This window comes from Malus sylvestris, chromosome 11 (genome assembly GCF_916048215.2).
Source record: "Malus sylvestris chromosome 11, drMalSylv7.2, whole genome shotgun sequence".
Classification (NCBI taxonomy): domain Eukaryota; kingdom Viridiplantae; phylum Streptophyta; class Magnoliopsida; order Rosales; family Rosaceae; genus Malus; species Malus sylvestris.
Genome location: NC_062270.1, coordinates 12,398,385 through 12,470,473, shown reverse-complemented (window position 1 = coordinate 12,470,473; position 72,089 = coordinate 12,398,385). Strand labels below are relative to the sequence as shown.

General features: G+C 35.6%; 3 protein-coding genes, 1 long non-coding RNA gene and 2 pseudogenes across 26 annotated transcripts; 5 read left to right on the top strand and 1 right to left on the bottom strand.

The window, feature by feature from the left end:
* The first annotated feature begins 2,580 nt into the window (after positions 1–2,580).
* LOC126590851 (uncharacterized) lies at positions 2,581–3,766 on the top strand (annotated as a pseudogene).
* A 23,380-nt stretch (positions 3,767–27,146) lies between these two features.
* Positions 27,147–32,450, top strand: LOC126589584 (E3 ubiquitin-protein ligase WAV3-like). 2 transcript variants are annotated; one of them, XM_050254917.1, is made up of 2 exons: positions 27,147–27,601; positions 30,115–32,450. In XM_050254917.1, exons 1-2 carry the CDS (start codon positions 27,359–27,361, stop codon positions 32,053–32,055), a joined length of 2,184 nt encoding a protein of 727 aa, XP_050110874.1. In that variant the 5' UTR covers positions 27,147–27,358; the 3' UTR covers positions 32,056–32,450. The 2 variants fall into 2 exon arrangements, with proteins under 2 accessions (XP_050110874.1, XP_050110873.1); XM_050254916.1 differs by having other exon boundaries at positions 27,148–27,601; positions 30,112–32,450.
* Positions 32,451–34,446: 1,996 nt separating this feature from the next.
* On the top strand, positions 34,447–42,531 carry LOC126591623 (receptor-like serine/threonine-protein kinase NCRK). Of its 14 annotated transcripts, none has more exons than XM_050257387.1 (11): positions 36,360–36,844; positions 38,244–38,295; positions 38,561–38,640; positions 38,919–39,035; positions 39,452–39,562; positions 39,965–40,237; positions 40,373–40,638; positions 40,740–41,036; positions 41,224–41,460; positions 41,645–41,872; positions 41,992–42,531. In XM_050257387.1, the coding sequence occupies exons 3-11, from the start codon at positions 38,571–38,573 to the stop codon at positions 42,256–42,258; spliced, it is 1,866 nt and encodes a 621-aa protein (XP_050113344.1). In that variant the 5' UTR covers positions 36,360–36,844; positions 38,244–38,295; positions 38,561–38,570; the 3' UTR covers positions 42,259–42,531. The 14 variants fall into 14 exon arrangements, with proteins under 14 accessions (XP_050113346.1, XP_050113353.1, XP_050113344.1 ...); XM_050257386.1 differs by having other exon boundaries at positions 38,239–38,295; XM_050257388.1 differs by lacking the exons at positions 36,360–36,844; positions 38,244–38,295 and adding exons at positions 36,865–37,004; positions 37,090–37,815.
* Positions 42,532–44,474: 1,943 nt separating this feature from the next.
* LOC126588386 (uncharacterized) lies at positions 44,475–52,015 on the top strand. 9 transcript variants are annotated; one of them, XR_007611443.1, is made up of 7 exons: positions 44,475–44,687; positions 44,882–46,571; positions 46,673–46,796; positions 47,000–47,085; positions 48,044–48,102; positions 49,978–50,047; positions 51,291–52,015. It is a non-coding gene; the product is annotated as an uncharacterized LOC126588386 (long non-coding RNA). The 9 variants fall into 9 exon arrangements; XR_007611438.1 differs by lacking the exon at positions 48,044–48,102 and having other exon boundaries at positions 44,477–44,687; XR_007611436.1 differs by lacking the exon at positions 48,044–48,102 and having other exon boundaries at positions 44,477–44,687; positions 51,140–52,015.
* LOC126591671 (small nucleolar RNA R71) lies at positions 51,867–51,974 on the bottom strand (annotated as a pseudogene).
* A 10,124-nt stretch (positions 52,016–62,139) lies between the features above and the next one.
* On the top strand, positions 62,140–65,846 carry LOC126588192 (exosome complex component RRP41-like). The gene is made up of 7 exons (XM_050253258.1): positions 62,140–62,341; positions 62,853–62,931; positions 63,122–63,224; positions 63,318–63,438; positions 64,095–64,183; positions 65,005–65,154; positions 65,568–65,846. Exons 1-7 carry the CDS (start codon positions 62,200–62,202, stop codon positions 65,658–65,660), a joined length of 777 nt encoding a protein of 258 aa, XP_050109215.1. The 5' UTR covers positions 62,140–62,199; the 3' UTR covers positions 65,661–65,846.
* Positions 65,847–72,089: the final 6,243 nt, after the last annotated feature.

Below are 72,089 nucleotides of genomic sequence, written 5' to 3'. Positions count from 1 at the left end.
CCAGGTGAGGTTTTTTGTCAACGAATACTTTCATTGCTAATAATGTCATTCTTTAACGAAAATACTTTCATATGATAAGATTGTCATTCTTGATTTTTTTCAATTTTCAGGAGAAAAATCCACTAGCTTTTGGATGTACACTTTGGTCACCTACATTACTTTATGGTAATTTTAATTACTATTTCCATAATTTTGTTACCTTCCCTTGCTTTCTAGAATTGTTGTTTGACTTCAAGTTCAAGTGGTCTACTCGAAAGTAGTCCCATGGATTTTGATATTGTTGTGGTTGACTTGCTTTTTTAAGGTTCATTTGATGAGAGCTTACATATCAGAATTAGATGTTTTGGTTACTCTCTTTTCATTGGTTTTCTGATTGTATTCATTGACAAATACTGTGCTTTGATTTTTGAAAATAGAAGGTTATCATCTCTGCTTCTAGGGAGATGCAAAGAAGGTTATCAGTTATCCTCTGCTTCCCTCTGTTTTAATTGTGTTATAGCACATGTTGTGTGTATTGGCATGATATATTGAACTTTGTAACTCCTAAGATGTCTAATGCTTTCTTTTTCTAGCTATGATGCTTGTATCCCTGGTTATTGTTGAATATGTGCCATGCTTTTTTGTTTCTATCCATTAACTTGGGTGCATGTTCTTGGTTTCTGCTACCCTCGAGGAGCCAAATTGCTAGCTTGTGGCTTATTTGTCACTTGAATTCCCTGACACACAAAGAGCACGTACATACAGATTTTGCCTCCAACTACTCCTTTATGCTAGTTTCTTCTTATAAGTTATAATTGTTGGGTCTATATCCTATCTAAATTGATTAGTTTGTGTATAGTATATTAGTTTTAAGTTTTGTTTCTGCCTAACTTGAATTGGGTTTAGAATTTGGGTTTTTAAATTTCGTTTTAAATTTAAGGTGAAATTATTAGTATGTGTATGGTAAGTTAAATCTTTGTGTACAAAACAAATTGATTTCCAATTTTGTAGATGTCACACCTCATTAGAACCCGAAGGGCGATGACTTCTACACCTAGTCCGATTACTACACCTACTACTGCCGTCACTGCTCCGGCATAGATGGACCATAGGCCGGTCAATTCGGTTGACCCAATTGGTCCTTCAGTCCCATAGGCGCAGGCATCGTCGACTTCTTCAGTGGCGTTGCCTGTTAGCGCCTGACGTACTCACCGGCGCCCCCGCACTACAGACCAGATGTTGTCATCGGGATCCATAACCGATGCCTCGGGTACACGACCAGGTATACAATCCTAATTCACTCCCTCATTCCCATGTTAACTGAATTTTGTTATTTTAGGTTCAATTTGTTATGTCAAGTCATGTAAGGATTTAAAAGTTTCCATTGTTTTCTCTTTTCTTGTTTGCAATTTCTTCGCTTTCAAAAATGGGTTTTGTCATGAAATCGAAATTGTGTGTATTCCATAATTATATCTGTTAATTTTTATGTTTTTGCAATTTTTTTGTTAATTTATGTGTCATTTCTTAGTTACTGAAATGGGTTTCTCACGGAATTGAAACGATAAAGTTGTGGAAGAAATTTGATGATGAGGAAATGGCGAAAATGTTTAACTGGGAAATGAAAACCTTGGTAATTATCATGAAGCAAAGTATTTAGAGTCGTAGAAGTTTCGGTTGTGACTGTCAGAGTCTTACAAAAGTCAATGTGGATGAGGTTATATGGAATTGTTTGCTATGGCAACTTAGAATTCTTTGCCAAGCTTGTTGCCAGCAATGTCGAGAGCCTGTGTATACAAGCTCGAAAATTGGCCGTCTTGGATGGCACTTGTCGCCATTTTTAGAAGTTTGTTGTGGTCTCTGAAAACGCTCGAATTGGAAATATATTCTAATTAGGAGAAAGGAAATAGTGGCCTCAAACACAGAAGTAGCTGTGATGCTCAATAAGTAACTTTTAGTAGAAATAGAGGAAGAAAATGTATGTGAATGTTAACTGATCAGTTTTGTTATTTTAGGTTCAATTTGTTAAGTTATGTCATGTAAGGATTAAAAAGTTGTCATCGTTCTAAACCTTTTATTAAACTGTTGTGATCATTGTGTTGGATGCGTATATTGTTTATGTTATTTTCAGGGTTTTGAGAAATGTTTTAATTATAGGGGAGGTTATGCCGAAATTTTAGTAGGATTTGTTATTAGTTTTGGGTTAATGATTTTTTTATCTCTTTGCAGCGAAGAAAAACACCCTAGGACCTTGTCGGCAATTGAAGACGGCGAAGGTCACCCGAGTGACCAACGGTCGTATCCCAATCGGATACGATGAGCGACATCGGGCAGCACCAACAGCGGAGTAGCATAATGCATTGGCCCACGACATTGGGCATGTCGTGCAGACCTTTTGCCCTATGTTGTGGAAGTCTTGGAAGGCGAGTCGGAGGAGACGAAGAACACGGTGCGCAACCAATTGTCCGTAAGTAGAGTTGCATTTTTAAGGCTTTTCATGTAAAATTTATATATTTATATTTATTACTGTCTTTTATTACTAATACTTTCCAAATATTTGTTACATTGCAGACAAACTACAATTTGGAAGACATGGACGAGGACATGTTCGCGTACCTCAATCGGCTCTTCTCCAAACGCTACAAGTAGTGGAAAAGTGACCTGCACAAATGTTTCCAACAATTTGATGATCCGCAAGTCACTCTCGATGAGGGTTGTCAGAAGGAGTTGAAGGACTGACAAGATAGTTGGGTTTAGCTTTGTGGTCATTTTCAAGAGCGGGGCTATGTGGTACGTTTTTAATTACGACTTCTTTGATTTTACTTTTTTTAATTTTTACTAATGTTTATTATTATTTTTTTAATTTTCTTTAAGTATTACAACTAATACGTTTATTTTTTTAATAACAGAAGAAGGCAAAGGCGAACAAGATCAATCGGGAGAAGAAGATTCTTCTCCACCATTCGGGTTCGAGGCCTTTCTCCTATAGGATGGGGGCGTGATGGAAGGTATATATTAATCTTTCATTTCCAATTTTAAAATGTCACTAATAATTTTTTTTTCTTACTAACATTTTCCTTATCTTTTTCGATTTCAGGAGGGTTCAAAATTTCCGGAAATCGACGTCTTTGCTAATGTTTATGTTCGGCCTGGGAATGAGTTGACCGAGTCCCTTCATGTAAGTAATTTCTTATGCATTCAACATTTACACTAATTATTTCAAATTGTTTTCTATTAATAATCCATGCTTTTTTTTTTCACATGCGACTATATTGGAGAAGAGTCAATCGGTGCTTCAAGAGTCCGCCTCCCAGCTTCCCTCGGACATGCCGATTGAGTCTGTGGATCCCTCTGAGGATGCAGGGTTTCACATCATTATAGAGACGTTGGACCATACTTTCGGTCGGAGGCCAGGGATTTATTGTCGGGGGATGGGAAATGCCAGGCAGCAGGATAGTAGAGCCTCATCATCATCGCAGTCAAAGGGCCAGGTTACGGCTTTGACGTAAGAAGTCGCTGGGCTGAGGAGTGAGCTGGCATCGTACAAGTCTCAAATGTCGATGCTTGTACAAGCCCTTAGTTCCTTCGGAATACATCTCCCCGATTTTTCTGCACCATCACCCTCACTGAGCAAGCACAGCAATCAGGCCCGTTGACCTCCGACCCCGTCCCCAACTAGCAGCAAGATCCTTCGAACGACATTCCTATAGATTTTTTTGCTTTTTTTTCATAGTTTTGTTCCTGCTTTCTTTTAAAACTTTATATTTGTACGTACATTTTTATTCATTAATTTGCTTTTTTTTTTGTCATTAGTATGAAATCTTTTTTTTTTTAATTTTCCCTTTATTCTATTTATTTATTTTTTTAAATTACACTTGCGCGACGGCGAACAGTCGTTGCGTAAAATTAAGCGCGCCATATAACTTCGTCGCGCATTACCATGCGCCTCTTACATTTTTCGTCGCGCAAACTTTTTGAGACGAACTAGTCACAAAGCGTACTTGTACCCTTTTATATCGTACGACGAAAACCTTCGTCTGTATAACTTTAGCGCAACAAGTAGTAAAGCGTCGCACTTTTTTTTTTTTTGCACGACGAATTTGAAATATTTCGTCACGCAATGTCTTTTTTCACAACCTTTACGCGACAAAATACGCTCGACGATTTTCTGGTCGCCATAGTTTTTATGCGACCTAACAATGATTTGCGCAACAAAATCTCACTCGTCGCGCAAACTGTTTAATTTAGTAGTGTGATCTCCCGCCCTTAAATTTGCTGGACTTTCTAGAGCACGTCAACAGGAAAGGTAGAAAAGAAGGCTTTCCCGGGGAACATCCGCTCCTATGTACAGTCCTTGGATTTAACATTTGGACATTTTTATGTGCAATCGGAGAAACATTTTTTTATATCTACATCTCTCATCACGTTATAAGAATATACACAATGAATACATATAGATGAATAAGATACATTGTCAATTACATAACAGAATCTCACGTATTTTCCCCAAAAGTTTCTTGGTACGTCACATATATGCCAAATATGAACTTATGGAGGCTGGCTCCACCCCTTGTTAAAACTTAAGAGGCATTGTGCCAGCTTTCACGGAAATGATGTGGGATCTTTAAATGTTTATAGGTTCAACACCCACAATGTGAGAGGCAGTTGCAACAATGCGACATCCGCCATTTATAAAGACACTTTCCTTCATTCTTAAGGCCATGCATGCATGTTACGTTGCCAATAGAGTGCTCACACAGGTACATACAACAATATACTAATCTTTCTCACGTGAAACTCAACCATTATCTCATCCCAAACGTCTAGGTATAGCTGAAATTTATATATATATCTAAACCTGATTTAAGCGGTGAAACTGAAGAATGCATCTCATATCAAAAATTTGAGAAAATATTAAATTATAGTTTATATTAAATTGTTTCACTATTTTTTTTTTTTTTTTTTGTCAATCAATTAAATTTCATTAAAAGAGAAAAATAATACAAATGTAAACACCATCCAAAAAGAGAGTCCAAAACAGTCAAACAAAGCCCAAGTTTACATAAAGAAATTAGAATGAAATAGGCCCAAAAGAGGCAGTCCATAGCAATACAAAAGCCAAAAAACCGGAGAACTGAAAAAAGAAAACGGTTGCCTCCACCATATTAGCCGCACCACCACCCCAAAGCTGCCACCACCTAGAAGAAGGACCAATGAACCAAATGGATCAATAGAGGATGTGGATAGACACGCCATCCGTGCTATGAGGGCTACCATAATCGTACCAAATAGTGCAAAAAGTACTTTAAAAGCAACTAACCACCAAGGAGTGTCGCCAGATAACATCCTTGAAGGAAACATCCAAAGAGTTGAATAGCAAAGGTAGATGGTAGAGGATATGTGATGAGGAATGATACTTAGAGAGAAAAAATGATAGATATGAGATAAGTTCAGGGTAAACTAAAAACAAAGCTCAGAGAACACTAAGACAGAGGCTCAGACCAACTACAACCGCGAAAAATAGACATAACAAGGTAAGATAAGGTGAGAAAAAGGAGAAAAAGGTTGGGGAATGAGAGAAGAGGACTGAGAATTGAAAGGTTTTGGCTACCACCGACCCCAACCAAAGGATGAGTCGGCCATATTGTGGAGAAGTTTTTAAAGGTGAGCGAGAGAAGGAGAGAAGTAAAATATCTGATAGTCCTAAATGGTTTTACTCTTAACTATACCAATGCCTTTTGTAATAAAACCAAATCGATATGTCAAACGGTAGGTGATTAAGTAGGGATACCAATGGAAGTGTATATGAAAGTGTAGAACAATATTTACTCTCAATGTTCAAGTCCACATATGACATGTGCAGAGTAACCAGCTATGAGCAAAAGAATACTGGAAAAATGCATGCAGCGTAGAAAAGTGATCACCGTTAGGGCACCATCAATGTCGATCCCTCATTACTTAACAAACAAGAAGAGTCAGAGTCAACTAGCTAAAGCCCCATTACTTAACAAACAAGGAGCCCTAGTCTCTAGCTAAGCTAGAATTCCATTGATCGTATGACTTATGTGTACGTGAGAGAGAGAGAACTGTACGTTTGTGGGTTGTAATTGTGCGTGTGTAATGGTTTCAATTGTACCATTAATGGGCACATAATTTTCTATCAATATTCTTACGTTTTCTTTACTTGGATAAGTTTGAATAATATAAACATCGCTTTAATGGTCACACATATGTAAGCACGAATTGTACGTCATTTATTGGAGCACATCAAACTGAAGAAGATAGTCAAATTGTGTCTTTATTCTTTTTGTTCTTTTATCGTCGAGAAAAAATTGATAAAACCAAGCAGAGAATTCGAATTCAAGAGGAATTCCTTTTTTTCACAGACCAAACTATGAGCTAGTTGATTCAAATATTTTGTGTTTCGTTATTCTTCTTACCAAAGTTACGGGGCCGGTTCAATAACTGAGGTCTAAGAATAAAAGGTAAATTACATAGTAGCCCATCAGGTTTGAGGTCTATTTGCAATCTTATACAACATCTTTAAAATATTTCACTTTCATACCTCAAGTACTATTTTATTTCAATTTCATACAACCGTTACATTTTTCATCCATGGATCTGTTAAATAATGACGTGGCTGCCACATATATGCCATGTGGCTGCCAAATGTCTGCCACGTGGCAAATAAAATAATTTTTTAATTTAAAAAAAAAAAACCTGAAATTGGAAGAAAAAAAAAAGGGGACCAAACCCCTGCAACCCAGAAGAAGAAGGAGGAAGAAGAAGAAGAGAAGAAGAAAGAGGAGGAGGAGGAGGAAGAAGAAGAAGAAGATAAAAAAAAAAAAAAGGGACCGAACCCAGAAGAAGAAGGAGGAAGAAGAAGAAGAGAAGAAGAAAGAGGAGGAGGAGGAAGAAGAAGAAGAAGGAAAAAAAAAAGGGACTGAAAGAAGAAGGAGGAAGAAGAAGAAGAGAAGAAGAAAGAGGAGGAGGAGGAGGAAGAAGAAAAAGAAGATAAAAAAAAAAAAAAAAAAGGGACCGAACCCAGAAGAAGAAGGAGGAAGAAGAAGAAGAGAAGAAGAAAGAGGAGGAGGAGGAGGAAGAAGAAGAATAAGAAAAAGGAAAAAAGAAAAAAGAAAGGGACCGAACCCAGAAGAGAAGAAGAAAGAGGAGGAAGAGAAGAAGAAAGAGGAGGAGGAGGAGGAAGAAGAAGAAGAAGAAGAAAAAAAAAAAGAAAGGGACCGAACCCAGAAGAGAAGAAGAAAGAGGAGGAAGAGAAGAAGAAAGAGGAGGAGGAGGAAGAAGAAAAAAAAAAAAAAAAAGAAAGGGACCGAACCCAGAAGAGAAGAAGAAAGAGGAGGAGGAGGAGGAGGAAGAAGAAGAAGAAGGAAAAAAAAAATGATCGAACCCTCTGCAACCCAAAAGAAGGAGGAAGAAGAAGAAGAGAAGGAGGAGAAGGAGGAGGAAGAAGAAGAAGAAGGAAAAAAAAAATGGTCGAACCCCTGCAACCCAAAAGAAGAAGGAGGAAGAAGAAGAAGAAGAGAAGGAGGAGGAGGAGGAGGAGGAAGAAGAAGAAGAAGAAAAAAATAAAAATAAAAAAAAATAAAAAAAAAGGGACCGAACCCAGAAGAAGAAGAAAGAGAAAAAAAAAGTGGTAGACAGGTTTTTTTTTTTTAAATTAAAAAATTATTTTATTTGCCACATGGCAGACATTTGGCAGCCACGTGGCATATATATGGCAGCCATGTCAGCATTTAACAGATCCATAGATGAAAAATGTAACGGTTGTATGAAATTGAAATAAAATAGTACTTGAGGTATAAAAGTGAAATGTTTTAAAAATGTTGTATAAGATTGCAATAGACCTCAAACCTGAGGGGCTACTATGTAATTTACCCAAGAATAAATTACAATCCAGCCTTTGTAACTTAATGTGTTTATATAAAGTAATTAAATTCTTTAATGAGGAATAATTAAAAAATATCCAACATTTTTCTGAATTTTCAAGTTTTTGGAGCTTACTCTAGAGGCAAATATGTCATTTGCTGACATGACTCATTCAATGATTGAGCAACGCACCCTTTAGTTTCCATCAGGTTGTGTTAAAGATGAGCATATATCTTTGGTTTTGGTTGCACAAGTTATGAGCAATCTCATCTGTGACCCCACTATATACACACATTACACAGTTTTAATAGCGACGAGGAGGGTTTTACACAATTTTATACTGCGTTCTTACTGTAATTTTGACCAAAAAAAAATTGAATTAATTTCATGCTGTTTTCTTTGAAGGAAAAAACTTATGTGAATCACAACTGCAGAAACAATTGAGTGACAAGAAGTTATTGACCAAAAACAAAAAGAGATAGGAAGAACAGTTATATTGATCAATGTTTTGGTTTTCAACCCTTGTTGAGAAATTTTTAATATGATTGTAACACTACTTTATGTTTACTAATTTATTTATGTAATGAGAAGTGTATGGACATTTATATAGACTACATAAACTCTAAACAAAACAAATCCTTCCCCTTGAATCAAGTTGTTCTCGTACTCGCATTATCATGTGTCATGTATCAGGAACACTCCCAATAAGTTTTTACCTTTGTTTATGGACATGCCAACCCCACTTAGCTAAACCGAAGTGAAAGAATATCATTGGTGTTGGATATTGTGTTCTATCTAACAGTGAAGGCATGGCCCAGGAGGAGAAATTTTTTATTATGATTGGAACACGGGTGTTACACTACGTATTTTTATATAAATAATGATAAATTTTATTTTTTAAGTTATTAACTTTTTAACACACATATCCCACCATTTGTATAGTAACATGTACCACTCCGTGTACCGATCACACTAAAAAATATCTTCTCCGGTAGAGTGGGTTGTGACTTATGAATGGCTAATGTCTGGGGCATAACAACAAACAATTAATGTCCTTCAATTCATGGCTCCATATAAGGACCATAATGACAATGACTTATCTTTAATGGGGCCAACTGAAAACGATTTGCATTGCTTAAAGTCTTCAAAGGCTGACAAGATCCTACTGGACATGTCCAAAATCTAAATTAAGCCAATGAAAGGAAGACGATCTAGCCAACATCATTGTGTTCTGCAGAGCACCACATGAAGAAAGCCGATACAAGTTTTATGCCACAGTGACTTTAAGTATTAACAAACGGGGATGTTACCGAACTCTTTAGTCAAATTTTCTAGTTCTATTTTATCCGTTCACTCTCTAAATATCAACACTACAAAAACAAAGTGAATCAAATTAGCATTCATTTAACTATTAGATGAACATCATCAAATTTTTAGTGTTTGGATGAATAACATGTTTCGTTTATTTGTTGGATTACCATTAATTTTAAATTTGGTTAGTTTTGAACAGAGTTGATCTTTAAAAGGTGACATCGAAATAAACTGTTTGGTTTGCTTTCCAACATTACAAGATGAAAATGAAAGCCAAAAAGATAAAAAAAAGAATGTTCAAACGAAAAATTTGCTAGTACCCCTTCGAATGATTGAAAAATAAAAAATCAGTCAATTCTTCTGAAGCATTCATGTAAATTAAAAGAAGTCTTTCCGTTTATGTGGAAGCCGGCAACAATATTAGGCAAAGCTGCAAAGACCCAAATAAAAGGGATCCATAGGAAAGAGAATTTGTTATAAAATGTGACCAGTATGCAGACACTACACTATATTGTAAATTTACAATATGGAATAGTTTCAAAATCAAGGCTAGCTAGCTGCGACTAAAAGTCCTAGTTTTGATATTCAATTTTGAATATGTTATAAATAGACAAAATGTTCGAACCTTTGTTAAAGAATGAAGTGGAACGGGATCAATGTAATACTCTGTTTAGTTTATTTACTTGTGTTAGACAAGGGGAAATGAACATAAAGAAGAGAGGTGAGGAAATATCGAAATGATCCACAAGATAGTTGAATAGGCCCACAATTATCTCCTTGAATTCTTTGAAAAAATGATGGGATTCAACATCAATCTGATTGAGATGGTTTAATTACAATCCTTGCAAGGGTTATCATCTGATACAACAATATGTCTGTTCAATAACGGTTGCTCATTAGAGTTGGTAATAATCATGCATCATGGTGGATCCTGGATAAGCCAAGGGTCGTACCAAAGCATGTAAATTTTTTGACTAATGAACTTTTGGTTCACAACATTATGTGCTTTAGTTATCTTTATGTATGTACTAGCATATGAGCACACAAAAAGTGTGTGAGAAAATTTTTTATTTTTGTTTTTGAAATAGAATGAGAGAGGAAGAGAGTGATAGAGAATGTGGGAGTGTGAAGTTTTTTTAATTTTTTTTATTTTTAATTAGAGATTTGTTAGGATTATATGTAGATGAGATTTTGAAAAAAAAAACAGCAAAATTTGGTTGTGAAATTACATTTCTGCCCCCATATTTCTTATTCATATTCTGATTTAATTAGAGAGTTAAACTAGTAATTTCATAGTATTTTGGTTAACAATGAGTGTTTTATTAATTAGTAGAGATAATACAATCCACTCGATAAACCACGCAACTTCTCCAATATAACGTACCCTTCAGGGTATCATTAGAGGTAATGCATAGATTTCACATTATTTGTCTTTCTTGTTTCAATGTAGTATCATTTAAACGTATATCTTTAAAACTCAACAAATTTCTGTCATTTAGTATTACGGTCTAGTAGTATTCCTCTTCATTTGTAAGTACGAGGTCTTAGGTTTAATTTTCGCCAAAAGCGAATTTGAACCACATTACTATGGCTAACCCAGAGTGAGGCTTAAGCCACTCCTCCAATCCTTAGTGTAGATACTATATTTTGTTCCAAAAAAAAAACTTAACAAATCGTGCTCAGGAAAACCTCAACAATTTATTTATAATAAAGGAAACTACAATGTCACTTTTATTTTATTGAAATTACAAGCTTTCAAACAAAAAGGTTAGAAATGAAAAACATAAAATTGATTTAATCAGACGCATAAACTTCATTTCTCATTTCCACAATGAAGTTACAAACATCCAAATGGGATTGTGTCCATTTGACCAAATAAATTGAACACTAAACCATGTATATCCATCTGATCAGCCAGGTTGATGAAATTAGTCTTGACATACTTTCCTTTGAGTGATGCATGATAAAGATCCACAAGTTTGATTCATACAAGTTTTTCCTTTATAGCAATTACATTCTTAAAGCTTGAGACTGAATTATTCTTTGGACCTTGGTTATAACTATGAAAACCCTTGGGTTTACCCTTTCCATTCTATTGACTTTGTCTATGGCCACGTCCTCGTCTGTAGTTACTACCATGAGAGGATGTGGTATTTTTTTCAAGGGAAGCAACATTCACTTTTGAGAATGATGGCGTTCCAGTTGATTGGGACTGAAGATTTTTCATCGAGAGCTCATTGTTCTGTTCAGCCACGAAGAGTATTGTACTGATATCAACTGATTGTACTCTATAAAACAGTGCTCGCTATGTTGTTGTTGCATGAGCAAATTAGAGGCATGACAAGTACTATTTTTTTTCCAGCATGTATGCTTCAATGACATTATCCTCACAAAGTTTCATGTTGAAGTTGATTCTAAACATTGCAAAAATTTATACTCAGTGACTAACTTAAAATCCTAAAATCGCAAATGTGTCTAGTCATAACGAGCTCTTAGGATAATCACCATTTTGGGTGATTATATCTATCGGTTAAGGCATTCCAAAGAGCCAGTGGGTTATGAACCGTCAGGTATTAGCTCTTTAATCCTTAATGGATGTGCTGACGAATAAAATTCATGGCTTTCACTTGACCTTGGGAGGATGCAATGTTTCCTTTTTTAATAGTGCCTCTAAGATTTCCTGCCTAGAGATGAATCTTGGCATCTACGACCCATGTACGGTAATTCTTTAAGTGTTGTCACAAAATCAAGTTTTTCCAGGTTCGTCTTTTTTTTCTGATAAAAAAATAGGGTAAATATCAGTTTACTACCCTCATGTTTCGTGGTTTTCAACATTTAATACATCAAGTTTTTTTTCATCCCAAAGTCATACGTAAAGTGTAAATTTTGGGACAATCTCATACATCTATTAGTCAAACTGTTAAATCTCCCGTTAAGTGATGACGTGGCACCCATGTTGACAATGATTAGGCGCCACATGTCATTAAAGGGTTTTATTTGTTTTTGTTTTTTTTCTTCTTTTGTCTTTTTTCTTCTTCTTCTTCTTCTTCTTCTTCGGACCCCTCCCGACCCCCTCCCTTATTCTCCCTCCCTTCTCCTTCTTCTTCATCCTTTCTTCTCTTCAGAGGAGGACCCCTCCCGCCCCCCTCCCTTCTTCTCCATCCCCTCTCTTCCCTACACGCATCATTCCCGCACACCCACCCATTCCCCTCCTTTGCACTCGCCTTTCAACTCTTACACATCCACCCACTTCTCACCATCTCTCCTGACCCCCTCCCTTCTTCTCCCTCCTTTCTCCTTCTTCTTCTTCATCCTTTCTTCTCTTCAGATGAGGACCCCTTCCGCCCCCTCCCTTCTTCTCCCTCCCCTCTCTTCCCTGCACCCATCATCCCCGCACACCTACCCATTCCCCTCTTCTACACTCGCATTTCGACTCCTACACATCCACCCACTTCTCACCATCACAAAACTATTAAAAAATTAAAAATTAAAAATTAAAAATAAATATAAAAAAAAACCCCACATCCCAAACCATAAAAAATTGGAAACCCACGAAATTCAACACCATCAAATTCAAAAATTGGATCCCTAGCAACCCTTTCAGATGTCTATCTGGGTTCTGTCTTGAAGAAATGCAATTGCAGAGTTATTTCTTTCTCTGTCTCTCTTCATTCACTTGTTGATTACCGTTGGATTAAATTGGATGTCAAGATTAGATTGAGACTACGAAGGGTCGTACGTAGAAACTGGTCGAAAAGAAAACCCAAATTTGAATGTCTGTCTGGGTTCTTAGTGAAGAAATGCAATTGCAGCGACCTCGTAAACCTCAGCAGAGGTTTCTGGACCTCGTAACCATCGCCCTTCGTCTCGCTGCCACTGGCAATGGGTGGGCAAAGATCGATTCGGCCACCATCTTAACCTCCTCATCAGCCTTATCATTATCCTCATCGTCGTCATCGTCGTCATCCTCAACCTCAGCAGCTGCAGCTGCAACCACAGCTGAGTAATTCATCCTGATGAAACCCTCGTCGAGCTCCGCAGTCGATGTCAACCGCTTCTGCGGAAGTGCCACAACAGTCACTTCGAGGGCCGAGGACAGCGTCTTTTAGTACCCCATAGGCAATAAAGATGAGGGTTAGGTGGGTAGGTGGGTGGATGGGTGGAGTCGAAGATGGAGGGGGAAGGGTGAATGTATGACGAGTCGAAGAGGAGAGGATAAGTGTAGATGAGGGGAATGGGTGGGTGTGCGGGGAGGATGGGTGCAGGGAAGAGAATGGAGGGGGTCGGGAGGGGTCCGAAGAAGAAGAAAGAAAGAAAACAAAAAAAAATCCATGTGGACCCTTTGATGACACGTGGCATCCAATCATTGTCCACATGGGCGCAACGTCATCATTTAACGGGAGACTTAACTGTTTGACTAACGGATGTTTAAGACTGTTCCAAAATTTACACTTTAGGTATGACTCTGGGACGAAAAAAACTTGATATACTAAATGTTGAAAATCACGAAACATGAGGGTAGTAAACTGGTATTTACCCAAAAAATTAACATAGGAGAGGAAATGGGAGAGAAACTTGTATTATTACTTTCTGCTTTTTATCTTTTTGTCTATGAGAAAAAGAGAAAAACGATGATCAGAATGTCAAAATATGACCTCATTATATAGGATTTTCTCCAAACATAATTGAGTATATGGTTTACGTATGACCATTAGGATCAAAGAAAGCTACAACACGTAGAAAAATGAAAGCCTAACACTGTTTACCCTACAAGCTTAAGATGCAAAGTCTTCTTTGAATAGTAAAACTTTATTCACGTGGGTCATTCATATTTGCAACAGCATAGATGATAAATTGTTTGTCTGTCTTTTTTAGCCGGAGCAAAAGTGTGATAGACTCATAACCTTTTTCTTTATGAGTAGATAAAAAAGGACATAAAATTAGATTATGCACACAAAAAATGAGTGTGTGAAAATTATTATTATTTTTTAAATAAAACTAGATGAAGCACACACATTGTGTGTAAATATATAAAATTTATGAAAGAGAGAAGTTTGAGAGAAGTTTGAGAGAAATGTGAAAGAGAGAAAGGGTGAGAGAGAGAGAAAAAAAAAAGTGGAAGATGTTTAAATTTAAATTTTTAATTTAAAATTAAACATATTGGATGATCACATGTGGGTGAGGGCAAAAAAAAAATTTGTCTGTGCAAAATTGCATTACAATCCATAATTTTATTTTGTAATAGAACATAAAATTGTCTTTTCACCTTTTTTTAATTAATAGAAAATTGTTTGTTAACAGGTAGTTTAGATTATGAGCAGTTAGACCTCAATATCAATACTAGTGAATATTGCCGAAGAATCCCATAAACAAGAAGAAATACTTCATGGGACTGTCCTATAAATTTAATACATGTCATCCCTATGAAGGCACAATCCTAAGCATGGTCTAAAATATCGATATTATCCCGATATTTTTATCGAAATTTTCGTGTTTTTGGACTACCGATATTTCCGATATTATCGATATTTTAGACCTTGATAGGAACTCTATGTGGTATTAAGTCACTCTTACCATGCAATGTATAAAATGTAAAATATTGTACTAATTCATTATATATAAATGATTATGGTGTGTTTAAACTTCTTTCATACACTCACAATGTTTGTCAGCTCACTATATAATCAACTTAAATCAGTTAAATCCATCATGCAATACATTTCCTTCCAATTTTTTGTGATAAACTAATAGATAATTGACTAAATAAACATCCTGCAAAGTTTCAATAAAAATTTCCAAGTTTTTCTTACAATTTTCATAGTTTTTATTCAATTTTTATCGATATCCATAATATCCTGATATTTCCATCGAAATTTCTGTGTTTTTTAACTACCGATATTTCCGATATCATCGATATTTTAAACCTTGATCCTAAGTCACATCATTAAGAGAGACGAATTAATAACCAACGGATTTTCTCGAAAGTTTTATCCCATCAAGATTCAGCAAGGCTGATGACAATCCATTTGTTAAGTATATCAATCTACATCTTATCTTATCCAAAGTTTTCATTGCAAATGTGCAAAATCTCATCGTTTAATTATTCAAGTCAACTAATGATTCATTACAATGAGTTTATGGGCTTTTTGTCGAACCAGAATGCAGAGAAACCCATCAGCGACTAATATTATATTAATCTAAGGATTAATTAATATTGTGATTTTCAGAAAGCGATAGTGCTTAATCTTCTAAAATAATAGTCAATTATTGCGGTTTTTGGAGTTGTGATTGAATAACCCATTCCGCCATTAGACTTGATTTTTGTTCTTTCTAATTTTTTTTTTTTTCCAATTCAAACCCGTCATCAAGATTTGAATACATTACACATTATTCATGAGTAATATGAAATAGACGTGATGCTTATTTTTAATTCAAATGATAATGATATCATTTCCCAGCTAAGCTATGGATAAGTAGAAGCATTAATTTTGATTAATCAAAGAGTGAAGAGACAAACCTAAACCAACATTGGAGGAAACCCTGTGACGGCAGTGATCATTTGGTAGGGAAGAAACTTTGTTGTAACGTACACTCACCTTGCTTATTCCTATCTCACTGCTCGTATCAATGGTGGAATATCGTGTAATTGTTCACGATGTCATTAGTTTAAGATTGTTTGATAATTATTTCGATTTTGGATTTTAATTTTTGGTATATTTTTGTGTCGTGATAGGAGAGAAGTGCACGGAGAAACTGATTGAATAAGAAGAGTGAATGAAGGATAGTGGAAGGAAAATAAAAGAAAGATACAAAGAATGACACGTAGAATGAAAATTAAACACAAAAAAAAAAAACTAAAAAGTTATGCTTGGAGTTATTTTCACTTTTGAATTTTGTTTTCATTCATTGTTTCTTCTTTCATCTCTCAAATAACACATTTTTATCCATTTTTTCCCTATGGGACCATGAATTTTCAGAGGCGAATTAAGGTGCAAGGTTCTAAAAGTCACTAGGCGCTAGTCGGGCGGCGGGCTGGGGCCTAGACGGATTTAAGTAAATCTATCATATTTCAGGTAAATAAGTGTCTGCTTCTACTTGAAATATATATAATTTCATCACAAACTACAAAATAGAATGCATATATATCATGAAGTATTGGAACATAATGAAAACATGTGAAATAAGGATATAATGTTTGTTCATTCAAGTATGCAACAAGTCTCTTACAATTTATTGGAAAAAAAACAAAATGCAAAATGAAAGTTATGTATTTTCTGTCTAAGTGAGTTGCAACCTAGGCGGGTCTAGGCGGGTGCCTAGGTGGTCTAGGCGGCGCTAGGCGGGGATTTTTAGAACAGTGGGTGTATCGAAATACGAATACCTTAGAAGTCTGGTCATGGACTTAACAGCTTCATGCCGAAGCTAGATAAACGGAGCAACGATGACACAATCATCCTGTTTCAGAGCTGTGGGTGAAGTCTAACGACTTCGCTGAGATTGATCATACTTGTTCTGCAGGATATGAAACCCTAATCAATATCTACTTCCCATATATCCTCTAGGATTCTCCAGGTTCAATAAGGATTCTCTATCCTAAAAGGTATCTACCTCAACTGGCATAAAGACACCCATCTAGGGTTCATCTTTGGTAGCACAATTACTGCACACTTATTATCTTGCTTACTACTTGAGTCTCATAATATTGCTTACTAACTTGACCATCAAAGAGCCTTTGCCAACACACACACCCCTTATCCCCCTGGGTTGTCCACTACTTACAGTTGTTTAAAGTTTTGCAAGTAAACAGATCTATAAATCTCTATCATTCACAGCGGTGCATGAATTTGGTTCCAACAATTTATGCATTCATTGAGAGTAAACTTATATTCCTCCGGACAAATCACTCAACCACAAGCATGTCTGCAAAAAAGAGCTTGGTCAACGCTAACATCAACATGGCAATAGGAGACGATACATTCCCTACTGTTCTACCGCTCCCTTCGGATATAACTTAGTTCCTGACATCTTAACCACTCTTGGAGCAAGTTACCAAACCCCTCATGCTACAACCATCCCAGGGAACGATGAAGCTCCAATCACTAGACCTATTTCTCCAAGGAATAAATTTAGGAGACTTTGCTGAAGATCTACATGTCTATTGATAAATTGCAGAGAGACTACAAGGTTTCATGCCAGATAATCATGCAAACTTTATGGATGTGGAGAAACGAATGAAAGCTCTGGAAACTCTAGGAGGACCACCCCACAGGCCCAGATTCATATCTTAAATTATGGTAACTTAAGTACCATAACTCTAGAAGGGGCAACCCATCGTGTCAACTTCTACCCCCAACGACATGGGAGATTGTTAATCTGGGTACGAGAGTCCATCACAATGAACATGTTGACAAAAACACATATGCAGGCGGGATAAATATCTGAAGCAATGCCAGTCATTTGGACACTACACGATTGCCTCAAATAGAACCTCCCCAGAACCCTCGAATGAGCAAAAGCGGGGCGACCCTTAAATCGTGATAAAGCAAAAGATGGCCCAAGGGACATTCAGCCTCGTACTTCCAGCAAGGTTGTTGCAAAGGCCAGAAGCCCACTTTCTTTAACAATCGAGTCGGCACATCCGTCGGACAAATTCTCTTAGCCTTAGTTCAAATATTTCTGTAACGACTCCAATCCAGATTACTGCATCATGCACTACCAAAATGTCATGGTGTTGTACAATAACAACGACTCATGGATGTGTAAGATGTTCTCATCCACCTTTGAGGGGCTCGCCATGAGATAGTTCTCGAAGTTACCATCACATTCCATTGACTGCTTCGAGAACTTAGATGACACATTCACCAACACCTACTCGTTGTACTATGACATCTGAAAATGACATAAAGCCATATTCAGCATGGCTGCTTAGAGTAAGGATGAAAGTATCTACGCCTACCTAAAGCAATTTTGCTCGAAGTTGGCTGAAGTAGAGAGGCATAACGACAGACTCACCATTATGGCTTTCAAGCAGGCACTCTACGTCTACTCGCCCCTATCTCAAAAGCTAAATAAGAAAAGGTATGACTATGCCACTTTGGTAGAATGCTTTGATATAATAGACTACCTCACCGATTAGGACGATAAAACCAGAAAGAAGATTCCTAATCAGACGGCGGTAGGAAGCTTGATCGAAAAAAAGAAGGTTGTGACACTCTGCCTCCTTCTCCTCGTCAAAATGACAAAAAAGGCTCTGTCCAAGCCAAGACAATATACTGACTTTGAACACAACCATTAATAACATCCTCCATAGCATCAAATATAAGCTTTTCCTTAAGTGGCTGAAACCCAAATAAGATCATCTAGCAAAGAAAATACCAAATGAATATTATTCATTCCACCAATGCACCAGCCATATCACTCGAAACTGTCGTACGTTGAGATACCACATCGAGGAGTTTCTCGACCAGGGTATTGCTGATAATTCGTCAGAAGCAAAGCCAAGAAGGAATGATCTGCTTATGGTAATGACTAAGGTAAGTTTGATAGGCATAAGCTTATTGAGGATGCCAGACGTCCAACAAAGAAGCCCACCCTCAACATCAATTGCATCTATGGAGGACAAGGGATTCCAAAAGAAAGAAACAATTGCAGGTCCGAGAAAAGGAAATGAGCTCTGACTACCTTAAGGTCAACTGTCCTTAAGAACTGTCAAATATATTAAAAGAATCTTTTCTAATTCGAAATACACGTAGTTTGATTCTTCGATAACATGAGAAGATATGTAGGCCATCCATTTCAGATTCAACCACAACTAATTCCAACGGCGTAGTCTGGGCAACGACAAGTCCATAGATGACTCATCTCATAATGCCTCACCATGGGCTATTCATCGAAGATGATCCTCAATGTAGAACTTACGTTGTAGTATCATTGAACTAGAACTATACCAGTGATTTGATTCTCCTTTCCGGAGATATGTAGGAAATCTTATTATGATTCAACCACACCCCCTTATCAATTCACCATTCTTTTATGAATAAGAATTTCAGAGTTTGATTACGCTACAACTTTCATATGTTTGTTCATTCTTTCCTTTTTGCGGTGTAAGAGATACCCTAAAATCTCCAATAACATACAACTTTGAAACATCGCATAATTGCAAGACTAAAAATTAAAAGTGATAGTGTCAGATGTGGGATTTCTTGGAAATTGGATGAAAGAAAATTAGTGTAAATTGTGCGTTTCTCCTTTAACCCATTCCACAATGTTTAGTTAGCACCTTGGAGGCTCGAGTCGTATTAAACGGGGTTACGATAAGCAGGATACGGGCACGGGGACATGGCCCCTTAACCTAAAAATACAATGCACCATCTGACCTTCATAAAGTTTATACAATCTAAGAGTTGTGCGTTATAACGTTCAAACCTGACTTTACGTCATTTGAGGGAATAATCGAAAGAACGATCTGGTTTTCATCTGAGGAGTGGCTCTAAACTTCGACGCTAAGTGCGATTACTTATATCCCGGACCAACATACTAAGTCAAGTATGTTCTGCGATACCATGTGTCTAAGCAAGTCCGAATGTGGCATGCAAACTAGAAAATCCTTAAGAGGAATTTTTATTCTAAAGGTGCTTTCCCACATGTGAACAACTAAATCCCTAACGAACTTTTGTCTAAGATTCACTGGATGGACATGCAATTTGGATTGTGAAGGAATCCCCTTCTTGGTAACACGTTGCAACCTCTAAAATCCTCAAACCCAGAATGGGTCAAGGTGAACAAACAAATGAATGTAAATTTATGATCAAACAAATCCGATAAAAGACACATGAAATCTGTAGGGCATTCCAGGTATGATTCGATGATTTCTCAATCTTAGTTCGATCAAGGCATTAAAGCAAGTCTGAACAAAATATTTCTCATGGGCTTAGTACCCGATGGTGAAGTAAGGTGGTATTTCGACTATCACAGTGATAATCTTTACAAACACTTAGTTTTGGAGGTAATGTTTTTCATAATTAACTTTACCTGGAGGGATTTCAAGCTTTGTTCCGGACCTACAAACTTGTGTTTCGCCTCTGTACTCATCACTTAGAAGTTACCTTATTTTGGAAAGATTGGCGGACTAAACTATATTCCACAACATGGAAGCAAAGGATGAGAAATCCTAAGTATTCTACTCTAGCAGGTTTAAAAATCTGAGTAGATCTACTTCGTCAAAGCACAATCAACATGCAAAAGATTAATTCATTCAAGGGAAAAATGCAAGAACCCGAATCTCATATTGTATCCCTTCATCTGAGTTAACGACTGGAATTAATGGGGAAAACTACAGACAACCCATCTTTCTTCGTGCACACGCAAATAAGATGTATCCATCATCGTGACATTGATGGCACGTTTGTCAAGGAAACAAGTCTAAATACGGAACATCTCAATTGCTTTGTAGCATTCACAAGGCTCAAGATTATACGAATCAGAGGAATTAAAATAGTATGTCTTTTAACTTAGTCCGAAATGCATGGTATTTGGATAACTATTCTCAAAGATAACAAGCCCTTTTCAAATACATAGTTAGGGTAATTGTGGGACCATGATTTTCCATGGCCGGAGTAAGGCAAATCAGGATACGAATACCTCTGAAGTTTGGTCATGGACTCAACAGCTTCTTAACATAGCTGAATAAAAGCAGGGATGCCACCATCATCTTGTTCCGGAACAGTGGGTGAATTTCGACGACTTTGCTGAGATTGACCATGCATGCTTGTTTCGCAAGATACAGAAACTTAATCTAGCAAAAAATCAGCATCTTTCCTATATTCTTAAAGTTCTTACAATTTAAGAATTGGAGTGCACCGCAAATAATTATTCCTAAGAGGATGCAATATCTACTTCCTAAATATCCTTTGCGATTCTCCTGGTTTAATATGAATTCTATATCCTAAAAGGTCTCTACCTTGGTTGGCATAAAGACACCCATCTAGGGCTCATCTCTTGTGACGCAATTATCGCACACTTATTCTCTTGCCTACTACTTAAGTCTCATAATATTGCTTATTAACATGATCGTCGAAGAGCTTTTGATAGGCACCACCCTTTTCTTGGTCTTCGGCTACTTACGATTTTTTACTATTTTGCAGGTAAACGAATTTGTGAATCTCTACCCGTCACGGTGGTGTTCGAATTTGGTTCCATTATTTCCCCTGTATACTCAATTTTACAAACAAATGCAAATATTTTTATAAATTCTTTTAAATTGGATTGTTAGGAATGGTTGAGGTACGAGATTGAAGTGTAGCTTTGTTTGTAGCTTACTTGATTGTACATGACATATCACATAAGAGTCGCATTCTCCTACAATCCATGGTCTAGGAAAGTTATGACATGTAAGATATGTTTTGAAATTACAACAAGAAGGTATTAGGATCACATATACAATGAACCAAACAACAATAAACTTATCTGTAAAAGAGGAATTAGAGCTCGCATGTATAAGAATGTCTTCTACTCTCTCCAAACTATATGTTCTTGCTATATGAATATTGTGAGAGCAAAGACAATCCTATATACACTAATTAGGGTTCCTCCAAAATCGCCTATTATGGTTAATAGAGAGATACATCAAATCACTATTAAATCAAATTTTTTTCTTACTGTAATAAGTTTTACCGAATAAAGATTACGTAATCGGTCAATAAAACTTAAGACTCTATTATTCAAACTATATTGGACTACAAGTCACTCGAGTATTAAGTCACTTAAATAAGTTACTCAAAAGTGATTTAATTGATAAGTCACTAATACTCATAATAATTCTTACATGACTATCCATTGTTCAATCTTAATCTAAAGATAGGTTGTCATTTAACATTAGTTATTGTACTTTTTCTTTGCTTGTGAATTAAAATCGATCAGTGAATGACTGAATTTTCTTGGACTATATAGGGTGCATGCACTTGCGATGGGGAAGTTTACCCTATAGCCTAGGGTAGAGGGAGGCTGCCGTATGTAGCCGTCCAATTTTTCATATGATAGTTATGTCTTTGACCAATGGCTCGGATTCTTTGAAACAATAAGGACAACGCAGTATTCTATGCAGCTAGTAAGGATAAAATTAGTACTAACTCCACGAAGGGATGATTGAATGGTGTAAGTTAAAGAAAATGACTTGGTGGTTTTGGTCCATATCACTGTATGCAGACGGCACAATGGGCATGATGTTGATGAAGTGCTTTGACTAATGGGACCTATGAAGCTTTTTGATCAAGTGGAAATTAAGTTACTTGTAATTTTCATGAAACCATCAAAGCACATTAGGTGCAGTTTGACAGAACCAGTCGTCTCCCACAAGATCACGGCTAATCCACAAGTAAATCCAACGTGCATGCTGCCGGCTTTGTGAGCGTGTGGATTATATGGATTTGATATTTGACTATACATGCATGAGTCAGACAGCCAAAAAATAGAATAAAAACATTTTACTTACTTCAACGATTTTCTTTCTGGCCGTGCGCGAAATATTTTATGTTCGATAGAATAATACCTCGATTCAAACAACCATAAAAAAGTTTGAAAAAAAAAATAGCATTAACAAATTTGAATTTTGATGGTTTTTTATTTACAATTTGTTCTAAAAACTTGGCTTTTAGAATTGAAGTCGTGACTGCCTCTAACAAAGCCAGAGACTAGATCATTAGAACAAACAAATTTTTAATACGAAAAGGTTGGAACATCAAAGTTGTATAAATATGACTTTTTCTATGAACTTATTATGAGCCGAATTAATGTGTTTGGTTATGCCGTGCAAGTTACAAAGAAGTAAACCATATGTGTCTTTAACCATTTGAGAATCGATGAAAAAAAATTGGTCGTATCAAAAATTGTTTAGTTATATGATTATTTGATTATTCATATTTTTCATTTCCTTTTTATCTGACGGCTTGTTTTGCAAAGTTTAGTTAACAATTTGGATTATTATTATTAGAATTTTTCAGGGTAACAATACAGATGATTATTGTTTGTAGAATTGATACTATGACCACCTATAACAAAGTGGAGACGGCCGGATGTCACTAGAATAAATAATTATTGAAATAAAATTAATTCTGGAAGGTTGAAACTTCAAATATGTATATGTGAGTTTTTTAATGAGCTTATTATGTGTCGAATATAATGTGTCCGCTTATCCCATGCAAGTATCAAGGGATAAAATATGTTTTCTAAACATTAGACTATCGCTGCAAAAATTGGTCGATTCGAAAATTGTTTAGCCATATGATTGTTCATATTTTTGTTTCATTTTTATCTGATGACCTGTATTGTTTTTCTTATTTTAGTTGAGCAAACAGTTCTGAATTTTGAATTCTTTTTTATAGGATATTAGGGTGACAATCACAGATGAAACCAGTGAAGGCTTACTGGGATAGATGTCCTCACTCAAGTAATTCGTTTGTTAAGATGCAGACTGTAGTTATATAGATATACACGCATCATTTTTTATGAAAAGATGCGTATCCAATATCAGGCATAGCTTCATACTACTTCTACTCAATATCAAATATTATAGAGCAAAAGTGCTTTTGTACTATCATTCAAACCAGAAAAAAAAAAAAGGGGGGGGGGGTTTTGAACATTAGTCCTTGCAAAAGTTAAATTTAAAAAAAAAAACCTAATGCTAGATTACATATTCAATTTAATCCCTTGAAGTGTACTTTTATCAAAACTTATATTCAATTTTTGTTATTCAATGTGCATTGTTATTTAATCTCTCCATATTAAATTTTAATTTTATTAATATGCACATATTTAGTTCTTTTAATTATAAATGAACATAAATGAGAAAATATTAAAAGAAAAGTGTGACACAAAAATATAAAAATACATAAGTGTACAGAAATGATTGTGCTGAAATATATAAAATTGACTTTTTTGTACCGAAATATTTGTACCTACATGATTGTACTGAAATATATTATAATGAACCTAAATGTATGTACTGAAATGTATTATATTGAATTAATATACCTAAATGTCAATAGCAAAATGTATGTACCGAAATGTACGTACTGAAATGTAAGTACCAAGATACAGTATATTGAATTAATGTACCTAAAAGTCAATACTCAAATGTGTGTACCAAAATATACATACCGAAATGGATTATATTGAATTAATGTACCTATATGTTTGTATTGATGAATTAATGTACCTAAATGTAGACAAAAGTATATTATGATGGATGAAATAAAAATTAAATTTAAATGTAATTAATACATTAAAATAAAAATAAAGGGATAAATAAAACATCAAAATATAGCTAATAAATGAGATGATTAAATGTACTAGAGACTAAAATTAGATTTTAATTTTACACAAGGTTATAGTCTAAAACTCATCTTTTTTAAGGATTAAAATGAAGTTTTCTAAAAAAAACAAAAAAAAAAACCATCTCCCGCCTCTCATGTATAAATATTTTTCTCATCACTTTACAATTTTCTACTACTACAATGAAATTTTGGTAACATTAGAATCATGACACATTATCATTTGAAATCATCTCCATTATCACACTAAGTATAAGCCATATTATAATAAAGTTTTTCTTAATTACTTTTTAGGTTACCCCAACTAAAAAAACTTTTAGCTCCATCCCTGATGACAATTAGACGGTTCCGTTGTTGAACCATATGCGTTGTGGGGTAGCCTTGAGAAAAAAATTTGCATTAAAAAGAAAAAATTAGAAACATCTGTTGAAAAGATTTGGGAGAATAAGTATATAACAAGTATGGGATTCATTGGCTAAAATATTAGACCAATTACCTCGCTCTCGCAGCATTTGTGACTAAAGTATGTAATGCTTGTGCTCTTCCTTTGAATTCAATAAAAGGAGTACTAAATCATTTTGGTAACTTAGACTGCAGTCAACAAAGACGGATAAGAACTTCGCTGCGTATAACACTACATATCGCATATATATGCACCGGATCCCTGGCACAATTTTTTACATAACCTTTTATATAGGTTTTTGTGAGACTTAGTCCGCGAATTTCAACGATCTGGATCGTCTTATCTTTTTAAACATTATTCATAGATCATCCTTGTAAAAATGTAGACAAATCTAAAACCATTAAGACATTCATTTGTAATGAAAAAAAATTGACAAATACGATTCTACAAAAAAACCCTAAACCCTTAATCAACCGTCATCTAGTTTTAGATTTGGATGACTTATGGTAAACGTGATCGTTGACATAAGACCTTAAAGATAAACAATTCAGATCGTTAAAATACATTACGAAATGAGTTACATATACATATTTTAAAAAAATAATATAAAAAAATGATATCACCGAACTATCTCTGTATATATATAATTCAGTAGAGTTACAACTCATTCAATTTGTACAAAGGAACAGTTCGGAATTTTCCAACAAACAAAAAATAGATAGAAATTCATTACAAAGTAAATGAAAAATGGATATAATTCATATAAAATGCTTTCGTTCACTTGCATTGCATGCGCCTCCATTTTTAGGTTGGAAAATTTGGAATTGGTTCATAATTGCTCCTCATAGGTGCATTGAGATGGATGATCGAAAATTTTCCACGTGAATTATATGCACGTGAAACCGCCTTATTGAAAGTACAAGTATCTTCTAACTTGAGGAATTTATAATATTTATCTTTACATCTGAGTTCGATTTTAAATATTAAAGGAGGGTGATGCGGGTGAAATTTTTTGTTAAACGTTCTTTTATGAACCTTGTTATCAACGGATTACAATGATACAAACAAAAATACCCACCACAAGAAAGCAACAAAACACCAAGCACAATCATACAAACACAAGAACACTAGCATTTCAACAAAGCACAGTCCAATAGTTTTTCTATAGTTCGTTCACTCATACATTCTAACTTTATGTGACAAACTTACCATGATATAGGTCGGCGAATTCGAGATTAAATCTTCTACAATTATTTTGTGTAATCTTTGTGACCTCTATTACTAATTAACAGTGTTAAATTTATAACAACAATTCTGCCGTTTGATTTTGTTAAATGAGGAGAGGTAGACTTTCCAAATTTTGAAAAGAACAAAAAAAAAAACTTTATTGTCAAATTATTTTGGATCCTCCATCCAAAAAGTAGTTGGATTTATTAGCCGTTGCTTGTGTGAGGCTCCTTCCCTTGTATTGTGTGTATAGTCGTGCAAGTTAGCTCATGATTCATCCAGATGTGATATCCACACACCTTATTTTATTTCTTACATAATTTTTTAATTTTTGACCATCAGATCAGATGAATTGAAAAAGATCAACGGACAGAAATTATCAAATAATGTGTGAAAAGTAAAATAGGGTGTGTAGATAACACACCCCTATAAAAAAAAACGGCTGCTGTGGAGCCTCTCTGACCACTCCAATATCTTAACCCTCTCTCCGCCCACCCATACCAAACCCATCCACCCATCATAAAGGTCAATCCAACCCAATAAAATACCCCATTTCTCTAAAGAAACATTTATCGAAATCGAAATCACAAGTTATATAGTGTATAAACGGTATAATACGTGTTATAATAAAGTAAATAATATATTTATATTTTATAATAAGAATAAACGACATGATTGATATGTTATATATTTGAAGTATATTAGGAAAAAAATAAATACATATCTTACAATATAAAAACTCTGTAAGTTTATTCAATGATGGCTAGAACAGACTAAAATGTCTTGGTGCATCTATCCAAAACTGGTCAAGACAGGTTAAAATGTCTAAATTTATCGGTTACGAAAGAATAAATTACTGTGACGAAACCATCAATTAATCACATCTTCAAAATAATAAAGAATAACATCAGATTTTAAATAAAATAATAACTTGATGCGACTGAATTTTAGATACATTAAAAATTACTAGTTTCTATACCATTCAATTTCTACATGGTCCCTATAAAATCATTTCCTCTCAAACCTCTCAAACACTTATTTTGCCTCTTTAATATTCCATTTCTTGTCGTTGAGCTCAAAACCACCACAACATGACACACAACCTCCACACTTCTTCACCTTATATCATGGGCGTGGGTCACAGATTCAAGATCTGAAAAAAAGTTTGGATCTCCACAGGGATTTTGAGCTGAGAAAAAAAATACCCAGAAGTTAAAATTTGAAAAGAATGGGAAGCAAATGGAGGAAAGCTAAGCTTGCTCTTGGGTTGAACACATGTCTCTATGTTCCTCAAACTAGAGAGGAGCCGCCACCGGCATCGAACGATGCTGCCGCATCTGTATTATCCGACGCCGTTTCGTCCTCCTCTCTGCTTTCTCCAATGGGTGCTGGCTCCGACTGCCGACCCACCACGCCCACACCGTCGTCTTCCGGTCTTCGGTTGCCCAAAACTGGAACCAAGTCCTCCAAGGTTTGGAATTTTTCTGTTTTCTATGAAAAATTCATTTGCATGTCGAGCTTTTGGCTATTGAATTTGTTGTTGCTTATGCCAATCTTTGCAAATTTGTTGGATTTTTGTGAAATTTTATCATTTGGGTTTGATTTGTTGTTCCATTTGGTGTCTAGATGTCTCTTTGCTATTTGTTGAATATCCATGGTAGATTCTTCGTGAACAGTGAATGAAATTAACAAAATGTTTTCTTTGAACAGTAATTTCATTTATTTACATGCACTCTATAAAAGGAGATGATATAAGCAACATGATATTTGTTAGGTTGGTTAAGAACATCATCTCGTGTACTCGAAGTCTTGATTTTGAATTCCAGTCTCCCAATATCACTTTCACAAACAAATATTATGTAAAAAAAAGATGGTATAAGTAAAACATATTTATGATATTTGTATAATAATTTACTGGTGATGTTGGTGGGGTTGGTGGGGTGGGGGTGGTGGTGATAATGTGAGATTTGTGAACATGGGGTATTGGTTGTCAGGTTGTTTTCAGCTATTTGCAGAGAGAAAGAGAGAGAGAGAGAGAGAGAGATGAGGAAGGGTTGTGGTTGTGGGGATAGAGAAAGTGGACTAGTCCCCTTTAAGGGCCATCGTCTTTTGGCTAACATTTCATCAGAAAAGGAACACACTTCACTCACTGAGTCCCTCCTGTACCCTTCCTTTCCTCCAAGGGGAAGTGCTTTGTCTGGTCAGCACAAGTGCACTGTTCCGCATACGGACACACACATCTCTCTCTCTCTCTCAAGATTGTGGACCCTTTGGTTGATGTGAGCTTTCCTGCATTGAGCATCAGCAAAAGCAACCAAAGGAGAATTGAATATTCTCTCCCCTCTTAATATCTTTTTCATTTTCTCTCCTCATGGTTCATGCTTGAACGGTTACTATTAAATCACGTTAATATTTTATATTGATTTTTTATAAGGACAAAAAGACAAAAAAACAAAGTGTGAGAGGAGGGGAAGGAATGAGATGAGAATAAGAGGGGAGAGAATCTTATTCCAAATTGAAGAGGGAATTGAGAGAAGCAGTTCATCATTCTTCTTTTGATGAGCTTCAAATTTTTTTTCTTACCAACTTGAATGGTTTATTAGTCTGCAGTTTGCTTTATTATTCTTTGTTTTGAAAAATCATCCCCTTGATCGATGGAATTTCCCGTTGTGTCCTCCACCACCAATTTTTTGATCATTTGTCATTGACTTGTTTTGTTTCTTTTGTAGGCTAGCTGATTAAACTAGGGACCCCTTTGATCATAGTTAATTAATAGTATTATTGACCCCAAAATATGGTTCATTAATTGGATAAAAGTATCTCGAAATTGCCGGCTGTTACTGTACTGTAGATATGGTGAAATCTAATTCATCTTTTTATGCACATGGTTAAAGCTTTAATATGAAACTGTGTGGTGTTGACCCTTCCAGATATTCACATGCATCAAAGAATTCTGGATAATATTATAAGCCAAGGTTCAGATTCTCTAAATTAAAGGGTTGGATTTGGATTCAAGTATCCAAATGCCAATAGTGGATTTTGAGTTAAAGCTGTGAGGTACTGTTTTAATAATCCATGGTACCTGAAAACTAAGAATTCATGTCCCCAAAACGAAATCTAGATGTTTAAATGGGTGCATATTTTGTTATTATTATTTGATTGGAAAAGTGCATGCTCATTGTTCACTTAGACACGGACATGCATGTATAATTCTTGTAAATACATATTGCACATTCATTTTGTAGGTACTTAAATTACTGATCTTCATAGCTCGTGGTGATAGCTTAATAATTTTCTTGTAGAGTTATCGGTTTCAAACCCACACGTAGAAGCTTATGTTCAAGTAAATCTGATAAAAGTTATCCCATCAAGTTTTATGTGTCAAATCAAATCGTTCCTTAATCTTGATTTTGAGACTTGTGGAAATACAGTCTTTTCAGCAAGTGATTAACTTTTAAAAATTATCCCATCAAGTAAATCTGATAAAAGTTATCCCATCAAGTTCTGCATGAATTGTTTTCTTTATAAACTGCAATAACTACATAATGAATGGAATTCTTGAAGAAGAGATTTCTAATCATTTGTAATATATTGTGAAGAAATATGAAACGTAGTATGATCCAGAAAAAAAAAATATCAAACACTGCAGCATTTAAGTATTTTTCTAGCCAATTCTGTGAAACCCTAGTTTGCGAAATTTTTAGGTCTTTCTGATATAAATTTATTTTTACAAGTGTTCTGAATGAGATGTTAATCAGGAAATAAACTAGAGTTGGTTTTTAGAATTTATCCTACATTTCTCCTTCATTGCTAGGTTATATGAGGTGCCTCCTGTAGTCAACTTAAGGATCACTTTTATTGATGGAGGTGCATGCTTCCGTAACATATATTTTTCCTGTGTGCCCTTTTGACATTTTCCGTTGGTATTTCTGAATGTGGTACCAGCCTAAATTGTTCTAACCAGGTTGTTCTTGACTGTAGAAGACCTGTGCAATATGCTTGACGACCATGAAGACAGGACAGGGCCATGCCATTTTCACTGCAGAGTGCTCCCACTCTTTCCACTTCCACTGTATTACTTCTAATGTAAAACATGGAAACCAAATTTGTCCAGTATGCAGAGCAAAGTGGAAAGAAATCCCCTTTCAGAACCCTGCTCCTGATCTTTCACGCGGTGCTTCTAGAATTAACCCTGTTGGTTGGCCCCAAGATGATGCATGGATGACTGTTTTACGACAAATTCCTCCCCCACGCCTTGATGCAAGCCGACTGGTTTCTTCACTCTTTCACACTCCCGAACCAGTTATATTTGACGATGATGAAAGCTTAGATCAACAACCTGAGATTTCCAACAAGAGTGCATCTGTCGAAGATGCTGATGATAACAATTCCATTGGAACAATAGAGGTCAAAACATATCCTGAAGTTATGGCTGTTCAAAGATCAGCCTCTCATGATAACTTCACTGTTCTAATCCATCTTAAGGCTCCTCTTACAAGTGAAAGACATATTAGCAGCAGAAATCAGACACCAGTATCTGAAAATTCTCGTGCTCCAGTAGATCTTGTGACAGTGCTTGATGTCAGTGGAAGCATGGCAGGTACAAAGCTTGCTTTGATGAAACGGGCGATGGGGTTTGTGGTACAGAACCTTGGTCCATCTGATCGGCTGTCTGTAATTGCCTTCTCCTCTACAGCCCGCCGGCTTTTTCCCCTTCGTCGGATGACTGATGCTGGGAGGCAAGATGCATTGCAGGCTGTAAACTCTCTGGTTTCAAATGGTGGGACAAACATTGCTGAGGCTCTTAGGAAAGGTACCAAGGTGTTAGTAGACCGCAAGTGGAAGAACCCAGTTTGCAGTATCATACTACTGTCAGATGGGCAGGATACATACACTGTCAATAGTCCTAGTGGGATCCATCCACGAACAGATTACCAATCACTTATCCCAATCTCTATCCGTCGCAATAATGCAGCTGGCTTGCAGATTCCCGTTCATGCATTTGGATTTGGTGCAGATCATGATGCTGCCTCGATGCATTCAATCTCGGAAACTTCTGGTGGGACATTTTCTTTCATAGAAGCTGAGGGTGTGATTCAGGATGCATTTGCCCAGTGTATTGGCGGCCTTTTAAGTGTGGTAGTGCAAGAACTAAAGGTCAGAATTGAGTGCATTCACCCGAGTTTGCAACTTGGTTCAATAAAGGCAGGGAGTTACAGAACCAGCATGACTGCTGCTGCAAGAATGGGTTCTATTGATGTTGGCGACCTGTATGCCGAAGAGGAAAGGGATTTTTTAGTGACAATCAATATTCCAGATGATGTGTCCAGTAATGACATGTCGCTGGTAAAGGTTAGATGTGTTTACAGAGATCCCATAACGAAAGATTTGGTGAATTTGGAAGAAGGCAGTGAAGTCACGATCCAAAGGCCTGAAGTAGTAGGACAACTAATAGTGTCAATGGAAGTAGACAGGCAGCGGAATAGGCTTCGTGCAGCAGAAGCAATGGCCGAGGCTAGAGTGGCTGCTGAGAACGGTGATTTGGTTGGTGCAGTCTCCCTCCTGGAGAGCTGTCGTAGGGCATTGTCTGAAACTGCCTCTGCACGAGCTGGTGACCGCCTGTGCGTCTCACTTTCCGCTGAGTTGAAGGAGATGCAAGAAAGGATGGGAAACCGTCGGGCATACGAGGAATCAGGAAGAGCATACGTTTTATCAGGATTGAGCTCGCACTCATGGCAGAGGGCAACTGCTCGAGGCGATTCCACAGATAGCACAAGCCTTGTGCAATCTTACCAAACACCATCGATGACAGACATGGTGACACGTTCGCAAACCATGTTGTTAGGGAACCCATCACCACGACGAGCCCTCAGCAGTGCTCAGTCATTTCCGGCCAAATCTAGCCGCGATAATCCTCAAAAGTAGCATTCGCCTCACCTTACATATATTCTTCATCAATGGACCTTTTTGTTTCGTTCTTATTCGTTTTCTTCCTTCGTGGTTCGGGGAGTCAGGGATGTAACTGGGATACCGATGAATTTTGGGTGATTCAACTTTGGGGGAGTATATTTGGTTGTTATCTCATGTGTATGAATAAGAACTGGGTAAATGTGAGTAATTGGGGCTCAGATCAATTGTGAAAAATGAGGTGGTGGGAGTTAGGGGCTTATGTGGTGTGACTTTGCGTGATGTACATGTGAAGGGTTTTTGTTTTTTTCTTTTAAATGGTTTCATTAGAAGGGGGTATAGCCTTGTAATTGTGGGATACTTTGGGGTGAATTATTCACTTGAATATATGACAATGGTACATCTACTCCTCATTCTTTCCACTGAGTTATCATAGCTTTTAAATTTTGAACCAATAATTAACAAATCTTCTTTCTAACTTGTTCTATTGAGTGAAGTAATTGAAACCTCTGGTTGGGTGGAGGGATTTGAAAGTGGATGTGGATTTGAATTTGATAATCTGCAACATACACTATAAAACATGAGGGTATTTGTACTTGGATTGAATAACTAGATGCAATACATTTGATATGTATTTGAAATAACTATACCCTAAAAAGTCGTTTGAACATTTTATATGCTTTTTGTTTTCTTTTCTTCTCTTCATACTCAAATCTCGGGTATATGATGCAATTACTATTATGGTATATCGATATTTTTTTCATATATAAATAAGAAGTTTTAAGTTCAAATCTTGTAAATAGTGAGTACGTCCTATACTCAACTTTTGGTCGGAATATCTAAAATTTTTGTCATCTTTTGTCTAGGGTTTATTTCCTTTGGGAACCCTATTTCTATTGGAAAGTAGGCCAAATTAATCGTTATGGCATCTTAAATTATGACATCTCAAATTACTCGTTAGAGGGTGATGCTAAGAAGATTATATTTGATAGATTACATCTAAATTAAAATTACTTTTTTTTTTTAAATTCATAATACAATACACCGTACCTTTATTAGAAAGATGATTAATACATGGTACTAAATGTCTGTTTGATAATCATTTTTAGTTTTTCGTTTTTCAGTTTTTACATTTTTAAAGTGAAATATTGTTTGGTAATTACTTTTAGGAAAACCAAAAAGTAAAAACTTTTAGCCAAATTTTGAAAACCTAAGAAAGTAGTTTTCAACTTTCATTTTCTGAAAACTAAAAATAGTTACCAAACAAGATTTCATTTTTTTTAAAAAAAAATTGAAACTAAAAATTGAAAAATGAAAACGAAATAATTAATCAAACGACACATAAATATGAGAAAAATTCTTTCATGCTTTGTAGCACTAAATGCTATGAGTATTAGATGAACTGATTTCTTTGAAATATTACTTTTATTGTGGTTTTTAATGTTCCATAGCATAAAAGTAAAACTCCTAAATACAATCTTCCTAATATTTTTTTCTGGCTATAACTATGTGGATTATGACCGTCGCACTAAAAAGCCCTTGAAATGCTCCACCTATGTACATGAATTGCCACCCTAATGACATACATTTGGAGCATTTTTGCTCACCACCCTAACTATGGTGTATGCTTACCATCACTGTTTTGGCAGTGCTAGGCGGTTGGTCACCGTCTCGATTAATTTCTAGGCGTTTGAAAATTAAGAAAGGGCGCCTAGACCTGCTTATGCATGTGCCTAGACCTGTTAGGCGTTAGCCTAGCCCGCCTAGACCCACCTATGTCACGACTCTCGCTTAGGCAAGAAATCAATAATTTTCATTTGACATTCTATTTTTTTCAATAAATGTATGAGACTTGTTGAATACTTGGATGAGTACTCATTACATGCTTGTTTCACATGTTTTCAATATGTTCTTATATTCTATAATCTATGTCATTTTATTTTGTAATATATGTATCTCAATACAATTATGCATTTTTATAAGTTTAAATGGACACATACTTATACGGTATATAATAAATTTACTTGAATCCACCTAAGATCCTGCCTAGGCTCCAGCCCGCCACCGATATAGAGCTTAGCCATATACCTAATCATTTATCATATGTCATTTTACCTAACTTTAGTTAACTTTCACAATGTTAATTTTTAATTTTGAAAAAAAATTAACCAAAATTAGTTAAAAAAACATGTAACAAATGATTAAATGTATAGTAAACATATACTAAAGTTTAGGATAACGAGGAAAAATGCTCCCAAGTACATTCCTGCTTTCAAGAATATAAGTGCAACGAAATGTAGAGAAAGAGATCCTCTTCAAACCTCTTCCACTAAGAACACTGAATCAAATGATCTGACGGCTAAAATTTATTACAACTTTTGAGCAGTCAATGAAATTTGAAAGGCCTCCGGATCTCTTCTCCGAAATGTATAATGAAGTGGGACCACCTCGGAAAGCGAGACTGAGCTACCTCGGCGTAACTCATTATTATGGGTCTCCCTCTGCAAAACTTCTCACTTTCACTTTCACACTCTTACCATCTATCTTCAGCTGAAGAAGCAGCAGCATCCAACGGCAGCTTCTTCTCGCACTTAAAAATGGAGACGCTCTGACTGTCACTCACTCTCTCTTTACATTTCTCCTATATCATCGTTGGATTATCAGATCCGAAATGCCTGAGCTCAGAAAGCGGATTCGGTTTCTCAAAAGCGCTTCTTCAGACGCCATTTTCCGACTTCTTTAGCACCAAAGGAGGCACCACAAAATCGCAGAAGCCGCCGGATTTCAGAATCACTTCCTTCTCAAGGTAAAAATCACTTTCTGCTTTTCGATTTTTTTTTTCTTTCTGCACGGATCCGGTGGACTCATTTCAGCTTGTGGCGGAAGAGGGAATTAACTCTGGTTATTGGACACAAATGTATTTAAGATCATTCTCTTGGGTGTTTTAGTAATTAAGTATATGTTACTACTAAGAAATCTGTTGACTTTATAGATGAAGTGGATGCCACGTCCCTACTTTGCCTCCCATATTCTAAGTTTTATTTTTGAAAATTTTAACGAAAAGTTCCGGTACTGTTTATTTTAACGAAAAATTACATCTTTATATTAAAAAGTCAATCTTGATAGTATTCATTTTATCCTTTATTTTGTCCTTATCGTTAAAACTCAAAGTTTTCAAACCCTTTTCATTAGTTGGTCAAATCAGTATCCGTATTCTAAGGTTTTATTTTTTCTCCACTGTCGTTGGGTTAGGTTAGTTGGTCAAAGCAGTATCCGTATCTTTGCAGCCGAGTTTGAATTTCGAAGGATAAATACTCCTCTGTCACAAAGAAAACAACTTTGATCTTTCTGGAACAAAGTTCTTAATTTTGAAATAGCAAAGTAGTAGAAGATTCCCCAATAAATCAAATCCTAAATTTTTGAATTTCATTTGTTGTATACACGAATTAGAAATTTAGAAACATGATTTAATTTAACAAATGATGAAAACTAATATAATAGGCTCGGTTGGTGACTATAATTTTGACAAAAAAGTATACGTCTTTTGCAGTTTGGGTCCAGGGTTTTTTTAGCAAGCTCCTCCTTCTTGTCATCGGTTTCTAGTTGTAGATAGAGTTGGCGTCTCGTGGCCTTATGGTATTCTATTGTAATCTTTCTTTTCTTTTGCGCTTATGCCCCGTTGTGTATAAAAAAAAAAGGTAAGGAAAATTAATGAAAATAGCGTAAAAACTTTGAGTTTTAACGATAATGATAAAATAAATGGTAAAGTAAATAATACTAGAATTGACTTTTTAGGGTAAAAATGTAGTTTTTCGTTAAAATGAACTTTGCGCTTATGCCCCGTTGTGAATTAAAAAAAAAAAGTAAGAAAAACTAATGAAAATGACGTGAAAATTTTGAATTTTAACGATAATGACAAAATAAATGATAAAATGAATAGTACCAGGATTGATATTTTAGAGTAAAAATATAGTTTTTCGTTAAAATGAATATTACCGGGAACCTTTCGTTAAAATTCCCAAAATAGTTTAGATGGTGAGAGCAGAGTTTGTGTAGGATTTTCTCAACCGTGGTTTTATTATGTCATCCTTTCACCCATTCACGTAGGCTGAATAAGCAGGGCCCACTATGACCCAATATTGGGCCCACTTTCCGCAGAGGACAGATTGGTAGGGCCCAGTGTGAGCTCAATCTTTGCTCGCTTTACGGACCGAGCAGCAGTACATGTCTGTCTTTGAAGCTAAGTAAAAGTCTTTGATGAATTATAACCGTTACTTCCCAATTTGAATACAAAAATAGGAAGCTTTTTTAAATTTTCAACCGTTGGGGTGTCTGAATGTTTCCCATTTGAAAAAGTTTAGAAAGGCCAGTTAATATTTAAGTATTGAGCCACGGTTGTGAAAAGTAAACAGATTGTGGGGTTTCCTTCGGTAATGTTGGATTAGATTTTAGGTGCAGCTGAGGGGTCTCTTTCTGATATGGAAAATGGCAGCTTTCAGAGAGGTGGCTGATGGGTTTGTTTTGAGTTTACTATTTTCCAATCCATGTTTTCATGAGCCCCATTTGTCCCTTTCCCCGCTATTTGTGTCACATGTCCTTTCGGCATTGTCCATTTTCTAGATTCACCCCATCATTTGTGACGGGATTGCGTATATTAGACCTTTCTGGTCTTTGTTATATTGGGTTTGCTGTGCTCGAGTTTGTGTACTTGTACTCATGTTTGAACTCTGAAGGAGGGAGTTGCGATTGTTTTGAGTAATTTGAGCTCGATGCTTGTTACTTTTCACTTTGTATTTTGTAAGTCAAGGTAAAGTTCCTATTTCTGTTTCTGCTGCGGTTCTTTACGTACTCAGGTGTGCTGATTTTCCTTAATTCTCTAAAAGCTTTATGCTTTCTATCTGTTTGGAAGCAATGTCACTTGTTGTAAACTCTTGTGGAGTTACTGGGAAGAAAGTATATTTTTGTTTGTAGGAACCTTATTGCTTTTGAAGTTCTTGTATACTGTTTGGGGAGGCAGTTTAAATAGTTTAAAGAATGTGGGACTGCTAAAAGCAGTAATGCATTGATGATAGACGGGGGCAGGCGCTCATTTGTTGGGCCAATTTCCGCTTGATCCCCAACCAGCAAGCCTTGAATTTTACAGTGTTTTCTTATGGTTGTTTTAATGGTCATTTCTTCATTTGTGTTTTTAGTTGTGTGTAATTATGAGATTGGGTATAACAATCCGTAACCATGGTCAACAATAATTTTGTGAAGTTGTCTTCGCCAAAATTGTGTGTTGACAATACCACATAGTCGAACTTCATGTTGTACTACATAGTTTGGTTGAATGCACAGCAAAGTGGGTTGCCATCAATTGTTAGTGTAGAATTATGTATACTTGGATGAGGGTGAGAGCCGTCAACGAATTTCCAGAGGCCGTTGCCGACGAGGAAGGGTTTGATTTGCAGGAGCCAGTGAAGGTAGTTGTGTTCGTCTAGTTTGAGAAGTTCTCGGGTGTTGAGAGAGGGAGAGGTGAGGGAAACAGAGCAGGCAGTGGCGGAAGCAGAGGAGGAAGGAGAAGCCATGATGGCTGACAGGGAGGATGGAAAGATTTTGTGAGAAGGAGAGGAAGGGATGATACCATGTAGAATTATGAATACTTAAAGATTGAGTTTACAATCCTAGGTTGTATACAATGATGATTAAATGTATTAAGTCTAGTGCTTAATTGTGCTATTATTTATAATTAGGGTAATGATAATTACAAGTGCAGAAAACCATGGTGGAGAAATCAAGGTGATGAATCTGGACTGGTTTCTCTAACAGTTAGCTTCCAATTTGTTGGCCAACCATGAATTTAACAACACCTGCCTGTCATATTTCTTCTACATGCTTGCCTAACTTTCTATTGTTTGATTCCGGATTTATGAGAGTATCACATCTGATTTTAATTTTCATTTCCTTTTCCTTGAATCTTTTGGAACTTACTATCTGCACTGTAAAGGATTTGAATCAAATGGGTGGGACGGTTTGTTGTTTACACCTTTGTGCTTGTTCCACTCAACTAATTTATCTAAAATAAAACTTCATAGTGTTATCACCAGGGAATTTTTTTTTTTTTTGTGAGAAAAAGAAAGTTTGTTAAATTATTTTGATAAGATTTTTGGTTCTGTAAATTGTGTTTATGCCTGAATTGATATAATCTACATCAATAATCAGTGTAGGTGTAAGGATTGAGACCACAGAAGTCTGAAGTTTCTCACTAACCCAATGAAGGTTTTTTTTAATATGATATATTTCCAGTTTGTTTTATATCAAGATCTCTATGACTTTAGTTTTCTAACAATACGTTGTTATGAAGTCACTTGTTTCTGTTTGTATTTCACAGCATTTGAGGGAAAACATTACTTGGTTCTTACATAATTGTTGCACTATGTTTGCCATCAGGAGTAGAAAGTGTATCCAAATCAGTTTTTATTATTTTTCTTATGTAATATTCATTTTCGTTTTGAATTCAATATGCTGTTGTTATATTGTTCAGGTTAGGATAAATGAAGTTCCAAGTGAAGGTTGCCCTTGCCTGTGTCATAACCTTGATCGTGATTCAGCAAGGTGTTTGCGGTTAGTATTGATTTCTCATTGCCGATATGTTTATGAAAAGATTTATTGATATTGCAATATGGGAAATTATAGACACACCTTTTGCCTTCAAATCTGGAATTAAGTATGTTGCTTGGCGAAACTTATATTTTTCCAACATCCAAATAACCCTGCACATATTGTTTCCCTTTTATAGAGTCTTGAGCTTCCATATTAGAAGGGTTACCCATCAAACTTCTCCGTAGTATCAGTATCGTTTAAATAATACATGGAAATCTTCTTTTCATTATTTGTCGTAGCAGATGAGGTTTCCGGTGCGTGGAATGCGACTGACTGGACTTGTAGGTGCTCATATCAAGGAAACGTGAGCTACACTCTAGAACCTTACTGTTCAGCATCCTGTAATTGCAGTCAGGGTATGCTGCTGATCTTTATGCTACAATCACCCAAAAGCTTTACACTTCTTTTGATACACCATTATTTGCCAATAAACTTTTAGCAGTTGTTCTTTTCGTCATCTCTTTATATTTGACAGAAAGAAACGGATTGAAATAACAGTTTCTGGTTGATAGATATTACAATATTAAGTCAAATACGTTCTTGAATTCACTCATTTTTTTACGCATATTCTTTAAATGTTGTTCACTCAATGTTTAGGTGGAAGCTCTATATAAGTTAATTCATATATAAAAATGCTTCAGTTATGTTTGTGCGTTCGTTGCATTGATTAAGAACTATCCCTTTTTTCGTGACTAGAATATTCTTATGTACCTGTTTTTCTTGTATATACTATATGATGTATGACAATATAAACTGAATGCCTCTGATACAGATGCTGGAAGTAATACTACATGGACATGCATATGTGCTGCCAATGGGCTTCCTAAAGTCACAGCTGACGGTCATGATCCTAATTGTTTTACAGCCTGCAACTGCACTTATGGTACTTACTCTCCCTCTCTCTCTCTCTCTCTCTCTCTCTCTCTCTCTCTCTCTCTCTCTTACACACACACACACACGCACACATCAGTCAACCGATCCACTTTACATAGAACAATGATAAATCATGTTTTTTAAAGCTGATTGGTTTATGGGACCATGGATTTTGATTTACTGTGAGAATCCTTTTTACGGTCATCCCATCTTTGACTTATATGTATTGACGCACCCATAGTCTATTCCACAAAGAATTTCCAGATATTTTTTTTACATACATCTGACATTTTGTTATATCTTTGATTTACAAGTTAGATAGACTTTGTTATATCTTCGACATTACTTCTTTATCTGAATTCTGAAGTCATTTGATTGTGACTTGTTCTGTGTCTGTGTTTCTTCTTAACAGGATCTGTCAATGCAGCAAAGCCTTCAAAAAATCATCTTTCGAGCAAAGTTGTTGTGATTATTCTTTTAGCATGTGTCATACTCACAACCCTTGCTTTTATTTCCTCGGTGGCATGCTACTTCTGCCGAAGGGCTAAGTGCTCTATTCAAGCGCCAATATTTTCGCCTGATAAGGAATCAAGTTGCAATAGTGCTTCCAACTTAATTAGCTATAAGAGTTCCTCATTGTTTGAGACCAAAATAAATATGGATTCCCCCATCGGTAAAGGCACAGGTAATTTGATCTATGGAGTGTTTTAGCAGAGTTTGTTTCTTAGTCTATAAAATCCCGCTCATCTTTTCAGCCTGTTCATTTCATAGTACTCCTTTAAACCTGATAATTTTTGTTTGTATATTTTTCTCTGTACAGGAACTGCTATAACTATTCCATTTCAGTTAACAGGCTGCTTTACCTCTTGTGTATTGAGGAGCAAACCCCGAGCTACACCTGGAGCAATTATTCAATTTTCATATTTTGAACTGGAAAGTGCAACCAATAAGTTTTCAGATTCCAATCTAATAGGACTTGGTGGAAGCAGCTATGTCTATCGTGGCCAGCTCAATGATGGCGAAGTTGTGGCAGTTAAGCGTCTAAAAGCTTTGAAAGGGCCAGACATGGACTCTGTTTTAACAGAGGTAATACCTCATCTTTCTGTGCGTTTGTCGATATACTTCAACATCCTTTTTATTGGTTTCTTAACAGAAGAAATAACTTAATCAATCTGTTCTTTTCTCAGATTGAAATGTTAGCCAGACTTAATCATTTTAATGTGGTGCCTTTGCTTGGCTACTGCTTTGAAACCCATGGAAAAAATGTCGAGAGGATATTGATATTTGAGTACATGGATAACGGTAACCTGAGAGATTGTTTGAACGGGGATGAAGGGAAAAACATGGATTGGGTCACTCGAGTTTCAATTGCCATTGGAGCTGCAAGGGGTTTGGAATATCTCCATGAAGCAGCTGCTCCAAGAATTCTGCATCGAGATGTCAAATCCACAAACATTCTTCTGGATGAAAATTGGCAAGCAAAAGTAAGATGTGATTATTTGAAACATCGATTGAAATCTACGATGGGAAATAATAATAGGCTAGTTTGAAGCAGATATTTGGCTACGAACACGGTTTACATTTCTCTTTTGGAACTGAAAGATAGCCTAGTTTGAAGCGGATATTTGGCACGCATTTCTTATAATTCTTATATTTGTTATATATGTGCAGATAACTGATCTTGGTATGGCGAAACGCTTAAAAGCTGATGGTGTCCCTAGCACATCTAGTTCTCCAGCAAGAATGCAGGGGACTTTTGGTTATTTTGCACCGGAATATGCTATTGCTGGAAGAGCATCTCTTGAGTCAGACGTTTTCAGTTTTGGCGTAGTTCTTCTTGAGCTTATCACTGGTCGGAAGCCCATCCATAAATCAACAACTAAGGGAGAAGAAAGCCTTGTCATATGGGTATAGAAAATTGCCAACTTTATTACTAGGAACATATATCCATCATTTCTTTTGCATGAATTTCCATTTTGTTACCACAATGCTGCTGATTAACATGAATTTATCGTAGATAACCAGTTCAGAAATACGTCTATGGGTTAATAAAAATTGATGTAGCATATGAACATTTTTGTCTTTGTTGTAGGCTACACCTCGTTTACTGGATAGTAGGCGAGTAATCACAGAGTTGGCGGATCCAGATTTAAATGGAAACTTCCCAGAAGAGGAGATGCAGATAATGGCTTACTTGGCAAAAGAATGTCTACTGTTGGATCCTGATGCTAGACCAAACATGAGTGAGGTTGTCCAAATCCTTTCGACTATTTCACCAGAGAGATCTAAAAGGAAAAACTTTTCTGTAAATCTTTTTCAGGTAATTACGCACCTATGTGGTTGATGTCATTTTTTAACTTTTCATATGTCGTATGGAGGTCATATTGTATGATTTGAGCAATGCGTATAGAGACTTGATCTGAGTATTCTTCTGGACAGCACATAGGCATGGATGGCCATAAAGATGCTGGGGAGCTAAGGCGAGCGAAATCCAGTAAAGGTTCGGTTCGGTGTTCACTGCCACTAGACATTGACCGTAACCTATGTGCTGAAAGAGACACGGATTCTGTTTCAGATAACTATATGGAGAGATTGATCCTCTTGACTTCAAATGCCAGGAGTTGTCGTGCCACTGATATTGAGACAGTGGATTTAACTGAGCCCAGGTTGGAGTCTTTTTGTGTAACAAATGGTAAGCCCCCATGACCAGAGAAAACTTGAAGCACACGGATAGGAAGTAAACCAGATTTTAAGCTTATTTCAAATACTTGTTTGCGGTTGGTTGCTCAAAGAAATCACGAGGAAGCAAGCGGGTTTCTGAAGATTAGTTCCTTGATACTTTTTTCTTTGAAGAAAATCATAGTTGTGTATTTGTTTGGTTGTTGTACAGAAATCATAGCATTCAAAATATGTTAGGAGATGAAAAGGATGGTATGCTGCTTGTAATTCAGTAAATGCAAAAAGGTAGTTTTTAAAGCACTTTTGTTCCTTCATGTTTTCATATAACCAGCAATTCTTTTTCTTACCAAGGAGCACTTTGATTCCCTAATATCCCATTTATCCCGGAGCAACGCAAAGAAGAAAACACATGCAATGCTTGGGATAACAGTTATCTGTCCGGGCTGATTAGGTCAGTTAGTCATGATAGTTTGCCTGTATGTTTGCACCTGTGTGAATGCTCATTTCCATAAATTAAAGTATCATAGAATATAAAATCTTGTAAAGATAAAAGTCAAACCGCTCTCACATGGTCACTATACATTTTTCTATTCCCATGGCATACAGCTGCACATAGGGTATACAACCATATTTATGTGGTCTTAGACCATCTCCAACCCTGGGCTAAAAGTCAAATTACCCCCCCCCTCCCAAACACTCTCCAACCCATGCTACAATTTTAGGCTAAATGCCAAATGCTATTTCTGGACCAAATACCCCCCAGCTTTCCCCCCGGGCTAAATGCGAAATGTTTATCGGAATTTAAATTTTTTTAGATTAAAATGTTCATAAAATTAATTTACAATAATCTACATATTTATTTTTAAAAAAAATTGATTTAAGAAAAAAATTTAGGCTAATTTCATTCTTTAATAATTCCGGGCTAAAATTTTAGGGTAGAAGGGTTGGAGCAGAAAAGATGTTTCTGGGCTAAAAGCTAAATTTTCCGGGCTAAAAATTTTGGCTTTTAGCCCAAGGGTTGGAGATGGTCTTAGGGTTATTTTCTTTCATGTATTCAATCATAAATTTTGAGAGTTTTTTTTGTTACTTTCTAGTGAATTCTAGTTTTCTAATCTTTAAGGTTATCATTTAAATTTCCTTTTAGATTTAAGTTGCCTTAAGGGACGTGCGCGTGAGCTACCGCCCCAAGCAATTATATATAGCCCTTTAAGCAAAGAGATCCCCATTTTTCAAAAAAAAAAATATGAGACACCCTCTTGACCGTTAGATATAGTTTTAATGAAATTTTGTGATTAAGATTAAATTATAGACCACAGAATCTCAATCACATAATTTCATTAAAGTCAGATTTAACGGTCAAGAGAGTGTCCCTATTTTTTTTTTGAAAAAATGGGGATCTCTTCTCTTAAAGGCTTCATATATATATATATATATCTATAGGCCCTTTATGCAAATGGATTCTCATTTTTTTGCAAATATAGGGATTAGGTATAGGGCCCACTTCACATCGAAATTCAATGATTTGAACCGTCTATTTTGTAAGTCTCGATATAGATCATCCTTACAAAAATTCAATTCAAATCAGAAATCATTTACCTATTTAATTATCAATAAAATTTTTTATTGTTTTTTATATAACAAAGTATTCGTTAATTTTTTTGAACTCAATTAGAAGTATTAAATATTTCCGATTTGACTAATATTTTGCAAGGATGATCTATGAGATGCTACTTGAAAAATAGACGGTTCAGATCGTTAAAGTTCGATGTGATGTGGACCCCAACTAATCCTCATTTTTATAAAAAAAAAATAGGGATCCATTCCCTTAAAGGCTTCCTCTCTCTCTCTCTCTCTCTCTCTATATATATATAATAACATTTTTATAACAACTCTTTTGTTTTTGTTTTTTTTTTTAATTTTAATTTTTATATTTGAAATGGCAATAGTTTCATTGATAAAGCACATATTTAGAACAAATTATTCAATGCGATAAATTGTGTCAATTTCCATGAAAAAGTCATAGACTAGACAATTTAATGATCCCAATTGGTGAGTCTTCCCAACCTTCGGAATGATGGATTGCTGCGACGAAGCCACCTGCTGGTGCTTTTTGTACTCTGCAATGTTTTTCGTGGTTCTCTTAAGTTTAGGGAGTAGTAGTTGTTCAGATGCACATCCATTTTTGAATTTAACTGCCAAGTGGTGTTAGTTGAACAAACATTATGCAAATGACTTGGAAGTTCTTCCCTTGAATGGTAGTTGGAAGAGTGTCTGACTTGGCGATAGGGAGCATGGTTTGTTCGATCATATACATATATATAACGTTTTTCATTAGACTTTGTTGTTCCTCATCACCTGCCAATACCCTCTACAGATATGGATCCGCCGCCACCAAGCACGCCGCTCCTAGCCACCGCTCCTCCTCCCTATCACCAACCAGGATGCTTGGAATTCTGGTAAGATCTTTTCACTTCAATATTTTTGGTCTACATCATATACATGTTTCTCTAATGCGGGATTTGAGCATAAGCCAGCTGCCAACACAATACAAATGGTTGCATCCCGCAAGATTAATTTATCCACATTGGAGAATTTCTGCATATACAATGCTACTGCATTTTTGTTTTAAATTTTGGTTTTGATTATGCAGCTTGTGGATTCTATGCTGCTGCGGTATATTTAAATGCTGCTGCCCTCCACTGTTTGAGCCTGGGCCGCCTCCACCATAGTGCTACATTTTCTTATGACCCTACTTTGTATGAAATTATGAACTGTTTTTTGTAATTGGTAGACTGAATGTTTGCTAGATCTAAACTATTCCAATGTGGCTTTAGCTGTTCATGAATCTCTTTTTTTTTTTTTTTAGTTTTATCTCTCTACTAATTTGTAACTAATAAATTTTACCATTTTTACCGTGTTCCGTTTCTTTTTAATCACAAAAAATAAGCACTATACTCGTTTGTGACAATGGCTCAGATACCACAAAAAATGAACTAGACTCGGATACCACAAAAAATAACCATTGTCACAACAATTATCACTTTTGTGACAATGGGTTTTTTTTTTTTTTTTTTTTGTCAAACAATAAATTGTATTAGATTAGATGTTATATTAGTCATCAGCGGAGTTTGAAACCACGCCGTCACGTAAGAGCTCAACATATTTCCACCACTGTGTAAATGGTCACTTGCCTTTTGTGACAATAGTTTGGATACCACAAAAAAAATGGAGTTTAGTTCATCACAAAACATACCTTGTGAACTCATTTGATTAAATCAATCCTCTATGATCCTTGATAAAACATACACTTTGTACATTCAAACCTCTTTGGGGATCGAATTAGAGGGTCTAATTTTCTAAGAATATTCGTGTAGATTGTCATCCTACTTAAAAATGTAAGTTATAATAAATAAAATTAATCGTTTTCATTGACCGAATGATTTTGGTATTGAATATCAACAGCCAACACCGCCTACAACCTTGGTTGCCTAAGTTTTCAAAACAGAATTTATTTTCGGAAGCCAAAACGATTGTTCGACAATTAGGTGCTAAGTTGGACTAATTTAGAATATACTAAGCAGAAATGACTTAGTGAAGCATTTGGTGCAGTATTAGATAAGGAAGCAGGGTAGGTAATAAAAATAGTATTATCCTCAATTTTTGGTGTTTGCTCAAAGAAGAACTAAATTATTGTTCTATTTTAATTTCTTTTCTATTAAAAATATTTTCAAAATTAGTATTATTGATTTTAGCATAATAAATACCCCCATTCAATACTCAATCGACACTGCCATACGAGTAAGCTCAGTCGCAGGGAGAAATCCTGATCTCGAATTTTGAAAATTTGGAAAAGTAACCATATTTTGGATCATATATAGAATTATAGCCACCATTTTAGTTTTATGATAATTTTAACCAAAACTTGATGTAAAAGTACTAATATACCCTTAATATTAGGGTTTCTCACAACAAAAATAAAACCTTCTTCAAACTCTCTTGCAACCTTCTAGTTTCTCACCTTAAACCAGAAGAGCACTCTTTGCCGATTTTGCATAATTAATCAGTAGGGATGTTTTGACCAAAAAAAAAGGCGCAGGACGCAATAGCCTTTTCAAATTGTCCAAGAAACAATGATATGGTTGGTCAATTGTAGCTTCCAATTCCTAAATCAACTTTTTGATATTTCATATCATGGTTTTAGTCAAAACTTTAATGATTTTCATGTTCCAATGCAGGTGAATATATTATGAATCCTTCGACAAATCAACAAGTTGATTGAAGAATTAGAAGCTCCAATAAAGCAACCATGTCAGTGTTTCTTTGGCACTTTGCATATGCAGGTTAGTTATATGTGCTAATTAATTTTTCTTTAAAATATTTTCCTATTTTAAATATATTTATAGGTTAGTTAGATGCGCTAATTAGTTTTTTTTTCTTTCAGAATATGACTCAATTTGTGACCGTGGTCCATTACGGATGGAGGAGGGTTGATAGCCAATACATAGATGGTCAAGCGAAAGCAATGGTAGTGTCAACCAAAGTTACTCATCAAGATCTTATACATGGTATATATAAATGTCTTCGTGTTAGTCCGAGTGAATTTAGAATCTCAGTATATTATCAATGCATGAGCAACTTAGGGATGCAAAATGATGAGTCAATATTATATATATATATATATATATATATATATTTTACCATATTCTTAGTATAATTTGGTAATTATTTTGATAGAATTTTTATACTTTGCTTAATATTTTCACTGTAGGATATTTGACTTCTTCTGAAGCAAAACATGACCAAACGGACGAATTTTGGAGTTATTCAAATTGGAAGACGTTTGTGTGTCTCTTTGTATGTTCGTATCAAAATTTGGAATTTTTCTACGAAGCGGTTATTTTCTGGCGATTTATTAAAGGAGCAATGCGAGTTGTTGAAAAGTGACGTTTTTGGACTTAAACTACGTTTTTAGAGCCCAAGATGACCTGAGATGGGTTCATGGCCTTTTGGAGAAGTGTTCAGAATAGCCCAAGCTTTGAATCCAGCTATTTTGGGCCAGTTTTGGAGCTGAATTGGGTCCAAAACGTGGCCGTGCAAATTTTTGGGCGAATTTACCAAGTTAATTTAGGATTATGTTTCCTATTTTATTTCAATTTATTAGGTTTCCTAGTCTTATTCTAAGACCTTTTAGTAGTAGGACTTTAATTAGAGTAGTATAAATAAGCCATTTTGGCCGGCCCTAAGGTTCTCTCTTATGCAACTTTTGGAGAAAAGATTTTGGGCAAAGCAAACTAACACACCTCGACCGGAGACGAGGCGTGCTGGCCGTCACCCAAAGATGATGTAACCAAAAGTGTGAGTGATGTAAAATGTGAATAAATTAAAACCGAAACTATAACTTATTTAAACTAATAAAGTGAGTGCGCAGTAATAGGTAGAACCCATAAACTACAAATGTTCAGAGCATAGTTAACATAAGGGTAAAGCAGTCAAACTAGAGAAGTACTTATACACGAAATCCATTGTGACATCTTCCCATTTCCATTGGGGTATTGGATTGTAATGAAACTTTAGTATGATGTTCTAGAAGCATAATGTGGAGTTTTGGAAGTTACGGATCGGAAATCCGAGGTGTGGATCTTTTGAATCGGGTTACGTAGGGTTGTGGACCCTACCGTCGACTTTTAACCGACAGTTGACTTTAAGTCAATAGGTTTCAAATCATTCTAGAACATCCTTGGGGATGCGTTTTTATGTAAGTTACGTGTTCTATCGATAAGAATTCTGAGACGTGATTTGATAATTGTTCTAGATGCTGATCGTTTGAGATGCCTCAATATTCATGCTAGGGAGTTGTAGCACGGACTTCAGGTGAGTGGGTCTTTTCCTTTTTATAGTGTGTGTGTGTGTGTACGTGTGTATTTTATAGTTTCCACAAATGCTTTTGAATTGATTTGTGAATTTCATGCCATGATTAAGAAATGTTGCATTGTTATGAAATTGTGAAATGTCAAAATGATCCTACTTAAGAAATGTTACATTGTTATGAAACTGTGAAATGCCAAAATGATCCTACGGGATGCACATGTAAGTTCAGGTAAGTTTATTATGTTGGCTAGAATTATTGCATCATTATGGCATGCATATATTCATATAGTCTGCTCATCATTGCTACACCCACATGTTAGTGCTCAGCCCAGGGCTAGGCTAATCTTTCACATGTTCACATCAGCACCGCACACTCGCCTTGGATCCAAATTGGTGCTAGTCCTGTCGTACAGATTGCAATAGGCAATTCTAACTCATATGTGACAGCGAATAGCGCTAGTCTTCACGTGATTGTAGCACTAAAGCGTATATTATTACACCTAGTCCTGCCGTACAAGTCGCGTTAGGCAACTTCGACTTGTGTGCTAGCATAGATTGATGAGCAATAGGTTCAGTCGTACAAGTCACATTAGGCGACTCCGACTGATATGCTAGCATAGGTTGTTGATCACCTGATTTTACTTATATTACTGTGGAGACTTTGTGATTTTGATATATCATGCCTTATTTATGTTTTGCAAGCTACGGTAAATATTTTCATACTATACGTAGTATGTATATTTTGGAAACTATATATGTTTTACGGTGAGGGGTTATAACCATAGGCGAAGCTACATAAGGGAGAGGAGGGGCGGCCGCCCCTCCTCTCGCTGGAAATCAAGCCCATTAGTGATGGTTCTGCCTCTCTGATCACGTTGAAAGCGATGAAATTCCGTCTGGTGCTCTGGCTTTCTAGGTTTCCCTTCTGCTGCGTAGCGTAGGCTGCGCGTGAGCTGTCCATTTTTTTCAAAATACCCAAGGCCAAAGAAAGGAGAAAGGGAGACCTGTAATTTGCAGTTTCTGAAATGGAGTTCAGGTTCCAATGAAGAAAACGAGGGAGGAAGAAGAGACTTTCTCTCTCCCATCCCATCCCACGTGTCCTTGTAAAATTCACCCAATTTTAACTATTGTCCAACCAATTTGTACCACCTAACTTTGATATTTACATGTACTTTTCTTATATTTGTTTTTTAGTTATTGTCTAATGAGTTTGCCCACATAGTTTTCAAACTACGTATTTGCCAATCTTATTTATGTTAAAAGTAACTATAAATTCATACTAGCTTCAAAAATATTTTGTTGTATTATGAACCTGTAATGCTTTGAATTTTTATGTCTTACATCAAATTCAACAAATAACAAATAAAATTGTCAATATTTTTATATATTATGTGTTTTTTAATCAATTTTTTTAGATATTATCACTATATAATAAATAAACACTTATTTATACGTACAACCTAGTTCATCTAGATCCTCACCTAAGCGTTGGGTCACGTCCACCGCTCATCTAGCACTTACGTCTTAGAACTTTAATCGTTATATAGTTATGTAATGACATGATACAACAAGAAAGGATAAAGGATGCTTAAATTCTCCTCCACATAATAATGTAGTTCAAATACTCTTTCGAATATTTCGAATATTTTGGTCAGTACAAATTCTCCTATGAATATTCTGGGTAGTTCACATAATCTTCTTGCCAACCTAAGACTTGGACCTTGAACGGATGTCCACATTTTTTAGGACCTTAAACCTTTTAAATGTCGCCCATCCCCTCTACAATTCCTGGCTTCGCCACTGGTTATAACATTTTCAAAAGGTTTTTAATTAAAACTTTATTTTCAGGCCCACTCACCCTTGTTTTCGCACCTCCAGGTTTAGTAGTTGAGCTTTCATATCAACGAGGATTCTTGGCAAGTCTTGGTGTATATGATTACCTTCAATGGTATAATTCCTCACCCTATTTACTGTACTGTACTTATACTCCGTCATCATGTATGAAATGGGTTTATTCCCGCTCACAGCGCACTCTTATAATTAGGCACTTTTAGGTTTTAAATTTATTCACATTTTCCACATCACTGCACTTCATAGCTTTGTCACCTTCCAGGTGTCAGCTAGCACATCTTGTTTCGGAGTCATAGTGGGCATTCCGGGTCGGGGTGTGTCAGTTTGGTATAGATTTCAAGACTCATACTTTCAAGGTGTTTTCATTCTTTTTCTATTTTTAATAAAGACTATGTGATTTTTATTATCAATATGCGTAACAAATTCTCTTTGCTAGGGTGAGGCCATGATCCTTAGCAAAAATATGTAGTCTTTTTTAATTTTCTTATCAATTTATGCATGCAAGTTTTGGATTGTTAATTGCCGGTTTAAACTATCTATTTGTCTTAGTGATTCGCGACCATTAGGATATTTAGAAAAGTAAATTGATACAATTTTAGCGTAGGGTTGTCCCTAAAATTGACTAAGGCTTCTTGTGGTTAACATGTGTAGCTACTTAGGATGGATGACACGTCTTAAGAGTAATGTGGTTTTTCAAAAGGTTTTCACAAAACTTAATGAGTCTTGCATGTTCACATTCGATCTGGACGCCATAGACAAGTTGCATGTTAGATATACGTTCTATGTTGGAGGTTCCAAGTAAGATATATTTTAGGAAAACCTAACCTTCAAAATATGCATGTGTAATTCGTAAGAAATTAGAAGAATTACGTAGGATTGTTAGGGGGATGGCGGAACCCTAGTGTTTTTCAAAATTTGTTTCTCAAAACCTTTTCTCTTTGATTTGTTTCCTTTTAAAATTGGTTATTAGTTGTTTTTCCTAAATTACTTTTATTAAAATTCGTTTTTATTACTTTTAAATTCAAAATCAACCCTTTCCAATCTTTATTTTTAGATAATTAACTAGGATTAGGGTTTTTAATTAATTGTTTTAAACAATCCCAGCGGAAAACAACATTGCTTGAGCCATTTATACTACAACTACCTTGTTCTCTTGCAAGTATTGTGTGATTTTAACCTCTTTGCGCAGGTACCTAAAAATTCTATCAAGAAATTGGCGTCGTCGTCGGGGATTGTTTTTAAACAATTTGTGTTAATCATAATTATTTGTTAATTATTGTTGTAAATAAAATTTTAAAAAAATTATTTATATTAATTTAATTTTCGTTTTCTTTGCGCAGAGCCCATAATCTAGACAGATCATGTACATGGTTTGCACCAGATCCCAAAATCAATAGCTAATAGAATTTGATCCAAAGCCGGAACGCACTTTACAACTAAGGTGCAGGGAGCAATTTTTAGCGTGTTAACCTTCATCGGAGGACACTTTCCTAAAAAATTTGTTTTCTGGAATTTTGGACAGTAAGGATACCATGGCTTTTGCCATACTAGCTGCTAGGCGTCCATTGAGGGATACATTAGCAGCCCATGCTAATGAATTACCAAGTTGCATTGTTTATCCAGAAGAGGAAGACGACACACTCGAGATCAGACATCACATGTTGGAGATTCTGCCTACTTTTCATGGTTTAACTCATGAGGATCCTAATATGCATATCACAAAGTTTTTAATGGGGTGCAGAAATATTATAGTGAATGAGTTTACTGCAGAGTCAATCCAACTCCATCTTTTCCCTTATTCATTGAAGGACAAGACAAGAACATGGCTGCTTACATTGCGATCTGCCAGTATCACTTCTTGGGCACATATGAGTGACAAATTTCTTAACAAATATTATCCAATTTCTAAAACTCTTGATATGAGGACTCAAATTTTATCTTTTTCCCAAAAGCCTAATGAAGAGTTTCACGAGGCATTGGAGTGTTTTAAGGAGTTATTTAGAAAGTGTCCCCACGCAGGCATTGAATGAGACACACGGATGGGCATATTTTTCAAAGGACTAAATTCAAACACCAAGAATCATGTTCATGCTTTATCAGGAGGTTCATATTTAACTAAAAATGCCTAGGAAGCTTATCAATTGTTTGACAACATGGCATCTGAATCTTAACAATGGGCAGAGGATCAAACACAAAATAAGGGCATTTTTTAAATGTTTATGGGGTCTCCACATGTTTCTGCTCAAATTGAAAAGATAGAAAAAAAAATTGAAAATTTTGATGCAAAATTCGACATGATTTTGCAGAAAATAGCAGTTGCTATCCAGTAACCTGCACCAGCACATTGTGAGATTTGTAGCCAACCCACACATGATTTTATGGGCTGTCCACAGAGAGATGCATATCCAGATTTTGTTGTAGAGCAAGTTAACGCATTCAACAATTATCCAAGGCAAAGAAATGATGTTTATTCAAAATTTTAAAATCCAAGTTGGAGAGATCACCCAAATATAAAATGGGGTGGTGAGCAGCAAGTAAAACCACCATTTCCACCAATAGTCTAGCAACCTGCTACACCAGCCAAAGCTTCTTGGGAAATTGCAATTGACAAGTTGGCAGAGATTACTCACATCAATTTTGAGCAAAGCAATCAGAACTTGTAAAAAGATACAGCAGCCAATGCATCAAAACATGTAGAATATGTAGGCTTCCATAACTAATTTGGAGAGACAATTTGGGCAGCTAGCAGGTAATATTACAGAAAAGGGAAAAATGGAAGTTTCCTAGTCAAATAGTGCCTAATCCAAGGGGTACAATAGATTGCAATGCAGTGAGAGCTTTACGCAGTGGAAAAAGTTACGATAATCGTGACAAAGAAAAATTGATAGTAAGGACAAAGCTGCATAAATTAACAACCCAGTATCTACAACTGCAGAAACATATTCTGCATCTTTTTCTGGCTATATTTCAAACAACTCAGAATTTGCCCCTGCACAGAAATTAGAACGTGTTTATGATCATCCTCTTCCCTATCATGAAAGGTTACAACCAAACCTCACAGATCAACAATTAAGAGATTTCATGCAAACATTAGCCAATGTTCAGATTAATCTACCATTGTTGGATGCTATTAAGAAGATTCCATCTTATGCCAAAATTTTGAAGAATGTATGCACACACAAGAAAAAACTCGTGGACTTAAAAAAAGTGATTCTCACTGAACAATGTAGTGTATTTTTACAACACAAACTACCCCCGAAAAAGAAAGATACAAGGAGTTTCACTATTTCTTACACTATTGGAAATTCTGATTTTAAGCGTGCTTTAATTTATTTAGGTGCTAGTATTAATCTAATGCCCTATTCTGTTTTTTAGCAGCTAGGACAAGGAGAGCTAAATCCTACTTCAGTTATCCTACAATTAACTGACCAATCAGTTACATATCCTAGGGGCATCATCGAAGATTTGATCATCAAAGTTGACAATCTCTACTTGTCAGCATATTTTGTTGTTTCGGACATGGATGAAGATTTATAGACCATTTATGGCACTAGCAAAAACATTAATTGATGTGGAAGCGGGAACTTTAACATTAAGTGTCCAAGATCATTAAGTGGTTTTTAATTTGTTTAAAGCAGCCAAACAGCCAGCAGAAATGCTTGACTGTATGCGTTTTGATGTGTTGGATGGGTTTGTTCATGCAAATTATATGGCTCATTCAATAAAAGATCATTTGCAGCAGGTTTTATATGGGAACTTTGATGCAGAAACATATGATGAAGACATTCTAGAAGTTGTTCAAGCTCTAGACAGCGTGCCTAAATTTTTGTCTAAATGGAGACATGTTTATCAAAGTTTGGGAAAGCCAAAACATCCATTAAATCCGTCCAAATTACAGCCACCAAAATTAGAGCTGAAACATTTGCCCGAACACTTGAAATATTGTATTTAGGCGTTGCCTAGACGCTGCCAGTTATTATTGCAGCAAACTTGACACCTTTTGAAGAGGAAAAATTGCTTAGAGTGTTGCGTAAATATCAGGATACATTGGGGTGGACTATTGCAGATATTAAAGGAATCAGCCCAACTATTTGTATGCATAGAATTTTAATGGAAGAAGGCATTAAACCCATAGTTGATGCCCAAAGGTGCCTTAATCCAATCATGAAGGAAGTGGTTTGAACTGAAGTAATGAAACTTCTTGACGCAATTATGATTTACCCAATTTTAGACAGCCAATGGGTGAGTTCTACACAGGTTGTGCCTAAGCATACTGGAATTACGATAGTCAAGAATGATAACAATGAGCTGGTTCTTACATGTTTAACTACTGGCTGGAGCATGTGTGTTGATTATAGGAAGCCTAATTCAGTAACCATAAAATATCACTTTCTTTTACCTTTTACTGATCAAATGTTGGAAAGATTGGCTTGGCGAACATTTTATTGTTTCTTAGATGGCTATTTCGGGTACAATCATATTCCAATTGCATCGGAAGATCAGGAGAAAACAACTTTTACTTGTCCTTTTGAAACATTTGCTTACAAATGGATGCCGTTTGGGTTATGTAATGCACCGGCTACTTTTCAACGTTGTATGATGAATATTTTCTTTGGTTTGGTTAAGCAGATTGTAGAAGTGTTTATGGATGATTTTTCAATATTTGGGGATTTGTTTAACCAATGCTTACAAAATTTATTTTTGGTTCTTCAACGATGTCAAGAGACAAACTTGGTGTTAAATTGGGAAAAGTGTCACTTCATGGTTAAGTAAGGTATTGTTATAGGCCACTTAATTTCCAACAAGGGAATTGAAGTTGATAAGGCTAAGATTGACGTTATTGACAAATTGCCACCTCCCACCATGGTCAAGAGTGTGAGGTCATTTCCTGAGCATAGAGGTTTTTATGGACGGTTCATCAAAGATTTCTCTAAGATTAGCCGTCTTTTATGTAATTTATTGGCTAAGGATGCAGTTTTCAATTTTGATGTAGATTGTTTAGAGGCATTCAATAGGTTGAAGACACTTCTAACTTTAGTCCCGGATTGGAGCTTACCGTTTGAGTTGATGTGTGATGCTTCAAATTATGTCGTTAAGGCAATTTTAGGGCAGTGTAAAGACAAGATTCCTTATGTCATTTATTATGCAAGTCGTACTCTCAATGATGCACAGCTCAACTATGCAACCACACAAAAGGAATTATTGGCAGTTGTATTTGCTTTAAAGAAGTTTCGGTCGCATTTGGTTGGAGCTATGGTCATTGCTTATACTGATCATGCTGCCGTTAAATATTTGTTGTCTAAGAGAGATGCTAAGCCTAGATTAATTCGTTAGGTTCTTTTGCTTCAAGAATTTGACATAAAAATTGTAGTGAAAATGTGGTGGTTGACCATTTATCAAGGTTAATTCTTCCAACTATTGTTGAAGAAGATTCACTCCCATTGAGTGAAAGTTTTCCAAATGAACAACTTTACATTATCCACAACAGAACCCTGTGGTTTGCTGATTTTGTGAATTATTCGGTAAAATGAGCGTTACTTCCTGATTTTTCGTTTCAGCAGAAAAATAAGTTTTAGCAGATGTTAAACATTATTTTTGGGATGAGCCATATTTATACAAATGTTGTCTAGATCAGATTATAAGGCATTGTATTCGTAAAAGGGAGCAAGAGAGTATGTTGAAATTTGCCCATTACTATGCACGTGGTGGACATTTTGGGCCCAAGAGGACAACAAAAAAATTATTACAGAGTGGGTTGTTTTGGCCATCACCTTTTAAGGATGCCAACCATTGGTGCAAAGCTTGTGATAAGTTTCAAAGAGTGGGAAATCAATCCAAACGAAATGAGATGCCACAACATGGTATTTTAGTTGAATTATTCGATGTTTGGGGTGTAGATTTTATGGGACCATTCCCATAGTCACATGGCAATCAATACATCTTAGTGGTTGTTGAGTATGTTTCTAAGTGGGTTGAGGCTACTGCAGCACCAACCAATCAAGGATCAGAAGTTCTGAAATTCCTTCAAGGGGTTATTATTCCATGGTTTATAATCCCGTGAGTTATACTTAGTGATGGGGGAAAACATTTTATTAATAAACAGTTTGTTGCGTTGCTTGCAAAATATGGGATATCTCATCGTGTTGCCACTCCTTATCATCCACAAACATCAGGGCAGGTTGAAGTTTCAAAAAGGGAAATAAAGCATATTTTAGAGAAAACAGTTGGGTCTACTCGTAAAGACTAGAGTTTGAAATTAAATGATGCACTTTGGGCCTACAGATCAGCATTTAAAACATCGATTGGGATGTCCCTATTTCGGTTCATGTATGGCAAGGCCTGTCATTTACCTATGGAGCTAGAGCATAAAGCGTTTTGGGCTATTAAAGAGTTGAATTTTGCTTATGATTCAGCATGGGAAAAACATAAGTTGTAGCTCAATGAGCTTGAGGAAATTCGTATTGAGGCTTATGAAAATGCATGCATATACAAAGACAAAACAAAAGCATTCCATGACAAACAAATTCTCGGAAAAGATTTCCAACCAGAGCAGAAAGTGTTGTTATTCAGTTCCATATTAAAGTGTTGTTTTTATTGTCCTAGTTTATTTCATTTATCTATGTTAGTTGTTGTACGTTTTATTTTAGGATTTATTATTTTTGTTCTTTTTCGTTTATTTCATTTTCCACACCTTGAGGACAAAATGTGAAATAAGTTTGGGGGTGGGAAAGTAAAATTTTAGGATTTTAATTTTTGGGTCAAGTTAAAACAAAATTTTCATTCTTTTTAAGTTAATATCCATAGATTATTTAAACGTTAGAAAAAAAAGGACATGGTGAATGTTAATCCCATAGTAGAGTCTTTTCTATTTATCGTTGCTTAGACACTAATTCATGAGTTATACTTTGAAACCTTGCACATTCACATCAACATGGCTTGCAGGGAGTGAGATTGAAACACTTATTTTTAGTCTAAGTGTATTTTAATTTATTTTCTTAGCTAAGTAAAGTTAGCTATTGTTATGAATAAAGTAATAATTGTTCCACCCGAGGCTTTACCTAGTAACCAGGCCAGTCCTGCCTAATCAGGAGTGATTCTCTCGTCAAACGATAGAGTCTTAGCATGGGGCAGGATGGTTAGTTGGTTTCGTTGCCTTTTCAACTCAAGTTAATAAGCCCTTAGGGGTGTTCTACACCTAGTGCCCTAAAACCTTTGTGGTTTGGGAGTCATTGACCTAAAGCTCGTTACATAGGTTGGAGAGAAAGCTACAGGGAATTGACATTGCATGACCATTACTATTACTGAAAAAGATAAAAAATAAAAAAAGAAGAAGAAGAAGAAGAAGAAGAAAAGATGAAGAAAAAAAATAGAAAAATCGAAAATAAGAAGAAAAAAAAAATATATATATATATATAACAGTTATATTTAAATAAAGTATGTGCGAAATAAATGGACAAGGAGTAAGGGTTTTAGTCGAGTCTCCTTAGCTATGTTGGTTCACTTTACACCAAAGGAAGTTTGTGAATTCTTTTCCAATCACTTCTAAATGGCTTAGACTTTATAGTGGGATTAGCTGAAACTTTTGAAAATATATTCTGATTTTTAACGTTTTCTATGTATTGCAACTTGAAGGTGAAAATTTTTGTCATTTAGTTTTAGTTAAGTTTCTAGTTTGTTAGCTTTTATTTTTGTTTTCTAGTTTTATTTTGCTTGAGGACAAGAAAAAAGCTAAGTTTGCGGGTATTTTGATGAGTCAATATTATATTATATATTTTACCCTATTCTTAGTATAATTTGGTAATTATTTTGGTAGAATTTTGATACTTTGCTTTATATTTTCAATGTAGGACATTCAACTTCATCTAGAGCAAAATATGACCAAACAGACAAATTTTGGAGCGATCCAAATTGGAGGATGTTCGTGTGTCTCTTGGCGTATTCATTTTAATTTGGGATTTTTTCTACCAAGCGGTTATTTTTTGACGATTTATTAGAGGAGCGGTGTGCGTTCTTGGAAAGTGATGTTTTGAGGCTTAAACTGCATTTTTGAAGCCCAAGATGACCTTAGATGGGTTTGTGGCCTTCTAGAGAAGTGTTCAGAATAGCCCAAGCTTTAAATCCAACTATTTGGGCCAGTTTTGGAGCTGAATTGGGTCCAAAACATGGTTGTTTAGATTTTTGGGCAAATTTACCAAGTTAATTTAAGATTATGTTTCCTATTTTATTTCAATTTATTAGGTTTCCTAGTCTTATTCTAAGAACTTTACTAGGAGGATTTTAATTAGAGTAGTATAAATAAGCCTTTTTGGCCGCCCCTAGGGTTCTCTTTTATGCAATTTTTGGAGAGAAGATTTTGGGCAAAGCTTAGAGATTTCAAGACTTATACTTTCAAGGTTTTTTCATTCTTTTTCTATTTTTAATAAAGACTTTGTGATTTTTATTATCAATATGCGTAACTAATTCTCTTTGCTAGGGTGAGGCCATGATCCTTAGCAAGAAAATGTAGTCTCTTTTTAATTTTCTTATGAATTTATGCATGCAAGTTTTGGATTGTTAATTACTGGTTTAAACTATCTATTTGTCTTAGTTATTCACGACCATTAGGATATTTAGAAAAGTAATTTGATGCAATTTTGGTGGAGGGTTGCCCCTAAAATTGACTAAGGCTTCTTGTGGTTAACATGTGTAACTATTTAGGATGGACGACACGTCTTAAGAGTTATATGATTTTTTTAAAAGGTTTTCACAAAACTTAATGAGTCTTGCATGTTCACATCCGATATGGATGCCATGGACATGTTGCATGTTAAATATACGTTCTATGTTGGAGGTTCCAAATAGGATATATTTTAAAAAAGCCTAACCTTCAAAATATGCATGTGTAATTCGTAAGAAATTAGAATAATTACGTAGGATTGTTAGGAGGACGGCAGAACCCTAGTGCTTTTCTAAATTTGTTTCTCAAAACCTTTTCTCTTTGATTTGTTTCCTTTTTAATTGGTTATTAGTTGTTTTTCCTAAATTACTTTTATTAAAATTCGTTTTTAATTACTTTTAAATTCAAAATCAACATTTTCCAATTTTTATTTTCAGATAATTAACTAGGATTAGGGTTTTTCATTCATTAATTTAAACAATCCCAGCAGAAAACGACATTGTTTGCGCCGTTTATACTGCAACTACCATGTTCTCTTGCAAGGATTTTGTGTGATTTTAACCTCTTTGCGAAGGTACCTAAAAATCCTATCATAAAATATGACGGAGATTGTAGACAATGACGATGTGACTAGTTGGGTATGTGGAAGTCTTTCTGCAAACCCGACAAGATTTTGTTATATGTCACAACATATCCTCTAAATGAACTTAAAGATGAACACCCAGCATGCAGTTCCCCATCACCAACAGTGGCAATTCAAGAGAATGATGACATTTTAGGTGATGAATAACCAAGTCAAGTTCTTCAAGACAATGCCTAGATTAGTGAGACTTCAATAGATATGAGTTTTGAGTTAGACATATTCTCGGTTTTGGTGTTTCTTCAAGGTATTGTGTGTGCATTTAAAAACAAAAAAATCACATGGTTGACAACTATGCAAGTATCTTCCATTAATCACTATGCATTGCAAGTACATGAGACAAACTTATATCATATAGTTGACCTAAATGCCAAGACATGCACATGTAGAAGGTTTGATGTCGACCAACTTCCATGTGTCCATGCAACTGCTGCATGTTGAATTCACAACACATTAGTGTACAATATGTGCTCCAAATTCTACACAGCCAATGTGGTTGTGCTAGCGTATGCAAAGCCAGTTTGGCTGGTTGGAAACAAGAGTGAATTGAGTGTGCCAGAAGAGGTGCAGAATAAAGTTGTGTTACCTCCAGTTAGACAAGTTGTATCTGGAAGACGCAAGACAAACAGAATCCCATCTCAAGGGGAGGAAAGGATAGTGAAAAAGTGCAGTCACTGTGGTGGGACATGCCACAATCGCCAAACTTGCAAGAATCCAATTAGACTCCATTCCAGCGCATGATGTGAATGTTTTTCTTCGGAATTTATTACATTATTGGCTTTTATATTATTCGGGATTTATTACATTATTGGCTTTTATATTTTCAATCACCAGTTTAGCAGAAAAACCTCACACAGATTTTAGCTTAAAAGAGTTTTTGCTCCTTTATTTTTAGATTCAAATTTTGCTTCGAAGATTCAGTTTTTGATTAATTTTTATGTTTAGTTTACTGGGTTATCTTCAATTTTTACGTTCTCTAATTACACTTGAATATCTATATCTACCCCATATATATATATATATATATATATATATATATATATATATATATATATATATTGATTAAAAAAAAAAGTGTAAGAAATGGAGGGGTTCGAGAGTAGGGGTATTCGGTAGTATTTAAGAGGCTACCTCTTTTATGCTTCAAGATCTCAACTAATTGTTGTTTTTTCATGGTTAAGAGCAATGGGGAATTTTTTGTCATTAAGCGTATATTAGTACTTTTACATTAAGTTTTGGTTAGAATTATCATAAAATTAAAATGATGGCTATAATTCTATATGGGGTCTAAAATATGGTTACTTTTCCAAATTTCCCGTCAAATAATGGTGAGCAACTATCCATGGACCGACCATTAAGTACAAATTCCTTATCCTCTTCCAAATTAAATATAGCAATATAGAAATCATGATACAATGATAGCCCAGCCATATTCTTCTCCGATTCAGTAGCAGGATCATCACCGTCGGCCATGCCGTTGTGGATCCATTAGATTACACCGCTGACACCACTGTAGCTTAGTAACTAAAATTCCCCTTTTTGTTTTTCGAAAATACCTATTTCCTATGCTTCAGCGCATACTAAATTTTGACGACCTAAGACCATCTCTAATCAAAATGGCTAAACATGGCCTAATCCATAATTATAGCCCTATAAAAAATTATTTTTAAATGAACAGTGATAGGTCATATTCATATAATGTTTCCAACCAAAGGAGCTAAGCATAACCTTCTCGATAATTTACTATTTTAACTTTATATTTTAAATTTTTGGGAGCAGCCTCTTCATAAATGGGGGTAAGGCTAGCCGACATTCACCTCTCCCAGACCCTGCGTAAAGCGGGAGCCTTGTGCACTGGGTACGACCGAACTTTATATTTTAAATTTATTGGTTCATTTAATTAAACTACCTTTGGATGCTTTCAAATCTAATTGTTGAGTTTGAATTAATTATTGCAACTAAGGAGCTGAACACCATAAAAGGCCTAAGAGGATGGCTACATTTTGCTAGCTTGCCTTTTGGACTTTTAGCCCTCTTCATTGGAGATTTCTTAATGAGTCCCCAAGTTCACACACACACTCTCACCCAAGAAGGTGAAATAAACGCACTCTTTGGTACCAATTAATGAGAGTTAGATATGAATGTGTGGCTGAAGAGAGTGAATGGATGACTTGCAATAGGCTATTATATTGCAAAATAATTCAAAACTGAGAAGTCGGCAGTCGTGTGTACAAAATGGGCAATGTGCGAATAATATTTTTGAATAGAAAAACACATAACCATCCATCAGCCAACCCCAACTGCTTGAAAAAAATAGTGGCGACTGGACTGGCTGCGATTGATGTTAGACTTTGCGTTTAGGCGAATGGGCAGCCGTTTGAGAATATGGGGTTGCTTTGATTACATCACTGCTGTTCTGTTTTTTTGGGAGGGGGTTGGGTGAGAAGTGCATTTTTGCTCACTACACTCAAGTAAGAGTAATGTTCGCCACTCTATTTATTCTGTTTGAATGAGTTTAAATTTTGAGATTTGTGTCTATTCACTACACTGATGTCAAAATTTAAACTCATCTAACGGTGATAGATATAGTGGTGACAATGAAATTACCATCACTGGAGGGTGGTAAGCAAAAATATTGCCATAAAGAGAGTTGTTGGTGGCAATGGCATCACTCGTGGGTGGGCCTGGCTGCGAACTTGATGACCTGTTCTACCCTAAACCCTGAACCTAAAGCCTACGTCAGGTGCCTTGGGTGGCCCGGAAGAAAAACCGCAGGTTTAGTTGCATATTCAATTCCTCTAATAGGCCTTCAATAAAAGCCCAAAAGAGTAATAAGCACGGGCAAAGTCCGACCCACCCACTGATGCACCAACCACAGAGAGCAAAACGTACCGTTTAAAGGTGGAGAAGGACAAACGAAAAGGCTCGAAGTAGCAGCACACAGTAACACGAGATGGCCGGGAAAGGAGGAGCAACCCCGAGCACTTACGCGCCGTCTCTGACGACCCAGAAGGCCAAATCCCTAATTTTCGGAAACGACGACGTTGATTGGGTCCGTTCCGACGGCCGTGAATTCCACCAATGCCGACCTGCCTGTAAGCCTTCTATTACTTCCCCTTATTTTGTTTTCACATAAATTTAATTCCTTTACTCGTTTATTTTTATTTTTGTGGATGATTTTCATGGATTTTCTGTTGTGGGTTGTTGTTGTTTTATTGCTTTTGCATGTCCAAATATGGAGTTATTGAATTGGTTAATCAGCTTAAGAGGGATTTTACTTTTTAATGAATGTGGTTTAGTTTGGTCTAACTTGGATAATCAATCTGTACAGCGTCGTCCTTCTTTCGATATACTGCTCGATGCTGTTGGGATTTTGTTGCTCTGTTGTATTGATTGGTTGTGTTATTCATTCGTGTTAATCCATTTTCGGGGTTCAAAATACTCTTCTGTTGGGGAGGTACAAATGTATGAATTTGATGTAATGTGGGATAGATGCGTGTTTGATTTGCTGAACCTACGACAAGCGCATGTGTAGTCTGCCCGAGTCATGTGGATTAGGAGAGAAACAGAATAGGACTCCTCTAACAGGTTGTTGGTAATTTACAGTTTTCAAGACTGGTGCTGTAAATTGTGCTTCAGGATCAGCTTATGCAGAGTTTGGAAATACCAAGGTCATTGTTTCTGTGTGAGTGTATCTGATTTATAAATTCATATTCTCGCTGGCTTTTAGCTCTACTAATTACATTTCTATCATAAGTTCACTGTTTTTACTTCTTTTTTTTTTTTCATGAGAGTAAGTGCAACACCATATGATTTAAAATGCAAAGAGAGACGATGAACCATGCGTGATATTTCATTTGTCTTGGTTGGTTTAGATTTGGGCCAAGAGAGAGTAAGAAGGCAATGATGTACAGTGATATAGGACGCTTAAATTGCGATGTCAGCTATACAACTTTTGCTACCCCAGTTCGTGGACAGGTAAATAAGTTTGTGTTAATGTATCTTCTAATCCTCTTTTTAACCACTCTTTTTTAAACCACTTTACTAATATTTGAACTCCTGATTTTCTAGGGGTTGGACCACAAAGAATTTTCTTCAATGCTTCATAAAGCTTTAGAGGGTGCAATAATATTGGAAACTTTCCCCAAGACTACTGTGGATGTTTTTGCATTGGTGTTGGAATCTGGAGGCAGTAAGTTTTCGATTGGTTTTTAACGTTTAAACTTCTGTTCTTTCTGCCATTGTATGTTTAGGTTGAGGACAAATTAATGTGTAGAAAAGGAATGAACAGAAATAACAGAGGAGAGAATTTGAAGTGGAACAAATATGATTATACTCCTGCTATGTCAATGTAGATGTTTGTGTTCAATGTTTATGTGTATGTCAATATATAACATGTAAACTTCTGAATGCGTGTACTTTTTTTTTGTTTATTTCTCCTACATAAAAGAATCTCACCATTTGAATGTAAAGGTGCTGGCCATGACTTGCGGTGTTCAGTGTCCACAGTCACTTTTCTGTTATTCCTTGGACTCAAGTTTGGCGCACTAAGGTTTTTGCTTGGGGAAAAATTATAATTGTTTGAAATTACCTCTTACTTAGCTCACGAGCTGACATGTAATTGACTGCTTGTATGAGTTTGATAATGTCATTGTGTTAATAAAGATGTATAATTGATAAGCAATTAGAATTATAGACAAGTCATTTGCGACCAGAATTGAGATATAAGAATGATTTTTATGTTGTTATATTATCGGTGCATTTCTGCCACCGATCATTTGGTTGTGTCTTCATTTGTGCCATTCAGTTCGTTGTGCATGGTTATAAGCTCTTTCATTTTGGTTGCAGGTGATTTTCCTGTAATCATATCATGTGCTAGCCTTGCCCTAGCAGATGCCGGGATAATGATGTATGACCTTGTTGCTTCGGTTTCTGTGGTATGCACCTAGCCTATAAATGGGGCCTTCTATACTTTTTCTTCATAATCAAGTTTAGATCAAATATTTTGTTACTGAATCTCTTACCTTGCTCAACATTTGTTTTTCTTGTTATTTTCATTTACTATTGTGCAATCATCATATTTATGCACAAATTGCCCGGTACAGAATATGCAAGAATTGAGACCTGTAAAACTTGAGCACGTGGCACAGTACTGAGCACAAAATTCGATCCCTGATGATCACTTTGTATTTATTCTATTCTTATGGCTAGTCCACTAAATAGCAAGATTACTGCTAAGTTTTCTCCTTTTGTTTATATTCATATAGTACAGTACTGTAAGTATTTATTTTGGAGAAGAATTCTTATGATTTATATTTATGGTATTTTCTGCTTAAATATCGAGATGGCATTTCTTGTGTGTGCATGTACACATGTTTGTGAATATATGAATCTGTCACTTTGGTAGATATCTAACATACTAAATTGCTGGCGAGTATATACCATGGCTTTATTAAACATTAATTTCTTGGTTTCTTGGAAGATGTTTTCTTCTTTCTGGTACTAGATGGTTTGAAGTCTGCTAAACTGACTCTTACACTCATGCGTGTAAGAAAAATAATTTGCCACTAAAATGTTTATGGCACAGAGGCTGTAAATAGTATGCTGTGCTATCAGCTGTCATGTAGCACAAATTTATGGAAGTTCATAGGTTTGTCTTTAGATTTACTAATGAAGTGCGTTGTAGTGACGTCCATATCAAAGTTGTTTCCGTCCACTTCGATTTTCGTCACTTATGGTTTTTCTGTTTTTGGTTCAGTCTTGTCTCGGAAAGAACCTTGTTATCGATCCTATTTTGGAGGAGGAAAGCTACCAAGATGGAAGCTTAATGCTGACTTGTATACCTTCTCGCTACGAGGTCACTCAACTAACTATTACTGGGGAATGGTCAACCCCAAAAGTTAATGAGGTACGACAGATAGCTGATTTATTCTTTGTTGTATTGTATCATATGTTGTTTGATCAAAGAACTTCTGATCGTTATTTCTAGCTGGGAGAATGGTAAAAAATAGCATTAAGCATGCATGCAAGTTCATCTTTAAGATCTTGTTTGGTTGGCTGTTGCATGCTACATGTCAGTTTCAATACTTTTAGTTGATAAAACTCTTTCATTTAAAGTCAACGAGGTGGTTATAATGTCAAAGTATGTTTTCTAGGTCGATTTCACACAACTTCTTGACACTTGATTCACTAATATTTTCGGAATACACTAAAATCCGTAGGAAGGTCATTTCAATAGGCCAATCTGAGGGGTAACATATATCTGCTACGGTTTGACAAAGATGGATGCGGCTACAATACTAACATAGTTTTTGCAAGTAGGGAATGCAAATATGCCTGGATGCCTGCGCAAAGCTTGTGGTGATCATGAGGGCATGCTTGAAAGGGACTAATTCGGCCTTGGAAGAAACATGAGGGCATGCGTGGAAGGTTGTAACCGATAATTCTACCTTGGAAGAATGGAGGCTTGCAACTTTGCAAGGACTTGATTCTCTATCTTGGAAGAGTTGGATAATTTTTTGTCGATTTTCTATCATTAGTTTTTCTTGTAAGTTGTAAGCAAAATTGTTGAGTAATCCTAAATTTGACCCTTATTATGTATCTTTTCTCCCTTTTTTCTCCAAACATGTCTTAAATTCTTGACGTCGAAAAAAATGTCATCAGGCACTCTCTCTTTCAGTAGGGAGAATTGGAAGGCATGTCTAACAACTTCCTCTTTATGTTGGGCTAACTAGAGGCATTACAAAATTGTTGTGCAATTGATCGATCAGATACTGGTTTTGTAATTGATCGATCAGATACGTAATTGATCGATCAGTATCTGATCGATCAATTGCTTCCTCATTGGAATTTAAATCAACAAAAAACTTTAGCTTGCACATATTGTTACAATATTGTACAAAACCAATGACCCAATCCAATAATTTGGTATAATTATTGTGCAACAACTGAAAAAAAATGAAGATTTTGTGGTTGAAAATTAAGTGCCAGCAGGAGAGATTTTTTCAATTGCTGGATATACAAGCGATACTCTACATGTTATAATATAATAAAGGAATGATATGTTTTTTCGTGATCCTACTCTTATTCTATGACATGTGAAGTAACGATGTGAAATATCCGCTTTAACACTAAACACTTTAAACAAATTCTCAAGCAAAAAGATAAACGATTAACCGTGCATGTTTTATGTTATATTGGTTCTTCAGTTCCAGTGGGTCGGGCACACGTGTGCGGTGGAGACTCCTGTCCTTTGGGGTCCATAGCTGTTCAGTTCCAGTCTGTTCACTAACGAATGGGCATTCCAACATGAAGGACATGTACACCCAATGAGTTGTTATGATTGATTAAGGCTAGCACAAGGCTTGTTTACAGTCACCGTCAGAATATTCTCTTAGTCATTCGATGATCAAAAAATATATGATCACTAATTTGGGGGTTTGAATCAAGAGCGCCAAATAAATAGATATGCTTTTAATGTTTTATTTTCAATTTTTTTATATTATAAGAGAGAATCAAGCTACTAGTATTTTGATTTGTGCAATGAATAGATTATTGCTTATCAATCCATAAATAATGTCAATGTGTCTTTCTTTTATGTTATAAGAGAGAATCAAGCTCGATATCTCTTTTAACAAAACGGACAAAAGTAGAAATAACTAAAATAATGATTAAGGGAAATTATGATATTAGTATGGTAGTTCCTCTACAAGGATAGGATAACCTTCTGAATTGGATAAGCAACCATTCTAATATGGATGTAGCTCTGTCACTTAGTACTACGATTTAGTAGTATTTCTCTTCACTTATACGTGAGAAGCTTTATGTTTAATTCTCGCTAAAGACGAATTTGAACCATATTATTATGGCTAGCTCAGGCTCTAGTATGAAGCTTAGCCCACACCCTACCCTCTAAGTATAGATAATATCGTTTGTTTAAAAAAAAAAAAAAAACATGGATGTAGCTCTTGATTCAAACCTCTTAATCAAAAAGTACATTTTTATTTGAGTGAACAAATAAATGAACTGAGAAATTCAGTTTTGGTTCTTAGCCACTAATACTTTTATCATTGACACATCCATATGAAAGATGTTTTAAATGAACCTAACCGCGTTTTTGAACTGAGAAATTCGGTTTTGGTTCTTAGCCACTAATATTCATTGACTCAAACCTCATTGATTTTTAGTTAAACCTTTAAGCTAGATTTTTTTCTTTAATATTATTTTGATACAAACAATATTAGGGGATGTAAAACTTAAACCGCGATCGGGTATAATAATAAGTGTTCATAATCCCTTGAACTATTAGTGTAACATCCCACATCGTTCAGGGGAGTGGATCCTGTAAGCCTTATATGTATATTCTCATCTTTACCTAGCACGAGGCATTTTGGGAGTTCACTGGCTTCGGGTTCCATCGGAACTCCGAAGTTAAGCAAGTTCGTGCAAGAGCAATCCCATGATGGGTGACTTATTGGGAAGTTCTTGTGTGAGTTCCCATAAACAAAACCGTGAGGGCGTGGTCGGGACAAAAAAACGGATAATATTGTGCTATAGTAAAATCGAGTCCGGAATGTGGTGGGAGCCCGGGCCCAATTAGTGCCTCGCATTCCTTAACGTGACTTAATTAGTTTGATAGTGCCATGCATTAAACACATCAATGTGATGGATTAACTAATCTCATCATCTATCCAAAGAAAATAAACAAATAAGAGCAAATATTAACATAACTTGCTTTATTGTAGTCTCATACTTTTTCAAATTTGTACTTACTGTACCTTCAATGTTCTTAAGATCCATAGACATATTTATTATTTATCATTGTCGATTAATACCAAAATCACGATTGGCCACATGAAATTAAATAATAAATACATCTTAATTTATTAAAAATAAAACCAAAAGCATGTTTAATTCCAATGTTGGGTGGTAAGGTGGCCTTCAACTACATGCCAGCATGTGGGAGGGGTCGAGATCTCGCTGGCTTGTCGGATTAGTCTTGATAATCTATTTTTTTTAATTAAGGAACTGATCATCATCATTAAACAAATATTTTCAACTTTTTAAATTGGCCCAAAGAGTTGTTTGAATTTATGAATGTACCCCCACCGGCAATGTATAATATACAGTCAGGGACAGGAAGACGTTGTCAAGTTCCTGATATCATCTAACCGCCTTTCCACTTACCATTGGATTTTTTTTTGTCGAAAACTTACCATTGGTTCAATAATAGTAACCTGGTCTTGCGTGTCGGGGTGGTTTGGGTACGGTTACTGTACCAAAACTCTCGTACCAATAACCATACTAAACTTTTGGTATGACGAAATTGATTATTATTATTATACCAAACTTTCGGTAAGCCAAATAATTTGATTTGTATGGTATGATAATGATAAATTACTACTTCGTTTTAGACCACTTTTTTGGACCACAATTTGATTTTTTTCCTTCAACCCAATTCAAGGCCGATTCGTTTTTTTTCACTTTTTTGGGTTCATGTACTGCTCTCCCAGTTTATATTCATAAGGGTGGAATTTTGAAGGTGGGTTTGGGGTGTTGTGGGGGATTTGGTATGTGGCTAGTGGTTGATTTAGGTGGGAGTGAGAGGCATCTGAATGGTTTCTTTTTCTAATATTGAAATATTAAATACATTATTATTTTTATATATTATATATATTTATATGTTTCGGTATAGTATGGTAATGCCGTGGTAATGATATCGAATATCAATACCCTACCAAAAAAATTTAGACCGTGCCATTACCGATTGGCACAAAATCAGTATGGTACGGTTGGCACGGTCATTTGGCAAAAAATTTCACCCCTACTAGCACATCCGCCAATTTATATTTAATTTTAAATTTAATTATCGAGTTATGTTGTGGTGATTTAAAAGTTGAAAAACGACTAAAAAATTAAAAATATTTTTAGCATTGTTCTAAGGGAACTTTTATAAAAAGAGCTTGGACTAAATTTATTTTAATAAAAAATCATGTTATAACTTTATTTAATAAAAAAGACTTAAATTTTAATGAAAAACTCTTCAATTTTAATAAAAATGACAAAAGAACTTAAATTTTAATATTTAAAAAAATTTAAAAAAAATTGGCACGCGGGACCTGCACCTCCTCACACATACTGTTTATGAAACTTACTACACTATTTATAAAACTTATTACACTGTTTATGAAACTTAACGATACTAGGTGGGAGGCGTTGGGCCAATGCTTCCTTTTTTTTATTTATTTTTATTTTTTAAATTTTCTAGTCCTTATCATTAAATAAAGTTATTAGGTGATTTTTTGTTAAAATGCAAAGTTTTGAAGCCTTTTTTTTATTAGTTTTCCTTTGTTCTCTAATCCAAATCAACTTTCATGGCCGGCATTCATGGATAGGATAAGTTTTTATGGAAGTTTTTATTTTTGGGTCATTATATAATTGAAATTTTAGAATCTTAGTTAGAAACTTGAACATAAATCGACGCAAAAGTGTCCCAACAATAAAAGAATAAGTATGTGATGATCTGTAAATTTAGACGTCCTAACCTTCATGCATGCAAACCCTTAATTAGTTAATAGCTCAATATAATTACATTAAATTCATATGAATTATGCAAATGGAGATTCGAACTTGATATAAGTGAATGGAGCATATTGCTCAAATCAATTTGCCTAAATCAGTGTCTGCCTTAAACCCTAGTTATCCACTCAGTAAGTAATAGGGGCGGTTTTCCTCAATACATACCCTTCATTTTTGGGCTTAATTGATAGAACCTGACCACTACTATTGGTAGTCCTGCAACGGCCTCTGACTGTCTGTTACTCTCATTCCATACTATAAATGGATGATGGACGTAGTGTGGGTTTAGGATTTAGATACGAGTCGGGTACGTACGTACTTGTGCCACCAACCAAACCCAAATGCAGTTCTCTTTCCCTAGAGTCAATCTTATTTTCTTAACTAGTTAAAACAAAACAAAAAATAATAATAATAATAAAAAAAATAAAGCAAAAATAATAATAAAACAAAACAAAAATAAAAATAAAGCAATACTGATTAACTGTATATAATTGATGGGATTAATATAGCCTGAAAAATTAACAAAAGTGCCAAAGTCAATTGTGGTTGGTGGTTGGACACGTAAAGATAAGAAGGACTTGCATATGATAAAAATACACTGTTATAGTGGTATTTTGTACAAATAATACAATTTGTTTTGTTTGTTATCTTTGTATGATTCGGACGAAGTGCTAATTTGACGATGTACGCATCTCATACAAATTGCTCTCGTAAAGGACACACAAAGCCATTGAAGTCTCTACCTTTTTTCCTCACAATGTGGAAATTAAGGGCGGATTCTTTGATTGATTTAGTCCAAGTTCTTCAGGTTTGGTAGGTAGCTCTCTCTAGAAAGCCGAAAGTCAAAAAGTCAATAAATGGGTCACCGTCAAGTGGGTCAAGGGGGCCATATATTCATCAACCTCAAGCTGTGTGCGAAGATTTCGAAGATCCTTCAAGTATATTCATTCATTATATATTTTACGGTCAGAAATTATTATAAATTTTTTATTTAAAATGAAATATAAACAGCATTTGACGAAAACTAATTGAATGATGTACAATGAACAGATGTGATTAGAAAATTCTCAAAATCCTCACAAAGAGAATACAAAGAAAATCCTCATTCCAACCTCAAATCTTAAATATTTCGGTGCCGTACGTAATGCCGCGTGGGCCTTGGGACAAATACATACAAGAAAATACAGATTCATAGAACACTAAGAAGTGGAGGGTTTTCCTCTTTATTGTCAAACAAGCTGGCATTTGGTACTAATACAACTCTTGGATAAAGTTGTGTTTTTTTAATGCATACATAAATGAAATTTGAAGTGCATTTCTATTTTTCTTTTTAGACTATGGTGAGACATATGTTGGGTGGTGAAGCATCAACACGTACACAAAATGGGTGTAGCGGAGATGAGGATGCTTCGTGGGATGTGTGGGCACACGAGAAAGGATAAGATTGGGAATGAGGATATCCGAGGTAAAGTAGGAGTAGCCGAAATTGTAGGAAATATGAGAGAAAATCGGCTCCGGTGATTTTGAACATGTGCAAAGAAGGCCGACTGACGCTCCGGTTCGAAGATGTGACTACGGGATAGAGGTTCAGGGCCGAAGGGGTAGAGGAAGACCTAGGACAACTTTGGAAGAGAGTCTAAGAAAAGACTTAGAGTACTTGGATCTAACGGAGGACATGACACAAAACCGAGCGCAATGGCGTTCTAGGATTCATATAGCCGACCCCACTTAGTGGGAAAAGGCTTTGTTGTTGTTGTTGTTGTAGACTATGGTGAGACATCCATGATGTTTTTCAATACTCACTTGATTTAGTTATAGAAACTTTTAGTTCATGTTTTTTCCATAGTTGAGAGCGCATTAAAATTGAACTTAAGATCTTTTTCTATAATTAGAAAATACAATGACAGTAACAATTAGATAAAAAAAAAATTTCTCCATGAATACTCTTAACTCGATTGCTTTGGATTAATTCTCGATATTGCTTCGAATTAGAGGTTCTCCACATTCATATGTTGCATCTATGTGATCTATGATCAGTAACAGTTTGATTGTATCTTTTTGAAATTGGCAACATCTATTCTTAAAGTTACAAATTATTAGACTATTGGACTCTTTGCTAGGCTAACTATCAAGTTAACTGCTATTTTATGATGTGACACTTGTTGGACTTATTTTTTACTTATACCGGCGCTAATTTTTGGCATGTGGATTCACGAATGCCATAAATACAAACAATATGAACTTTTTGTCAAAGAAAACTCTAAC

What these genes read in the sequence shown, in the direction of transcription:
- LOC126589584 (XM_050254916.1), top strand. Translation starts at nt 27,359, where the DNA reads ATGGGAAGCAAATGGAGGAAAGCTAAGCTTGCTCTTGGGTTGAACACA. An exon ending in CTGGAACCAAGTCCTCCAAG is followed by an intron (nt 27,602 to 30,111) that starts GTTTGGAATTTT and finishes TCTTGACTGTAG; the next exon opens with AAGACCTGTGCAATATGCTT.
- LOC126591623 (XM_050257389.1), top strand. Translation starts at nt 38,571, where the DNA reads ATGAAGTTCCAAGTGAAGGTTGCCCTTGCCTGTGTCATAACCTTGATC. An exon ending in CCCCATCGGTAAAGGCACAG is followed by an intron (nt 40,238 to 40,372) that starts GTAATTTGATCT and finishes TTCTCTGTACAG; the next exon opens with GAACTGCTATAACTATTCCA. An exon ending in ATGAAAATTGGCAAGCAAAA is followed by an intron (nt 41,037 to 41,223) that starts GTAAGATGTGAT and finishes ATATATGTGCAG; the next exon opens with ATAACTGATCTTGGTATGGC.
- LOC126588192 (XM_050253258.1), top strand. Translation starts at nt 62,200, where the DNA reads ATGGCCGGGAAAGGAGGAGCAACCCCGAGCACTTACGCGCCGTCTCTG. An exon ending in ACCAAGGTCATTGTTTCTGT is followed by an intron (nt 62,932 to 63,121) that starts GTGAGTGTATCT and finishes TGGTTGGTTTAG; the next exon opens with ATTTGGGCCAAGAGAGAGTA. An exon ending in TTGTTGCTTCGGTTTCTGTG is followed by an intron (nt 64,184 to 65,004) that starts GTATGCACCTAG and finishes TTTTTGGTTCAG; the next exon opens with TCTTGTCTCGGAAAGAACCT.